General features: G+C 34.3%; 1 protein-coding gene across 1 annotated transcript; it reads right to left on the reverse strand.

Moving 5' to 3' along the window:
• Window positions 1-14,544: 14,544 nt before the first annotated feature.
• Window positions 14,545-54,555, reverse strand: DSG2 (desmoglein 2). The gene is made up of 15 exons (XM_051973767.1): window positions 54,417-54,555; window positions 34,285-34,328; window positions 33,283-33,432; window positions 32,281-32,442; window positions 31,985-32,129; window positions 31,418-31,584; window positions 27,138-27,275; window positions 26,820-27,005; window positions 26,446-26,711; window positions 24,996-25,138; window positions 24,646-24,873; window positions 22,754-22,981; window positions 20,679-20,803; window positions 19,980-20,336; window positions 14,545-18,559 (listed from the first exon to the last, which is right to left on the reverse strand). The coding sequence occupies exons 1-15, from the start codon at window positions 54,553-54,555 to the stop codon at window positions 17,558-17,560; spliced, it is 3,480 nt and encodes a 1,159-aa protein (XP_051829727.1). The 3' UTR covers window positions 14,545-17,557.
• Window positions 54,556-72,089: the final 17,534 nt, after the last annotated feature.

Raw genomic sequence — 72,089 nt, forward strand, 5'->3', positions numbered from 1 at the left:
TATGTATGAGTAGTGGTGGGGAAAGTTGTTTAGCTTTTCTATGCCTTAGTTTTCTCATTTGTAAAATGAAAAATAGTAATAATAATAATAAAACTTACCTCCTAGCATTATTGTAAGAATCAAATGAGATTATGTATCTAAAACATTCTATAAATGCCAGCTGTTATTATTAAAAAACATAAAGCTTCACACAGATGTAAAGGTAAGATGAAGAAATCATATAGGGCCAGTTCAATGGACAATATAGTTTAGTGATGTTTCTGAAAATAATATATGGAATTTTTAAATGGAGTACATAGTTGTCTACTATGACATCAACATTTAACATTCCTGGCTTCTTCTCTTAATAACTTGCCACAGTCCAATTTCTTATATTTAAGACAGCTAAAAGCCTGAAATAACAAGCATTTTAAATAAATATTAAGTGCCTATTATTGCTAGGCATTTTGCTAAAGCACTAAGGATACAAAAAGAGGAAAAAGACAATTGCTGTTCTCAAGGGGTTTGCAGTCAATTGGGGGTGGGGGAGGCGGGAAAGATAACAAACAAGTTATATAGAGGATAAGTAGAAAATAAAGAGCAAAGGCATGAGAAGTAAAGAGGGTTAAGAAAAGTTTCCCGTAAAAGATGGCATTTTAATTGGGAGTGGTTGTTTGTCCTTCATTCTTGAAAAGGATCAGGAAAGGTCATGCTGTGAAATGCAAGTGAATTGGATTTAAGTGAAGGAGGGTTGAGCAAAGTTAACACTCTCATTTTCTCCCCTAATGGTCATCAGAATCCAGTGGCAAGACATGGATCAGCATGAATGGACATGGCCCTGGGTACAGTGGGAGACTTTGAGCTTTTTAAGTTAAGGTTTTTAACAGGTCTCAGTTTGATCGAGGCAATACCTATTCAGTGATTAAGACTAGGTAAAAATCGAGGCAAAGAATGTTCTCTTTTACCTAGTCAGAAAACAACAACAAAAACATCAGTCAGGAATGAGAAGACCCTCAGGGTTTCTGGCAGAAAAGCCAGTGGTGGAGATGAGAAGGGAGAGAATTCCAGAAATGGGGGACAGAGAAAATGCTCAGAATTGAGAGAGAGCGTATCTTGTCTGTCAAACAACCAGGAATCCAATATCACTGCATCCAAAAAGGGCTTTGAATGGCAAAGAGAAGGTTTTACATTTGATCCTGAAGGAGACAGGAATATTGAGTGTATGGGGTTGGGGGTAGAGGGGTGACATAGTCAAACTTTAGGAAAATCATTTTGGTGTTTGGAGTTATAGGTTGGAGTGGGGAGGGATTTGAGGCAGGTATAGCTACCAGCAGCCTATTGATAGTCGAGATGTGAGGTGATGGAGATTGGAAGCAGTGTTAAGAAAGTGAGGAGGAAGGATATAACTACCTTGGGTCTTCGTTTTAACTTTGTATCTTTTTTCTCTCTGCTTAACTGTTTAACTGGAAAAACTGAAGTGCTTTTGAAACTCTAGAGCTATCACACTCTATTTATCCTTCCCTTTCCTTTCCCTAACCTTTCCCACTTCTAAAGTGGGATATTAGACTAAGTCAGGCTTTTTTCTCCTTTCCTATCATCAGATTTAAGATGAAGTGATCACTTCATTCCCAGGGTTTCCATTGTTTCTATAGCAACCAACTCCTTTTAGTGAGTATCAAGTCTAGAATATTTTCTAGCACTATTTCTTCTACATTTTGACTAAAGCAAAACTTGATAAATCTTTGTTGGCCCCTTTCTTTTCTAAGTACTCACAAATCATCTATGTAATAAATCATTTGCAAATCTGTCTATACTTCTAGATATGATCTTATTCCTCTCATTGAAAATTTGGTCATTTGGAACAGGGTTTTAGGATCATAATAAATGAGCTAGGACCTTGCTCCCCAATTCTGTTTCCAGACTCTGCTTCTCTCACTCAGCAATCTCTCTTCTGAGATTAATTTTATCCAAATTTATCACTTAATCCAGATTCTGGTAGATGCTATCCACTGAACCCCACTCAGAAAATTCTCCTTGCTTTCTTAATTAGTTCAGTGCCTGGCTCTTTCTACTCCAACCTTCCCTCATTTTAAGAGACTTCACATACATGCAAATGTTTCCCCAAATATCTTAATTTCTTAATTTCCCAGTTATTTGATCTCAATTCTTAAAATTATTCTTCCATTTCATCTCAGGGATAGTCTTGCCTTTGATCTTTCACCCATACATATATCCCCAAACCCTAAATTTCCTTTATATGACCAGGATATTTTATTCTTCCATCTTTTTCCATTTGTCCATTTTTCTAAACCTACTTTTCATTTTCATCATAATCTCCAATCCTTCTGTCTCTCAGTAATATCTCAGGTCATCAGTTCTCTTCTATCTACATTCTTCTTTCTTCCCATTGTCCACTCTTTGATGAACCAGTTCAACTCTACATTATTCTGTATTCTTGAATCACTTGTTCCATTGGGCCATTATCAATTATTCTTCACCAAACTCCAAACATAGGTAAAACCATTTACCTCCTTTATTTTACTCTCATGTTGTTGAACTGGGGGAAATAATGAAACTGTTTTGCCTGGGTCTACTATTAATTAATCTACTTAATCTCAATTGAGCTTTCTTTATAGCAAGGAAATCCTCCTCTTCATCCTAAATTGATACTTTATCCTACTCATCATTTTGTTCTCTCTCAAAGTCTCTTACAACATCTCTCTCCTAATATTTTACTGAAAAAAAATTAGTGTGTTCATTAAGAGTTCCCGCTTCTCTCTTCATAATAGCCATCTGATAGCCTCTCACCATTTCCTCTATTCAAGTCACTGAGGGCACATATGTGGCAATGCGAATAGAGTGCTAGGTCCAGAATCAGAAAGATTCTTCTCAAGTTCAAAGCTGGTCTCAGACATTTATTAGCTACCTGCCCCGGGCAAATTACTTAACACTGTTTGCCTCAGTTTCCTCATCTGTAAAATGAGCTGGAGAAGGAAATGGCAAAATATTTTAGTGTCTTTACCAAGAAATTTTCAAATAGGATCATGAAGAGTTGGACATGACTGAATAACAATAAAAGTCATTGAGACAGTCCTACTTGGAAAAGCTAATGCCTCTACATTAACCTTTGATCTCATCTACTCCCAGCTTCTCCAGCAGATTGCTTACTTTGTCATTCCCCTTCTCCAGCTAATGTTCAATCTCTTCTTATCTATTGGTTTCTTCCTTGCTATCACAAACATACCTGTGTCCCCATTCTAAAAACAAAACAAAAAAACACAACTTACTAGATCAGTGGTTTCTAACTTTTTTTGTTATGGACCCCTTTGACAGTATAATAAACCCTTAGCCCTCTTTTCAGAATAATGTTTTTAAGCAACGGAAAGAATGGTAAATCTCATTTAGAGGCTAGTGAAAATAAAGGCATAATTATTTCCCACTTTCATGGACTCCTGAATACATAGACCCATTCATAATGGATTCTTCATCTACAAAGTGAAATTCCGATTTCTTTCTTTTCCTGCTCTTCTAAACCTTTTGCAATCTATCTTCTAAGGCAATTATTTAACTAGTACTGTCCTCTCCAAATTTACCAATGATCTTTTAATTGTTAAATCTAATGATTTCTTAATCCTAGTTCTTGATCATCTGCAGCATTTGCCATTGTTGACCATTTTCTTTTCCTGAATATTCCATTTCCTCTTTTCTTCCTCTATATGTTTACCAATTCCCTTTCACTCTTTGCTCTTTATGCAGGTGGGTATCCTCTGGGACTTTATTCTGGTTCTCTTCTCATTTGCTCTATGTTTTTCTACTTGGTGATCTCATTGGCTCCCATGTGTTCAGATTATCTTTATGTTGATGATTTCTAGACTTGAATATATGGCCCTATTTTTTTCTGCTGAGATACAGCACCACATCATCAGCTTCCAATGGCTCCCTATTTAATCAGTATCACATACAAAATCCTATGTAGAGGCATTTAAAGTTCTATTTCTTAATTTTCTAGTCTTTTTATATTATACTTCCTTTCATATACTCTAAGATCCAACCATACGGGCCTATATATTTTTTCCTTGACCAAGGCACTTCATCTCCCATTTCTGTGCCTGTTTCCCATGACTGAGATGTTTTCTTCCTGCCACCTTACTCCTAGGATCTGGCTCCTAGAGCCTTAAAAAAAGCCTTTCCTTGTCCCTCCCAAATGTTAGTGCCAATGTCTCTACTTTCCACATATACTGTATTTATCTTGTGTGCTCTCAGAGACCGTTTTTATTTTTTATTTGTATTCTTAATACTTAGTAGAATGCCTAGTACATAGCAAACACCTAATAAATGCTTGTTCATTGATTGGAAAAATAAACCTTTCTCTTTTCATTTCTCTCAAATTATCTTTCTGCTTTGTCCCAGAAGTTTCCCTTGAATCTGAATAAATTTCTTTTCCATGCACAAAAATCTGCAGGTTCAAGAACTCAGAGGTCTATCAGTCTATCATCAGCCACATTTCTGTCAGCCTCCTCCCAAGTAGGGCTGTTCTTCAAGAAAATGCTCCAGGCATGAGGGGAATACGGATTACATTGGCATTTCTGCATATAAAATAGATTTCATTGTCATAGTTTTTGTTTTATATTTTTACGGTGCAAAACTATCATTAAGTCCACATTTCTTAATTTTGTACAAGGGATATCATAAGAGACATTTGTGAAATTCTTACTGGACTCTATGGCATTCCCTAATCTACTATTCTAGCAATTTTTTTTTTTTATTATAACTTTTTATTGACAGGACCCATGCCTGGATAATTTTTTTTTTTTTTTTTACAACATTATCTCTTGCACTCACTTCTGTTCTGACTTTTCCCCTCTCTTCCTTCATTCCCTCCCTCAGATGGCAAGCAGTCCTATGCATGTTAAATATGTCATAGTATATCCTAAATACAATATATGTGTGTAGAACTGAACAGTTCTCTTGTTGCACAGGAAGAATTGGATTCAGAAGGTAAAAAATAACCTGGGAAGAAAAACAAAAATGCAAACAGTTTACATTCATTTCCCAGTGTCCTTTCTTTGGGTGTAGCTGCTTCTGTCCATCCTTGATCAATTGAAACTGAGTTAGATCTCTTTGTCGAAGAAATCCACTTCCATCAGAATACATCCTCATACAATATCGTTGTTGAGGTATATAATGATCTCCTGGTTCTGCTCATTTCACTTAGCTTCAATTCATGTAAGTTTCTCCAATCTAGTGACTTTTTTTAAAAAAAGAAATGAGACTTTTTGCTTCTTTATGTGAAAAATTATCATATTTTGAAAGGCAATGAAGAATGCAATGTCAAAAAATGAAGCAGACAAAATTCAATTCAAAGGAAAAGGAAAAAAAGCCCATCAATGTAAAATGCCTGCTGAATGTATAAAAATATAAAATAAGCACCCCTATACATGAAGGAATTAGGGACATTAGAGGAGAGAGAAACTGGAAAAAGATATCACAAAAATTAGTAATATTGTTAGCCTTGTTGCTTGCCATATTTTGGACACGGAAAGGGGCAGGACATTATTAAGTTGTCCCTGGGTTCCAGTAAGACCCAGAGCTAGAGAGAACAATGGATAAATTGCACATATTTGGGGGCATAATATGTATCTGCTAAATTGATTTGGATTGGATTGTTGATTTGGTCATAGTAAGAAAAACTGATGGTTTCGTCTTCTTCTTCAACTAAAGTAATTGTGTGAAGGCTGGCTGAGAAAAATTAGGTCCAAACCCTAAACTTCTGACATTAAAATATAAAACTATTAGATTTCTAGTCCCATTCTCTCTCTTCCAACCATCTTGTTTCCAGTTTTCTAATATATATTAGGGGATCCCCCAAACAGTGGAACATTTTATTTGGAGAGCAGTTCTCTGAGGTATGCATATTAATAGATCTTCTAAGGCCTTGGACTAGGAAACTACAATTCTTCAACTCTACTGTTAAGGGCTGGGGGTGAAGGAGTGGAGATATTGCAGACAATTTATAACTATGACACTTATTTATATCTAGTTTCTGTCAAATGCTTTTTAGTTTTCTCAACAATTTTGTCAAAAACCGAGTCCTCATCCTAGTATTTGGGGTCTTTGGGTTTATCAAATACTAGACTACTTTGATTGTTAGGCTAGCAAATATCATTGTTGTGACCAGTTAGCAAGTTCCTTTTCCTATCTTCTTACTCCATCCCATCCTCAGAGAGCTGGGATGCTGCTCACCTTTTCTTTTCTGTCTCCATATCTTCCTGTTTTATTACCTCATTGTCTTATGGATAGGAGCTCTCTGATTCCCAACATGACAATCTGATAAATTTACTGAGTTAATGGGAAAAAGTTAACAAACCTCCCTCTATTTCTTAGATAACACATATGAATTATAGCAAGGGCTTTCTTAAGTCAATAACTAAGTGTTATTTGGTTTTTCTATTACATTGACTTTCATCAGTAAAATACTAGAAAATGTGTAAACCAATGTAAGGGAAAAAATCATTAGAATGAAGTAGAGAATCAGGGTTCAAATCCTTGTTCAACTAGTTATTGAGTGACAATAAACAAACATTTCAATTTTCTATTCTAAAAATGACAAAATAAGATTATATGGTTTATAAGTTCCCTCCCAGTTACTTTGCTATTATAAATAACTGCTCTTTGGTTAAAATTATATCTGTATGCTTTTCTCAAAAATTGTTTTTCAATTACATGTAAACAATTTTAGCATTTCTTTTTAAAGATTTTGAGTTTCAAATTCTCTCCCTTCCTTTCTCCTTTACTTCCTCAATGAGAAGGCAAGCAATTTGATATAGCTTATTTGTATGTGTTTTACATCTTTAGAAAATGCGGTTTTTATGATTCATAGGCATATAATATCAGCAAAAGAACATCATTGTTCAAAAAGGTGAATCTTTGTTTCAGGGAGAAGTGTGGGATTAATAAATGCATCATTTATTTTCACAAAGGCAAAGCAACCTGCTCTACTTCAGTTCCATTCTGGGTTCAACTTATTGTCCATTTGTAGTATTTGTTAAGATACTATATATATATATAATGATGGATCAACTCATTTGGTTATGTATCCAACTGTATCCAACTGTATATGTCTGGACAATAGATACTTTTCATCAGCTTGATTTTTCCATCTTAATAGTAATATATTTTTCACAATGTTTTTGGGCTTGATATAAATCAATTAGTATATCCTTCTGACAATAGCGTTTGAAGTATTTCACCATTGTAAGTACTTTTTCTTCTATTTAGTCTTGGAGCTATATATATTCCTATAAGGTAGCTAATAATGGCCAAAGCATTAACCCTGGAATCAGAAAGACCTGAATTCAGATTTATTTGAGATACTTAATGTCAGAGTGACCAGAGGCTAATCATTTATACTCTCTCAGCCTCAGTTTTTTCATCTGCATAATGGGGAATAATAGGAAAATCTTCACAAAGTGGCTGTGAAGGTGGTGTTATTAAAAACAAAACAAAAATAAAAACAGTGTTCTATGTTTTCTAGCTCATACGTCGATATTAATATTCAAAGAAACATAAAACAAAATAACTTCTATTATTGCCTCTTTTAAGGAACTGAAAAGCCAGATGAATAGAGCACCAGGTCTAAAGTCAAGTAGACCTAATTAAAATCTGCCTTCAGACCTTTATTAGTTGTATAATCACACCCTAACCTGTGTGCTTCATTTCCTCCTAAAATGGCAATAATAAATACCCCCCACCTCACAAGGATGTTGTGAAGATCAAATAAGATAATAATTGTAAAATGTGTCGCACAGTGCCCAGTATTATTATTTTTTATGACTTTACACATGCATATATAAAATTTGGAAAAATGCTTTTGAGGTATGTGTGGCTTTAAGGAATCAAATATTCTTTTACAATAAACAATGATCCCACAAGAATTTTGTATTCTCTGCACTTTTAAAAATGTTATTTGGACATTTGTTGTTCCATTATTTCAGTCGTTGAATAACTCATAGTAACCTTTTTCAGAGTTCTCTTGGCAAGGATACTGAAATGTTTTGTCATTTCCTTCTCCAGCTCATTTTACAGATGAGGAAACTGAGGCAAGTAAGATTAAGTGACTTTACCTGGGTCAGATTGCTACTAAGACCAGATCTGAACTCAGGAATATTATTCCTGAGTTCAGTTCCGACACGCTGCACTATGGCGCCACCTAGTGGTCATATTTGTACACAGTAAATATTAAATGAATGAATGAATATATTGGAAAAAGTCAAGATCTTCCCACTTCTAAGTTTTCTCCCAACGTTCAGCGTTTTTTTTTTACCAGCTATTGAGTGTCAGCTGACCTCATAAGTCAGACCCTTTCTTCGTTAATGGAGCAGAACAAGTTTTATTAGATTCTTGCAATATAGGGCTTATTTCCTTGACAGTTATTTAGGATGAGAGACCCAGTGAGTGAGGAGCATAATTCGCTGAAGATGACCACATCTTGTGTATTTCCCTAGGATGGTAATATTTGGTAAATTAGACGTTTAATCTAATGGAAATTATGTCATTTGACCTTGTTTTCTGGATTGTGATTTGAGTGCCATCTGGTGGTCATAAAGTAGATGACACTAAAGGGTCATTCTGAGCATCTTGCTTGGATTTTCCTGCAAGGGTCTGGCGGTATTTTATTCTTCATCATGGGGTCATGGACAGAGGAAGCATGAAAGTGTTTCATATTCTCCATTCTCAATTCTGCATCTTAGAGGTATCCAAGGAGGCGGATAATGTTAACTGTGATTGCAAAACTGATCTTAGTCTATGTTGCTAGTTTTTTGCAGGTGCAGAGGCAGAGAGATGATGCATTTCCTGAGTGATCTCTCTTCTAGTATTTTTTTTTTTGCACATGAATCATTTGGTGATATTCTGTAGCCTGTTTATATTTCTCATGCATCGCTCCACTTCCCCATTGGTCCACTTGTAATTTTAATTCTTCAGAGAATTTGATGTCTTATGAGTTGAAACCATAGCATCACCAGAATAATGGTGTCAAAAATATTTTTATATGCTTATACATGTGTGCCAGCCAGCAGTTTGAACAAAGTCTTAATGTGGAACTTGAATTTGAACTCAAGTATCGATCCTGGAATTAGAAGGATTAGGATTATCAGGCAAAAGTCCGACTCTGTCCATTCATGTCTTTTATTATAACTAAAGATGGAAACACTGGGACTTTAATCAAAAGCTTAGTTTCACCCCTAAATGGTCCCATTCACCAGTCTAAATTTGAAAGTGACCAAAGTCTTGGTCACTGGTCCTGACACGGATCTGTTTCTTGACTCTCTGCTTCCTTGTGATTTAAACCTTAAGGAGGCACCATCTATACAATTAGTTTAGTTCTTGGTAGACAGACATTTGCCATAAATTTCCTGCCAATAGAATTCCTAGTTCTTCAGGATTTAGAGAAAGTAAAAAAGTACTGGATTTAGGATCAGAGCACCTGGATTCAAAACTGGCTCTGCTACTCATTCCCTATGGAACGTTGGGCAAATACTTTGAATTCGGTGGATATCAGTTTTCTCATTTGTTAAAAAGGACATTTGGCCAGATGATCTCTGCATTCCCTTGAAGATCCAAATCCATAATATTGTGACTTACCTTAACACCTCCCTACAGCATGGCAGAAATCTGAAAGGATCCAAACACCCAGCATTTTTGCTAGCCAATGTCTTTGTCTTAATTCCCTGATCATGGCTATTCAGAGTAGCTAAATCTCAGGGAAAAATTTCCCCTGAAACCTCTTCCTGTTCTTGTCTCCATCCAGCTCAGTCCTATTACTTCACACCATTTCTTTTTTCACCTGCCCTTCTGATTCACTGGGTCCTTTCTTTTCACCTTCTTTCCATATTCTTGTGCTTATGGAAATCTGACTTCATCCAGAAAATGTAATAGTCCTAGATGCCTTCTCCAGTGCTGGTTGCTACTTCCTTAATGTCCCCTGATACCCTGAGTCAGAAGGAGATGACATACTCCTTACTCCCCACTGCCATTTTCAAATCTGTCCTCTGCTTCTCCCCTTTGACATTTGCTACATTTATCTATGCCATCTGTTCCAAATCTTTGTTGTCCTGATTTACTGACCTTCAGGCTTCTCTTCCTCCTTCCCCTAGGATTTATTACCTGGTTTATATTCATTCTTGCCTCCTCAATCCTTTCTTTCTTGTTTAGAGAATTTTAAAAAAAATTAATTTTCCAGTGAACAAAAATTTCTTTTCTCTTTTCCTTTTTATTTCTCCCCATTTTGAGAAAAATAGTAAATCAAAATCTTTGTGACAAATTTGCTTAATTATGCAGAACAAATTCTTGCACTCTCTCACCCTGAATGTTTCCTTTATCCCTGTGGCCTTCTTATCTTGGAACAATTCCTTATCCCTTCCATTCCCTCTACCACTATTAAATTCCTCTTAGAATCTCTGTTTTGAAAAAGGGCATAAGACTATCATCTTTAATTTCTACTTCTAACTCTGGACTTTACTATCCTTCTCCTTCACAGATATCTGTTTTTTCTCTCTTTTTTTGCTTTTCAGTTCCCTTTTATGGGTTGTCTTAACCTTCGTGAGGAGAAGTCTTTCTTTCCTTTAGCTTGTATTTGTATCCCCAGCTGTTCGCATAATACTTGGTACATAATAAGCACATAATAAATTCTAATGGACTTAGGTTGACTTCCCCCGGCTCCTTCTGTCAGAGGTGGGTAGCATGCTCCATCATGGAATCATCATGGAGTCTCTGGAATCATGATTGGTCATTGAGTGATTGAAGTTCTTGCATCTTTTAAAGTGTTTTTTTTTTTTTTTTTTTTTTTGCAGTTATTTCTATTGCATAAATTATTCCCCGGCTCTGTTCATTTCCCTCTGCTTCATTTTATGCAAATATTCCCAGGTTTCTCTAAAACTCTCCTCTGTGTTTCTTATAGCACAGCAGTATTTCTCTACATTCATATACTATAATTTGCTCAACTATTCTCCAGTTGATGGGCATTCCCTTAGTTTTCACCTCTTTACCACCACAAAAACAGATATTATAAACACTTTTGTGCATATGGGAAATTGACCTCTTTCTTTGATCTATCTGAGGTATAGTTCTAATTGTAGTAGTTGGGCATTTCAATGTACATGTTGAAATCTCCTCAAACACTCTGACCTCCTAGTTCATCAATCTCAAATTCCATGATCTATACCTTCATTGTACCTTAGTTATTCACAAAGAAGTTATTCACTGTTATTACTCATAAGTTTGTGATTTTGAACTCTAAAATTCTCTTTAATCATAATCTCTTATTTATCCACTTCTTAAATCTGTTATTTATTGTTCCCATCGATAGAGATCTACAATATCTGTCCTTTCCAGTTCTCCCAGCCCATTTCTTCTACTTTGCTCTTATTTTCTTCCCTTAATATTTAGTGACTATAGAATTAATCAATTCAACTATATTTTATTCTTCACTATCAATTTCCTGGGCTCTTTCCTTTCTAGTCTTATTGGGACTCCACACTATCCATTCCCATCCAAATGGGCCTTCTTGCATACAATATTCCATCTGCTCATGCTCAGAATATATTCTCTTCTGGGCCCAATCTCTTAGAATATCTGACTTCCTTCAAGATTTGTCACTTGTATTTTCACAAGATCTTTTCCATACAGTCTCCTTTCCATCTCCAATAGGAGGTGGATTTTATAGGATTGGAATCATTGTTTCATCTTACAGCCAACTATTGGTGAAATTATATGACTAAGGCTGCATTCTCACTTGTAATCCAAGGAATATTGTGAACATTTTTCTTTTTTTTCTTCTTGGAGTTGTTTTTATTTTAATTTTTAGTATTTCCCCCCAATTATATATAAAGACAATGTTTAGCATTCATTTTTACAAGATTTTAAGTTCCAAATCTTTCTCACTTCCTCTTTCTTCTTTTTTGCAAAGCAGTTTTATATATCATCTAAACACTTTTCTATTTAAGTCATAGTTATAAAAGAAGAAACAGAGCAAAATATGCTTTGATCTGCATCTAGAGCCCAGCAGTTATTTATCTGGATGCAAATAGCATTTTCCTTTATGAGCTAAATCATTCATAGCTGATTATCACATAATATTGTTGATACTGGGCACAATGTTCTCCTAGTTCTGCTCATTTCATTTTGTATCAGTTTGTACAACTGCTTACTCAAAAAGTTTTTATTGCCCATTAGTATTCTATAACATTCATATACCACAACTTGTTTAGCTATTTCCCAATGGCATATACTCATTTTATAATATTTTGATTCCCCAAAAGGAATATTATACTTTTTTATGATCTCCTTGGAAGACAAAACTAATAATGATATTGCTGGATCAAAAGACATACACAGTTTGGTTGCCCTTTGGGCATAGTTCCACATTATTCTCCAGAATGGTTGAATCAGTTCACAGCTCTATTAATAGTGCATTAGTATCCCAATTTTCCCACATGCTCTCCAACATCTATCATTTTTTGGTCATATTAGCCAATCTGACAGATGTGAGGTGAGTACCTCAGTTTTTTTAAATTTGCGTCTCTCTAATCAAAAGTGATTTAGAGCACTTCTTCATATGACTATAGAAAGCTTTTTTTTTTCATCTAAAAAGTGCTTGTTTTTATCCTTTGACCATTTATCAATTGGAAGTAGCTTATATTCTTCTCAATTTGACTCACTTCTCTATATCTTTGAGAAATAAGATACTTGCTATAAAGAGTGTTTTCCAGCTTTCTGATTTTTCTTCTAATCTTGGCTTTGTGCAAAAACCTTTTTAATTTAATATAATCAAAATTATCTATTTTACATTTCATATGCTCCCTATATCTTATTTGGTCATGAATAATTCCCTTCTCCATAAACCTGACAAATAGGCTATTCTTTGTTCTTCTAATTTGCGTATGGTGTCATGCTTGATATCTAACTCACATACCCATTTTGACCTTATTTTGGTCTATACCTAGCTTTTGCCATATAGTTTCCTAGTTTTCCCAGGAGTTTTATATAGTTTCCTAGTTTCCTAGGAGTATAAAAATAAAAAAAAATTGCTGATAATAAATTATGTTTCTGATCCCCACATTCAGTTTTGAGCGCCCATATAGTTAAAAAACTATAGCTTTAACAAATCTTAAATTTGGGCTATGTAGTATATTTTTAGAGGGTAGAACTAATCTGTGATTTCATTGGTATTAGCAAGTCTAGATGAAGTAACTCCCTCTATTGATAAAAATCTGCACCTGATCTGTATTTTATAGTTTTAAATAGTTGCTTTGGGCACTGAGAGATTAAATGACTTGTCTGGGGTCATGTCAGATGCAGGATTGAACCAAATCTTTACTATTCTTAGGATCTCTATGTATTATCTCAGATTGCTTACTATCAAGAAAATTAAAAAAAAAATAAAAAAAAATAAAAAAACCTTCTTACATGAAATCACCTAACTTTAGAAACCTTCTTAGTTTTGTTATTATAAAAAATATTCTTATGGTTCCAGTCATTTCACTTTGTATCAATACATAGAGGTCTTCCCAGATTTCTCTCAAACTATTCATCTAATTATTTCTTACTGTGTAATATATTCCATTACATTGACAAATCATAATTTGGACAGCTGAATTCCCCAAAAGGAGAACCTCTTCTGTCTATTTTCTATGCTACTGGGAAAAAAATGGCTACAAACAATCTTATATGGATGAGTCTTCTTCCTTAATTTCCCTGGAGTAGAGGACAAAAGTTAAGCATAATGTAGGGGGAATGGTTCCAAATTGCTTTTCAGGATGAGTGGACCAATGTGTAGGTGCCTCAATAATCCACTTGTATGCCTTTTTTATTGTAGTCCTTGCAACATTTGAGGTTAAGTAACATTCAATTATATACTTAAAAAGCTAGGAAATGTGCAATAAAGTTTTAATTTAAAAGATTTACTTCAAAATGGTTTAAAACATAAATATTTTGTTTTTTAGAAAGGACTTTTAATTATCTGGTAAGTTCTATTCATGCTAATGCACTGGTATAACATGTAATATAAAAAATTTAAAATATTCAATTAAAAATAAGGTTTTTTTTTTTTGAGAAAGATTTTAGTTATATGTAAAGTTCTATGCATTTTAATGCAGTAACCTGGTATATGTATGTGGAGCAAAAATGTCACAACATGTCAGTTGAAAGCATTGTTAAGGAGACCACATGAATGCAGTAACATATTAATAGCCTGACCTTCAATGATATCTTCTCTCTGCCTAATAGTTTCCTTCAAAGCATTTCCTTATTTGTACAATAATTTCATTTATTTTGTGAGAGATTCCAACCTTTCCTGGCCAAGTTCAACAGGTTTCCCCAGTTCCCCATTCCTACCTATACAAAGAGGGAATTTTAACTGTAAAATCTTGGAACAATGATCTCCCAAAGATGCTAAATAGCAACCCAAATTGAACTTATGCAGAAAAAGCCTAATTCACCTTTGTCTTTTATCTGGCACTTGAAACTCAAACATTCATTAAAATATCATAGAGCAATGAAAAACATGGGAAAGGGACAATGCCACACTCTTTTTATTTAAAATTTTCATGACAATACATAGAAAAGCAATTATGTGAAAGAACAATGTAAAAACTAACTAGCAATCCCCTCAGGAACATCAACAAAAAGATTATTTCAGTGTGATACTAAATACATACAATATACATTATTCAAATTTTTATAGTTTTAATATTTTGCCCTTTTAATTCTCAAGTTCCACTTAATTTTTCTCCTCTTTCCTTACATTTCTAATTTCATACACAATTTATTTTTGTTCGAGTTTTGGTAAAATTCCATTAAGGATGCTAATGTTTCACTGGGATATGGAAGTGTCCAATTATTCTCAAAGGCTTTACCAACAGAATGCAAACACTGGCTGAATCCATTCTAAGCTGGAAGTGTTAGTTCAGGGTATGAAATCAGACCAAGTTTCATCCAAGGACCAACCTATGTAAGTCTGGTGAGGATACCAAAAGTTAAATAGTTTTGGCCACAGCAATTCATAGACTTGTCCACTAAGGACTGGAGGAATTACAGTCCATATCAGTGGACTTGAATGCTCACAAAAATGGTAAAGCTACAAATGAGAGGAAAAACAATATATCTACCATAATATGGAAAGCACAGCATTAGAAGTCATAAAGACCTGTGTTTGAATCTTGGCTCTTACTATTTGTATGATCTTGGGCAAATCACATAACAAGGCCTCCAGTTCCTCATCTGTTAACATGAGGAGTTTGGATTAGAAAATCTTCTTGTTCTAAAGTCCTATAATATGAGATCACTTAAAAAAAAGAAGTAGGAAGGAATTTTATGATATGATAGATTTTTTTTTCATTTATAGGGAAAATTTCAATTTTTTTAGATTTGGGACATTTCTGTGCCTTAGTCATGGTAGGCAAATCATTCATACCCATTTTACTGCACAGGAGTGAGGTGGCAAATCAAAGCTAAAATAAATCAACTTTTATCTAGCTAATAGAAGTGAGAAATGTTTAAAGTCTATTGAATTCTCTAGATGACAGGTATCAGGAAAATCACTTGGATTAAGTAAATAAATATCAAAAAATATAATTGGGAATTTAAAAAGTTATTTTTTCAGAAAAATACCTACAAAGTCCTATCACCACAAATTCTTTAAAGTTCTATTATAAGTTACCAAAATATTTTCTGTGCAAGAAATGTATTCTGAAACATATATATTATCAATATAGTATTGACATTAAGTACACATATTAAGCACTTAATACATTTATCTGGAATTAAATCAACTTAACTAAGTTTTCTTTGGCAAGGAAGTCTTCAAAAATTAAGAAAGAAAAAACTGAATTTTAACATCAAGCAAAGTAAAAAATGTGACCTAATTAAGACCAAAGTAATTTTAAAAGGGGAAAGTGCAAATGTGTAACTTAAAGTTCCCAGGATGTAAGTATAAGTCAGATTCCTTCAAGCCAAAGCTTTAATTTCAGACAGGATCTCTCAAATTTCACTGGAATTTGCCATTGGATCTGGAAGGCAAGTTCTATATATCATTGGCAGTATTTGGAGAAGTCAGAGGAAGGGGTTGTTTGTAGGAAAATAACTCTGATATAGGTCTATTGGCTTAGCTATATTGGGTCTTAATTGTCTAATTTAAAAAAGAACTATCCTATATACTTCTTTTCATGCTACAGGAAAAGTAATTGAAATTAACTTAAAGAAAGAATGGCTAGGATTAAGCACTTGGGTTTTAAGTATATATTTTTAATGAAAAGGAAGAAAAGAAAAAGTGTAGTATTTTCTGTGAAAATGAAAACCAGTGTGGTCAGATAAAGCCCTCCAAATGAGTTAATCTCACAGATGGATCAGAATCTTTGGGTAAGTACAATGGCAGACTTGGGAGAACAAGATAAGGTTGAATTAGGAGTCTCTGAGGAAATTGGTTATTGTAGATAGCACAGTATAAGACATGAGGCCTCCAAAGAGCTTGTGGGGATAAGAAAAGGGGCATAAGGCAACAGAAGCTCATCCAACTTGGATAACTTCCTAACTCTACTTTCAACAATGTTCTCTCGCAGGTATTTTCCTCCTTGAAGTTGGGGGGGAGGAAGGGAGGAATGTCATATTTTATTTCACTTTTGTATCTCCAGGGCCTGCCCTGGTATCTTAAACACTTAATGAAAAAAGTGACAAACTTCTGGTTCAAATACCCTCTCCATTGATTGCTATCTGTGTAGATCATGACAATTCACTTAAGGTTTCTCTGGGCCAGTTTCCTGATTTGTAAAATAGATATGTTTGTGGGAACTAAATGGACTACAAATCTCCTTTCTCTAGACCAATACGTTAGGTATTTCATATTTGCTGAATCAGAGGTGAATTTTATATGTTATTCATAATTAGTAGTTGATCAATATCCCTCCAATTATTTTGTCTATTGGTAGCCAGGTGGCTCAGAAAGATCCAAATCTGGAATGAGGAAAACCTTAATTCAAATACAACTTGAGGCACTTAATAACTGTGTGACCTGGAGAAAATTACTTAACCTGTTTGCCTCAGTGTACTCATCTTTAAATGGGAATGGAAATAGTAGCATTTAACTCCCAGGATGATTGTAAAGAGCAAATGAGATTATACTTAGCCCAGTTCCAGGTGCACAGTAAACCCTATATAAATGTTATTTGTGATAATTATATTACTGCCCTCAGTAGAACATAGAAGGTTATTTTTTCCCCCCCTGTTTTTGTATCTCAGTACACAGTACAATGCCTTGACACAGAAAAGGCACTTAATACATGCTTGTTGAATGGAATTGAAATGAATTATTAGGCCACTTAATTAACGTGATCGTTTTCACGACCCCAGCAGATCATTTCTGCACACAGGCCCACAAGTAGACTGCTGAGGCCGGCTGTCCGGGCCTTTGCTCACTGACTCAGTTATAAGTGACTGGAGACTTCTCTGAGCAGAAAGGGCTCACCCAGTGGTAAGGCACTTTGAAAAAATAAAATTGCTAGCTGCAGGTGGAGGGCTGATTATTATTTTATGAATAAGACTGCTGGACAGTGCTATGTTTGGTGACTCTGCTGGAAGATATGGTTACACTAGAATTAGATGGAACAGATTCTTGAAAATCTAAATTTTGCAAGGGGGCTAGTGTTCCAGATCCAGAAACCACAGTCTTTGAGGCTTGCAGATTAGAGGCAGGGGTGAGCACTCTCTCTGTAACGGTCACATTCTGTCCTACTGCTAAACTGGGGATTGTCTGAATGGGCTGCAGGCTGGAGCTCGGGGCCAGGAACCTTTCTCTCTCCCTCACAACAACATAATGGGAATCGGACAGATCCTGAACGCTTCCTAGGCTATTAGCCAGACCACCATTAGGTTGGATCATGTGTTCTTGGACCACTACACTGCCTTCACCGGCATGATGCTGGACAAACTGTGTGTCCACCAAACTAGAAGCGGGAGCATAGACCCTCTCGGTGACCATAAGGCTCTGGGGCTGCTTGGAGCTAAGGATCAGAGTACTGGGGGGCAATGTGGAGGCAGTGCCGTAGGACCTCTCTGTTATAACAATATTTCCAGTAGGCAAGGGATCAGGGAGGGTTCTTGCCACCTTCAACCCCTGTCTGGAAGATAAGGTTCTTTCAGAGACTAATTCCTGAGTCAAGGTCTCTGAAATGGATTCATTCATTGGTTTGGGAGCTGGGAAGCTGATGCTAGAAGAGGAATGGGACTTTTCTGCCTGAAGGGTATTCTGCTCATAAACTGAATGTGAAACTGCATTCATGCTAGCTTCAGCGGGAAGTTCATATTTCAGGCCAGTTTCGCTTTCTGTCTCTATTTTTTGGCCTGTGCATATTTCTGCTAGCGTCTTGAACTTAATTCCCAAATCATCCAGGTAATGGTCATCCCATTCTGCTTCAATGAAGCTGCAGCATCCAACAGAATCATGAGAAGATTGAGTTTCTTCCTGAGAATAAAGTAGGAGACAGTCTTTCCCTGTTTGAATTTCATCATTGTCGGCATAGGAAGCAGCTTTCTAAAAAGAAAATGAGAATCAAAACATACATAGTTTAGGAATAATGTCATTTTCAAATAACTTGTATGTGTGAAAATTTAGAATAAAGAAAAAAAAATTAAGCAGGACCCCAAAATCTACAAAAATAAATGCTTCTCTCCTATTTTCTCTTAAAAAAATTTTTTTTAATCAAACAAGAATACATGTAAAGGGCTTAGCACACTGCTTGGCAAATAGTAGGTTTACTTTCTTCCCTCTTCCTTTCTAACTATGAACATTCCCTTACCAATCCATTACTCTTTGAGTAATACAAAGAAGGAAATATTAAAAAGAAATCTGAGGAAGAAAAAGGAGAACTGTTATAATTTATAATGCTTTAGACATGGTAGAGCAGAATTAAATTTGTAAAAAGAACTAGAGGATCATCTCTTGGCCTCTTTTAATTATTTCTCATCTTCCTGGTTCTTTCCCAAGGCTATAAACTCAACCAAATCTTGAGAGTGTCCTTATATTGCTTTATTTCTGACCACTTTGGGACGTTTTGCCTTATCTGTAAAACAATCTTTTTGGTAACCATACAAATAATCTTTTTGGCATTTGAAAAATGTGACCAGACCAATAGAGTTGCTCTCAGAAAAAGTGATGCACAGATACTCTCAAGGTCTCTCTTAAGAACTTTGGAATTGATTGTGTGATGTGGAAGACACTGGCACTGGACCACCCAGCATGGCATGCCCTCATCAGAGAAGATGATGTGTTTTATGAGCAAAGCAGAACTGAAGTAGCTCAAAAAAGACATACAGTATGAACAAAATTAGAGAATCCACCTCAAATGTTCCTATGGATTATTTGTGCCCAACCTGTAGTACAGCATTACAAGTTTGTATTGGGCTGATCAGCTACACTTGGACACTCTGTAACTTGAATATAACACAGTGATGTCAATTTTGATCCTCTTTGAGAATGAAGGACAATAAATTCAACCAAAGCACTATGTTGTTCTCAAGAATGTCAAACTCCTGAAAGCAACCTGTCCTCATCCCTGCCTATAACTCTCAACTACCAAGAGGAAGGAGTATTTGGAAAAGCCATATAAAAAAATCCAATCAACAAAACTTTCCAAGAACCAAATCTCATCTACTTGTGGCATTAAAGCATCTTAATTAAAAAAGGAAAAATAGTAGTAATAATACCCTCCCTCCTTTTTATTCTCCTTAAATTTCTCATGAATATTTTCTAATATTTTATATATTATGATGTTAATTGTAAAATCAAATATTTCAGTTCAGAGCAATATAACATAAAGGATTGGGACTTAATTTTGCTCATTATTACTAAATTTGCTTTAAAAATGAATTAATAAATGTTTTTGATTTTAAGCTTTGATTATTCTTAAAAATTTGCCACACTCATATACAAATGATCCCAAACAGGTCCTTACCTCAATGAAGTAGCTTCTCAGAAATTCTTCATTCAGTGCAGCTGTGTTTGTCCTGGATCCAATAGTCCCCATGGCTCCAGAAGCCCCCATCATTGTAGCACCACTCATGGCTGCAGCTGCTCCCACAGTTGTGACATCTCTCCTGGCTCCAGTCATCCCTGCAGTTCTTTTAATTCCACCAGTCAGAAGGCTTCTGTGCTCTTCCCATCCTCCATCTACCACAGTCATAGTACGATGACCTGAGCTACTTTCTCTTCTAGTTGTTTCACTGCTTATCAAGACTCCTGTTCTACTTCCTCCTCCAGCAGATGCTCCAGAATTTCCTGCAAGATCTGTTGTTATGAGAGATGTCACTACCTATGAAAACAAAAAATTACATTAGAGATTTAGGAGGAGTGGAAGATCTGTATGTGGTTTTTAGACTATGACACTTATGAGATATAGGCAGAATAAGTGAGTGATGGTGTCTAAAAGTAATAGAGTACTTTCTTGCTGAGGAGCAGGGCTTAATTTGAACTGATTCTCTTTTTCTTCATTATGTACATGATACTGTCTCCTGGAGTCTTTGAGTACCAACCCAATGCAAGAATTATCTGTAATGGCTCTTTACAAGTCCAAAACATTGGGCTAATGCTCTGCAATATAACTGAAATTCAAAATAAAAATAATTTAAAAATTTTTTTTAAATAATAGACATGCCTTATCTTCAGGTGGTGCTCCTTCATTGTTCCAAGGATGAAGCATTTCTACAGTACCAGGTATGGCTGTGAAGCCTTTGGCTCCTGCTCCCCCACAGTGGCACAGAAGCAGTAACAAGGGTATAACTGCAGAGAAGGAAAAATTAAGTAGAGGATAAGTTAGTTTCTACATGCTAATAATATTGTGCATTCAATTCAGGTGTAGAAATAAATTTATTACTCACTCCTCCCTATAGCTAGATAGTATCTTGAGAGCAGGAAGGGAGGATATCTAGTCCAATCCCTTCATTTTACAGATGAGGAAATTGAGAGCCATACAGGAAATGGCATCCTTAAGGTCACACAAGTGGAAAGTGGTGCATTCAGTTCTAAATCCAAGTCTTTCAACTGAGCCAAACTGTCCCCATTTCTGACATTCTACTTCATGGATAAATTTTTCCTCTTCATCTTGTCCCTCCTCTAGTAAGTTTGTTCAGTTGTGAGCTCAAGCAAAGACTAGGAACTCTTAGAGGTATCAAATAAACAGCTATCTGGCTACAATAGAGCCTTTAACACTCCTGGATGCTGTCCTAATCAGATCAAAGGGTAATTGAGAAACAACTTAACAAAATAAATAAAAAATACAATATAGCACAGGTAATGTTAATAACTAGGTTTCTAAGTCTAAGTTCATAAAGATTCTTATTGATACTACCACTTTTGGATGCATAATGAGAGTGTCTCAAAGGGTAAAAGTAGATAGTTTTAGTTCCATGGAGATTTTCTAAAACCACCATATCTTTTAAAGGAGTGGAGTGACATTTATTCTGGAACCATCATAGAATATTTCTGTCTTTTTTCTATTTTCAAGATGATAAATCTTAACTAGTTGGCACAGTGCAGACAGCAAGGGACCTGGAATTAGGAAGATTCTTCTCCCTGAATTCAAATCTGGCTTTGGATACTGTGTGACTTAAACTAGCAATTGAATAGCTTTGCCTCAGTTTCTTCATTTGTAAAATGAAAACCCCGGCAAATAATTCTGGTATATTAGCCAAGAAAACTTCAAATGAGGTTTCAAAGAATCAGACATAACTAAAAAACAACTGAATATCAAATTCCTCAACAAGACACCCCTATTTTCAATCTCTGGCTCAGAGTTCTTAACTTTTTATGTCTTGGGAAGCTCCTTTTGGTAGTCTAGTCAAACTTATATTCATTTTCTTAAAATAATTTTTATTGCATAAAATAAAGAATATAAGGCCAAAAGAAATTAGTGATACTTAAATATTTTTATCAAAATAGATTAAAAAGCCATAGACCCTAGGTCAAGAATTTCTGTCCTAGCTTATAATATTTGAATATAATCAATTTCTATTATCTAAATAATCAAATCAATTTTAAGGTTCACTGCTAAGTCTTAGAGCTTGCCAGGTAGATCTCTTATATGGGTAAATTTTTCTAAAAAAAAAAAAAAAGAGTATTCAAAACATAAGAAATCTTCTGAATTTAAAACAAACAAACAACAGTAACAAAGCAAGTTTCATTTGACACTTATTATAATGTTTCATTAGAGAGTAAAATTTGGTGTAAGATATATCTTGTCTTCAACGCCATCCAAATTCAGAAGCACCAAAAGAATTTCACTATAAGGCATTTTTTAATTTTAGGCAGTTTCCGGTCATATCCATCTTTTTTGAGTTCTCAATGAAGAAAGAAAAATGACCTTCTATTTTACAGAGGCAGAAATCAATGTCTTAAGAATTACTGACTTGACTTAACCATATTCAAACAAATCTGAAGTTGTGACAAAGATAGAGATGGGTATTTCTGAATCCCTTAGTTCTAGACAGCGACCCCACTATTGGCTGATTCATCATTTTTTTTTTCAAAAGGTAGAAACATATATTCTAATAATGTCAGGTAGCCATCGTAATCAGTAAAAAGACTGGAATCAAAATTTGGTAATGTCTTAGTCTAACAGAATAAGTAGGCACTCAGGATGCTGTCTGTTTGATCCAGTGTTCAAACTACTAGTTATCTGTCAAGTTCTTAAAATATGATAAGTCAATAAAGAGAAGCTATTTTAATACTTACGTAATAACAGAAGAAGTGCAAAAATCATGAGCCCAATTGCTCCAGATCCCAGTCCTACATAACTATCAACCAGTGGTTGAATGCACCCACTACCACTCACACAGCTGCAAACGGTCAATGTAAGGATCTGCTTTTCAGGACAGTTTAATCCTTGATTATCACTCACTGACAGGTGGATTTCAGTTCTTCCCACTTTTAATTCTTTTGGTATCAACCATGCACTTGTAGCTGAGGTGTACAAAGTAGAGAAAGGAGAAGAGAAAAGACAACGTTTAATAATGGGCATTTTCCCCAGTCATTAAAAAATTCTGTTCTGTTCATAGATTAAATTTTTATTTCTTTGCTTCCTTAATAAGTTTTTACATATAAATCATATAATTTAGTACAGAAGGATCAAACTAGCATTGAAGACAAAAATTAGCTATCTGGGCAAAATGACAATTCCATTATTCTTTCTGCTTTCACAAAAGAAACTATTGGATTTACCACAAACTGACACCCTGGTTTCTTTTTCTACTCTTATCATCTACTCTCTCATGATGCTTCTTCCATTATACTTTCCCTGATTACACAACTAGAAATTACTATTCTGTCTTCTGAACTCCTAAAGCATTATATTTTTCTCATGCTTTCAAGTGTACTTGGTACTGGTACTTGACATCAAGAGAGATATAGATTTAAATTGCATCTTTGACAGTTATTAGCCCTGGATTTTGGGCAAGCCATTTATTCTTTCTGAGGTTCAGATTCTTAATCTGTGAGATAAGAAAAATAAAACTTGTAGCATGTACCTCTCATAGATTTTTTTTTTTTGGGGGGGAGTAAACATCAACTGATATAAAGCATGAAAATATCTTTGTAAACTTCACAGTCCTATTTAAATGTTGGTTATTACTTATTGTGTTTATGCTTTCTCTCTATTAGACTTTTAAGTACCACAAGCTAAAAATTTATACATCTCTATGACAGCTATAGTACATAGTATATATGATGCATGTATTTTACTATAATATAGATGTTATAATCACATTATTAACAAATATATTTAATAATCCATATAATTTTATAATACAATATGTTTATAGAATTGTTTGTGATAATTACATAATAAATGTGATTTATAATAAACAAACAATAATAGGTCATTATTAATATAGATGTTATCATTATCATTAACAAAATTGCCATGAGGTTTTGCCATATGACATTTCCCTCTTTATTTCATATTATTTTTATATGCTTGAGATGAATTTCAATGCAAGAGCTAGGACAAATTGAGTTCCTCACCTGGTCTCTGATTACATTTAAGAAAAAGTGAACACTTTGATACCTTCCATCAAGCATTCCTAAAACTTTTTCAAGCCTTAGAAAGAGCAGGTGATTTTTGAGTTTTGATATCTACTCTGAGTCTCAACTGAGACACAGGTAACTCAACAGAAACTCTAAGAAACTGGCAATCATCAGGATGTGAGAACCCCTACTTCTTCTCACTTACTACTAACAATAGCTAGTATTTATATAGCACGTATAGGTTTGCAAATTTTTGCATAAATATTTTCTCAGTTTATCCTCAAAGCAACCCTGGAAATAGACTTAGCTACCCTTCCAACAACTAATTATGACTAGCATTTATATAAATGATTTTAAGGTATGCAAAGCAATTTACAGAAATTATCTCATTTTATTCTCATAACAGGCCTGGGACATATGTGACTACTCTCTGCAGCTACAAAAGAAAAGCTATTCATTCATCTGAAAAGCTATATCCAAATACATCTATGGATTTTAGTGTGCAGAATCTAATATTTAAGGAAATAAAAAAAGATGAGTCTACAGATGAAAAAGGAAACTGTAATTATGAAAATGATCTGGACTTTCCTAATTATGCCTACCTTCTTGGTGTCCAAAGTACCAATTCTCTGCCATTCCAGGTGGTTGGTCAATGACAGCAAAGGTGAAAGGAGAACTATATGGATAACCATCCAGATCCCTAGCAGTAACATTCACATAGTGTGTATCATCACAGATAGTTTGCACTGGATTTATGAGCTCTGGACAGTTATCATTAAAATCTTTTACCACAATTTCAATGGTACCAGTGGCTGTCTGTCTAGGAAAATCTGAAAAAAAAGTGCATTTGTTAAAAATCTTGAAAGAAGTCCATGTTATTAGTTTTCTTTTCAATTTGATGTTGTATGAGCAATATATATGGGCAGAATGATAAAACTATTTAAAAACTTACCTTTAGTTATAGCTAAGATTGTTGCATAGTAAGTGCCATTAATGACATATTTAGATTCATAATCAGGAATTTTAGCAAGTCTGATTTCAGATGTGACTGAATCTATTGTGATCCAATTGTCGATATCTTCTCCTTTGGCATACCTGTTCGGAGATTACAAATAAAAATGATTAGGTTGTAAACAAGTTGACCATTATTTTTTTTTATAGAAAATATGAAGAGCCAAATTTAAACTTGATGTCAGAAAAAAAAAATTTCTAATGATGATGGACTATCTTCCTTTAAATTCCAGCTTCTCATCTCTTCTATAGGAAGTTTTTCCCAAGCCCTCTTAATTTTAGTACCTTCACTCCATTTATTATTTCCAATTTATCTTGGGTATATACATATATACATACAAATAAACATGTATATATCTGTTCACTGTTTCCTTGATTAGACTGTGAACTCCTTGAGATTAGGGACTACTTTTTGTTGCTCTTTGTATTTCCAGTGCTTAGCACAGAGTGTGGAACATAATAGCTACTTAATAAATATTTATTGATTGTTTGAAGAAGGGATGGACTCCCTGTCAGTGGAAGTTTTCAAGAATAGACTAGATGGCTACTTATTAGGTATGTGTCTATTTCTTCTAATTATGGATTGAACTGGATAAAGTTCCTTCTAACTCTCAAATTCTTTCACTTCCAATTCTAAGATTCCATTATTTATTTCTTCTGTTTCTTATGTAACACAAACACTTTTTGCCATGAGAAGCAGTAAATGATTACAATTTCTTTTGAAATAAAAAGGAGACACAGTATCCAGAACTACCAAAGTTACAATCCCATTGTATTGGTATGAACACATTCAGAGTATTTTAGGAAGATCACTGACAAAGTGTAACAAAACCTAAGCATGGCAACTGGATCAAACATGCTATAAAAGGTAGATGGAAGGTACTTAGGACTACCTAAAAGCAGTTGTGTTCTTTTTGGCTCTAGAGGACAGAGCTAGTTAGGTCAAATAAGTAGAAGCTGCAGAAGGTCAGATTTATGTTCAGTATTGACAAAAACAGCTTTACAATAGCACTGTTTGAAGTTAGAGTTTAGCACAGTACCTGGCACGTAGTACGCACTTAACAATTGTTTATTGATTGATTGAAGGTAAAATGGACTGCCGTGGGAGACAATAAAATGTTTTTCCCCATACTTGCAGGTCTCTAAATCAGGATAAGTTGGGCTACTTTTACAGAATGTGAGAGAAACCATTCTTATATATTAGAATCACTCTCTGAAGCTTCTTTCAACCCAGAAATTCCATGAAACTTTCAAAAAGAGGAGGTTTGTTCTTTCTTTGGGGAATACAAAGAATAGGACTTGGATACTGATGAGATCTTTGCATTCTATCATAATTTTAATAAAAGTTAGAAACAACATTTAAAGAGAAAAAAAGTTAACAAATATCTTACGTTACTTGGGCTATTTGTCCAGTATCCTCATCATAGGCTTCATATTTTCCAATAATTTTACCTATTTCTGACCTTTCCATGTGTTCACTGGTTTGGATCACAATTTTTTGTTGTCTAAAATGAACACCCTCTATGACATTTTTCACTTTGATCTTGATAGGAACAGATTTTGCTTCAATCTTATTTCTAATTGATTTGTGAAATGGTGCTTTATTGGTGACAAGGACCTTCAAGTCAAGAGTCTTCAGTACTTCATAATTCACTTCCTAAGAAACAAAAAAGTAAATGCCTTAAGCCCTGGATCTAATGGAAAAAGTCATTAATTCCATTAAAATTGTAATATTTTCAAATCTTTTAAAATTCAGAATACCTACCTTAATAAGAGTTACAATTCCTTCATTTGTTTGAACATCTGTCTCTACATGAAAATAACCCCCTTCATTTCCTGAAAGAAATGTAAAATTTGCCAGCCAATTATCTGAACCTATTTCATCCAAGTCGGTTACTTTTATACGCATGACTTCCACATTTGCTTGATTTTCTTCAATTGATCCTTCGTACTACAACAGATGGACACATTGCTTTAAGTTAATTATTCTTCATTTAGTTCAACTTAACTTAACTGAAATTATTTTATTATAGTTAGATTGTATTAGTACACAAACACACATACACGCCTGGCATAAACTCACCATCTCAAATTCAGGCACAGGTATATTGTCATTGACATCTAAAATGCTAATTTGTACTTTGGCTTGATTCACTGGTTTGTCTGTTTTTTCTCCATTTCCATCAGTTGCTGCAACAATGAGACTGTAGTGGCTATGTTTCTGTTTTTAGCAGTGAAAAACAACCATCAATTAAAATCAATTATTTTACACAAATCTGAGTTTCTGGTATAATGGAAAGATCACAAGGTTTAAGAAAATCAGAAGATGTGGCTTTTATTAGCATTTACTAGACAAATCATATAATCTTTCAGGCCTCAGTTTCCATATCTGAAAGAATTAAACAAATGGATTAAATTGCCTTTTTGGCTCTCACTTCCTTTCTACTTCTACAGGCTTATTATCATCTTTTTTGATTGTTTTCAGGAAAAAAAAATTACTCCCATATCTTTGTATTTTTACAAAGGAGCCCATACTAGACTAGAAAGATCACTGGTCCTGGAATTGAAGGAACTGGGTTCAAACTCTGCCTGTGATATTTACTACTTCTATAACTTTTAATCAATCAATTAACTTATCTGGGCCTGAGTTCCATTATCTATATAAGGAGGAGATTGAAACTGGTTCTTAAACTGGAGGGATTAAACAAGACTGAGGTTGCTTCTAGTTATAGATATGATCCTATGAACCTTTGCGGTCTCAAAATTATAGAAGCACAATATCTCTCAGCATGGCTTTTCTCTTCCCTTTTTTTCCTAGCAGCCAGTTAGTCCAGTGATAATGAAGCTCACCATTGGACAGTCTTAATTTCCCCTATGCTGATTTTGCATGTGGCCAGTCATTTAAAATGAGTTTTGAAGTATGTCTTTGACAGAGAAAATTCAGTCCCAGGAGTTTTCATATTTCCTAGTGCTACCATGTCACGAATCATTGATAAAATTTGGCATGAGTTAATAGAGTTGCATGTTAGTGGCATTAACACTTTTAGCTGGCTTCGAGGGCAAAGACTAGAGACAGAAATTCTATTTTCAATGGAGTGCAGATAAAACATGATCTATTGAGAGCCCAAGGACCTAAATTTAAAAAAAAAATCTATGTCACTTATTATCTGTATAAACTCAGGCATTAAAAACTAGCTTCTCTACATCCACATAATGATGGGCTTGGATTGTTGGGGTCTGTTCTGGCTCTAAAACAATGATCCTTGAATATCTTCTACATTAATTTTTCTATTAAAAACACCCTTTGAATAAGGTATTTTAAACTTTAGAGTCTAAATTTTTTAAAATAAATATTTCAACAAGTTCAATATAATTAGTTTCTTTTGTAACCTTATATATTTTGCTTTTTGCATTTAAAAATGATTTAAAATGGGGTCCATAGGTATCATCAAATTGCCAAGAGTCCACAATGAAAAAACATAATGAAAAATATTCTCTGCCTTAGAGCAAAGAGTAAAGAAGATGATAGAGAACACTTGTTTCAAATTAGTAAAGCTAGGGGAACTAAGTGTAAATCAAATTAACTGTGGGGTCAAGACATATTTATTAGGTGCCTAGAATGTGCGAGGAGGCACTATACTAAGAATTAGACACAGCAAACTGGTAAAGATATCAGCATATCAATCATGTCTGATTTTATGTGAATTATTCCACATCCATCATGACCCACCTCTGCAATGAAGGGAAGGGAATAGATATTTTCAATTCTTTTTCTAGTATCAAGTCTGGCAATTATAATTATATATAAATATATAATTTATAATTATAAGTAATAAAAACAACTATCCAGTTTGTTTATTCTGTGCTTTCCATTTATAAATTGTGCACATTTTCTTACTTTTTAAAAATTTCATTCTGTTATCAATTCATGTAAATCTTCCCTTTTTAAATTGTTTATGCTTTTTTATGGCATAATAATATTCCATTATGTTCATATACACAGTGTTTCAGTCATTTCCAATTCAATAGACATCCACTTGGTTTCCAGATCTTCACTATCACAAAAAGTGCTACTACAAATATTTTGGTATAAATGGGACCTTTTTTTCTATCTTTAACTTCTTTAATATAAATGTTTAGCAATGGCATCTCTGTGTCAATAGGTAAGGCATTTTAAAGACATCTTTTATATATTATTCCAAATTGCTTTCTAAACTGTCTGGAATAAAGCTTCTTAAATTGTGGGTTGTGACCCTATGTGGTGTCATTACTGACTATGAGAGTTGCAAAATTATGATTTGTTACTAGTAAGCATTTGATTTGTCTGCCTGTTTTATATGCTTATATACCTAGGATCATGTAAAAATTTCTTGGATGAAAAGAGGTCCTGAGTGGAAAAAGTTTTAGAAACTCTGGTCCGAAACAATGGCACTTTAGTACTCATTTTCTTACTTAGTAACCTCATTGGCTCCTAACAACCAATTCAATGATCACCTTTATGCAGATAATTTCCAGGTCTGTTTATTCAGCCCTTATCTCTCTTATCACCTCCAGTTTCACATCACTAAATGCCTTTTGGACATTTGGAAGTGGATTTCTCACATCTAATCTCAAACTCATCATGCTTCAGAAAGTTCATTTGTCAAAACCAGCCCAGAAGGGACTCAACCAAATAACAATGGTCTGGCAATGCCCATTAAATTATAAGCCTATTTTTTTTCTCTATCCAGGGACTGAGGTGGTATAGGATGGATTACAGGGGAATCTAGATGGCTCAGTATATGGAATGGCTCTTAAGAAAACTCATCTTTCTGAGTTCAAATCTGGTTTCAGACACTTACTAGCCGTGTGGCTTTCGAAAAGTCAGTTAATCCTGATTGCTTCAGTTTATTTATAATAAAATGAGCAGGAAAAAGAAATGGCAAACCAGTTCAGGATCTATTTAAAAAAAAAAACCCCAAATGGGATCATGAACACTTGGACATGACTAAAATTACTGTACAATAATAATGAAGAGAAAGGGTGGATTATGCTCTCAAAGTACTAGGGGAATTGTTTATATGTTTTTTTTTCTTACTATATCTTTGAAGTAAATAGCTCTTAATGGAACTGGAGTGTTAGTCACAGGGTCCCTAAAAGTGTGGTGAACATAGTTGGTGAGGTGTTAAGCCAATTGCAGAAAAGATGGCCTTCATTACACCCTCAGGGCTCTAAAGAATATGATGTAGGTTAAACTATAACAGACCTTGTCCTCAGAGAGGAGGCAGTGTCATTAATGTTACATAGTTATCTATTGTGATTATTTGAAGAGGACAGTGAAAAACTACTTAAATTACCGTTAAGGTTATCTATTTACTGACTTTTTAAGTCAAATGTCAATCTTTGGGAAGTTCTTTTGTGTGTGAGCACATGACATTATTCAAATGAAAAGTTTTACTATCAAATAAATAAATAAAGAACTCATTATCCTTTTCTCAAACCCTACCCATTCCTGAATTTCTCTATTACTATTGAGAGGAGCACTATTCTTCTGGGCACCCAGGCTATCAAGTTTAGTGTCATTCTTAACTCCTCATTAATATTCATCCTATATATCTAATCCATTGCCAAATGTTGTCATTTCTACCTTTACAACACATATTATATGGTCCTTTTTTTCCACTTACATAGCTACCACCCAATTGAGTGCCTTCTTATTCATCCATGCTTTTCCTAAAGTGCAGGTCTGACTAACCATTCCCCTACTCAATAAACTTCAATAGATCTCAACTGAAAAATACTGTTTAGCATTTAAAGCCTTTCACAATCAGGCTCCTTCTTACTTTTTTCAGTCATCTTACATTTTACTTCCCTCCATGTAATCTGCTATATCAGGCTATTTGCTGTTCCTTGACTATGGGAGAGCTTTATATGCTAGATTTTCACCTTATCTGGAATACTCCTCTTCTTTCTTTCTGCCTTCTAGCATTCTTGATTTTCTTCAAGTCTCAGCTCAATTCCCACCTTCTTTCCAAATACCTTTTTCACCTACCTTACCCACTGTAGTGCCTTCCAACTGAAATTACTCCATTTACACTACAAATATTCTGAAATTACACTTTTTGCACAACATCTCCCTCATTAGTTTGTGAGCTACTTGAAGGTGGGGACTGGGTTTTTGCTTTTCTTTGTTATCTATATTGTTCGGTACATATTGAGAACTTAGTAAATTTATGCTGATTGAGTTACTCTTTTAGTAGAGGTAATAACAAAGCAAGGTAGGGCAATGAGAGTGAAATTTAAAAGTTAAAAAAAAATGGAAATACATATTAAAGTGTCTGGGCCCAAGAGAATTGAAACAAAAATATCAAAGCACCATTTTACCTCTCTATCCAGAATAAATGCTGTTGTTCGAATCTCTCCTTTGTCTTTATCAAGGAAAAAGACAAAAGGTTGAGGAGGTTCCTGAGAGACAATCTTATAAGAAATTTTAGAATTGATATGACCTTCCTCATCAGCATCTGTCGCACTAATTTTCATCACAAGTGTATCTGGAAACAACAACAAAAAAAATTCACTTCATTCAACCTCTTCTTCCACAGTTTTATACTTTATGTGGGCTTAAGTTTAACTTTAAAATTCAAACTGGAGTTGTCAAATATGTGAATATAAACCAAAGGAAAACTTGTATCAGAGATAAGTATATCTCTGCTTTCCTATTTTTAAAATTTGTATATTTATATCTATTGCCCCAACACCAATCCCATACACATATATATATTATATAAATCTTTTTGAGCTTTTCAAAAAAAGATTGTTCTTAGCTTAGAATAATTTTATTAAGTGTTTATTCTCACGATAGTTCTTTTATTCCAATAAGATGTGAGAGTTAAGAGTACATTTACTCAAAGATTAATTTAAATGATTATTAACAATATAGTAAGAACTTACTTGCTGGACTTAGTTCTTCAACAGACCCAACAAAGACATCTTGAGTAAACACAGGCTCATTATCATTTATATCAAGAACCTTAAGTCGCAACTCTAGTGGCCTTTCTAAATTGTTCCCTTTCTCATCCAAAGCAAAGGCTGTTAGCTGAAATCATATTACATACATTAAATAAGAAATGAAATATTTCATATTAAGTAAAATTAAAAAGTGATTTGAAAATTAACATTAACAAATCACATAACATAAAAACAAATGGGTAACAGCTGATTAAAAAAATGCAAAATAATCCACTTACTACAAACATTGGAACTTCTTCTCGATCAAGAATCTTAGTAACATTTAATTCACCGGTATTTTTATCAAAGACAAATATACCAAAAGGTGGTTCTGTAATCCCTTGTCCAGTGAAACGATATATAACTTTTATGTGTCTTTCCTCAGTAAGATCAGAGTGTATCTGGCAGAAAAATGATAGATTGAACACATTGATGAGTTTTTAAAAACCCCTTTAAATTTTTAGGTAAAAACTTTTGGAAAAGAAAAATCTCCTTTAAATGAGTGGAGATGCTACAAGATAGGTTACTTTCTTCTCAAATGTGCTTAAAATTTTAAAAAAGGTATTGACTTCTTTAGAAATATGAATAATGATATCTTGCATTTTTTGAAGGAAACTATCCAAGGAAATAATGAAAAACCAGGACAAAATCTCTGAGAAGTATATACATCTGTCCATGTCTGTGCACCAAAGCTGAAGTTGTTTATTCAAGTGAATGCTTTATGAACTTATATTTAAAACAAGATTCTTGTTTTACTTCAGTGATTCTTGCTTAGTCAATTTTTAAGGTAACCTTTTCTTATTTCCTGGACTACCAGAGAATAAAAAAAGACAATAAGAAGGACAAAACTGAATCATACCAAAGACTGACACCACATAAGAAATGAAGTCCATCAAGGAAATGCTCAAGTATTTTTAGAATAGAATTTCTATCAGATCGCTAAGATAATCACTTTGACATTAAAAGGAAATAGTAAATAAATTCATTTCTGTGAAATATGAGGAATATCTCATTCTCCTATGAGGTTGGACAACAGATGCACTGATGTTGTTGAATAAAAGAGTATAAGCTTTAATACTAGTCCATGATTTTTGAAAACATAAGGATGTTATAAACCAACAATTTAAGGTATTATTCTAATATTTATCCAAGATTTAGGATAAAAACCATGGTTTGGTCCTGTGATACATCTATATATTTCAAATAGCAAACATGCATTTTATTTTGCCTCTCAGACTTACTCTGGCAATGGGATTCTTCTTTGAAAGGTCCTCCCCTTCCCGAAGGGCCACAGGAGCAGTGATCCACTCTCGTTTTTGTCGGAATAATTTTTGTTGGGATAAATACCCTTGCTGAGAGATCTGATCATTTTCATTACTTGTATATAAAACCTATGAAAATAAAAAAGCTTGAATTCTGAATATCTTAAACCTTCTGAGATTATACTATGGATATATAGAGCCAATTTTCAAAATACAGTATCCTTTAAGTTTATTTGTCCAACTTTCAAATGCCTATTTTTATCCTCCTAATCATATGAAAAAGAATATATACAACTTTCAAAGAAGGATAGAATTAGAACATCAGTTTTTATTTTTTATAGTAGAAAACCCTTTCTGGAGTTTTCATTTTCACTGAAGGCTGAAAGGCACATAAAAATTATTAGAACTTACATGCTAGTAACATATTAGTATTTAGTTACTTCACACTTTATTATTAAATTAAAATTGAGGCTCCATTTTGCCATTAAACTATGGAATAACCATTGGTCAGCTGTTCAAAATTATAAGAAAAAAAAGTTAGTGAAAAGCTGACTTAGATTTGGTCATTATTAAGTAAAATTACTAGCTTGTAAAATTTACAGATTTAAGGAATGAAAAAAAGGGTAAGTGTCTCTTGCTTTTAGAAGCTGTCTTGGCAAACTTATTACAATGTTAGTTATCAGAGAGCAGTAAAAATGCCTTTTAAAAATCAAAACAACAATCTTTGACAAAAAGACTAAGTATTTTAAGCAAGATCAGACTATGATACTATAATACCTTAAAATTAGATCTTTCCCCCACTTTATTCTGATGTTCAAAATCACATGATGGATGGGGGAGGGGAATGCAGCATTTAGTGAATCTTTACAATAGCCATTATAAGATCTTCTCAAGACCTTATAAGAGGTGAAAATTTTATTTTTACCAATAAGCTTCTGTTTTTCAAATAAACTATTTCTTTCCCCCATTCCTGGTGCCTACCTCTAAGTGAAGTCCATTTCCAAGGTGAAAGCAGATCTGTAAAATAAATAAATAAATATATATAGATATATATTTATTTGCTTATAGGATATTATTATAGAATAAAGATATTTTTACTTAAATATTCAAAACATATTATCATGATGGCTTGAATATAGCACTAATATTTTAAAGAATAATACAATTTAAAAGCACATCTTAGAAAGTTGTAGAAGTAAAAAAAACCCCATTACTATTATTATTATTATTCTATTTCAAAATCAAAATAAATTTGAATTCAACACACTAAACAATTTGTTGTTGAATCATTTCTGTTGTGTCCAATTCTTTTTGATCCCATCTGGGGTTTTCTTGGCAAAAAGATACTGGAATGGCTTTCCATTTCCTTCTCCATTTTACAACTTATTTCACAGATGAAGAAACCAAGAGCAACAAATTTAATTGACTTTTCCAGGGTCACATAGAAAGTAAGTGTGTCAGTTCAGATTTGAACTGAAGAAGATAAGTCTTCCTAACTCCAGGCCTAACATTCTATCCAGTATGGCACTAGAGAACAATAATTAAATTATGCTATCATATATAGGTACTTGGATGACTTTTTCTTTAAGACTCCAAGTGCACTTATTTTAAAATCTGACATTATAAACTTACTTTAAAGTACCCCATAGGGCCGTTCCAAACTTCTCCACATTTCTTAATTTCCCACAATCTTGACATAAGACATTTGACAGGCTTTATTCCAGTTCTGTCTACCTTAACATTTTTCATTATTTCCATCCTTCTTGTGTTTCTTCCCTTTTGTTTCAGGGAAAGAGGAGGCCTCCTACTTTTTAAGACTGCTCTGTCTCCTCAATCAAGTCACCTCCACCTCCCTTACATTCTCAAGGTTTCACACCACTGCATTCTGCTTCTTTGGTTAAAAACTCTATCAATTACACAGAATTCAGTTGTTTTGTATTTTTTTCCATTTACAATGTTGTAGTCATTGTGTATTCTGTTTTCCCTTTTCATCCTATTTCAGTTGTTACAGTCCATAAATCTTTCCATGCTTCTTGAATTCTTACTCATCTATTTTTCATGGCACAGTAATATCTCATTGAGGCAAACAGAAGATTCTTTAGATAGAATGCTCGGCCTGGAGTTAGAAAGACTCATCTTTCTAAGTTCAAATCTGTCCTCAGACACTCTGCAGCTTTGTGAGCTTGGACAGGTGACTTAATTGCTGTTTATTTTAATCCACTAGAGAAAGAAATGGCAAACTATTCCAATATCTTTGTCAAGAAAACTTCATAAGTTTGGTTAATGGGGCCACAAAAAGTTAAACATGACTAAACACCATTTTATAACATTTATATATCATATCACAATTTGTGTCAATATTCCCTTATCAAAGGACATCAACTTGCTTTCTAGTTCTTTATCACTAAAAGTTCTTGACTTCATTTTAATACTGATCTTCTTGAAAGTGTTTGAATTTAATTACAACTAAATTTAACTATACTCTTCACTCTTAAATCCCTGCTATCTAATTTTTACTCTGACCACAGTACTAGACTTGTCTTTCTTTAGGATTAGCAGCAGCTTCCTAAATCTCAAGGATATACTCTGAAACAAAGGATACTGTCCTTGGGGCTAGGGAAAACCCCCTCCTTTTGAACCTCTTTTGTCTTGTAGGAGCATAGAAAATTAGTGAGGGATAGTCAAATATATATATATATATTTACTTAGAATATGGCAAGATCCATGTTTAAAACCTGGCATATAACTTAACCTTTTGTTACTGTTGTTCAGTCATGTCTGACTTCATGACAACATCCAGGGGTCTTCTTGGCAAAGATAATGGAGTAGTTTGCCATTTCCTTCTCCAGTTAATATTCTTTAATTTTTGCTAATGTTTGCTTCATTTATTTCACTAGCTTTTTGTGAATAAACTGCTATTTACTGAGTTATTTCTTCCATTTCTAATCATTATCTGCTCTTATGTTACACATTCTTTATTGGTTCCTCTTTCTTCCAAAAATAGTCTCTTTAGAATGATCTCATTATTCTAGAGAGCAATCTGGAACTATGCACAAAGAACTATCAAACTATGCATGCCCTTTGACTCAGCAGTGCCATTACTGGGTCTGTATATTAAGGAAATCATAAAGGAGGGAAGAGAACCTATATGTGCAAAAATATTTAAAGCAGCTCTTTTTGAGGTGGCAAAGAATTGGAAAATAAGTAGATGCTTATCAATTGGGGAATGGCTAAGTTGTGATATATGAAGGTAATAGAATGTAATTATTGTTCTATAAAAAATGATGAACAAGCTGATTTTTAAAAGGCCTGGAAAGAGTTACATGAACTGATACTGAGTGAAACAAGCAGAACTAGGAATACATTGTGCACAATAACACAAGAATACGTGGTGATCAACTATGAAAGATTTGGTTGTTCTCAGTGGTTCAGTGATCCAAAGCAATCCCAATAGACTGTGGTAAGAAAATTCCATCTGCATCCAGAAAAAGAACTAAGGAGATTGAATGTAAATCATCACATGCTATATGTTCACTTCTTTTTTCTGTTTTTTTTTCCTCTCCCATAGTTTTTCCCTTTTGTTCTGATTTTTCTCTCCTAACATGATTCATAAAGCAATGATTATTAAAAATTAATTTTAAAAAAGTCTTCTTAGATAATCTCACACTTATGTGAATGACTCTTAGACCTTACCTTTAGCCTAGATGCTCCTTAAGTCAAAAACTTATCTTGCTAATAGCTTGCAGATTGTCCCTAGCATGACATAATAGATAACATGCTGTATTTGATGTCAGAAAGACCTGTCAAACTCTTGTTTCAAAGATTTATTAGCTGAGTGACCTTGGTTGTACTGCACTCAGTGGCTTTTTAACTACCTCTCAGTTTTAAAACTATAATCCTAAAATGCGCTTGTAGTCCTGGCAACATTGTATACACAAACCTGAACTTAGTATCCTGCCCTTTCTTTCGACTTCCCTATTTCTTTTCAGAATATTATTGTCCCCTCTGAGACTTATTTAACTAGGTGAAAGAGAACATTCTTTGCTTCTACTGCCACCTAGCCTTAGTCACCAAATAGGTGTGGCCTTAGTAAAACTGAGATTTGTTGAAGACTTTATAGCTTAAAAAGGTCAAGGTCTCCCATTGTATCCAGGACCATCTCTAATCAATCTGATCTATATCTTGCCACTGGAGCCAGACGGCTCTGGAGGGGAAAGTGAGACAGGTTTCTTCACAAAAATCTTCTGAGTCGATCAGTCCTGGTGTCCTCATCTCACGATTCCAGCTCTTATCAATACTCACTAGAAGAACTCAAAATCTTTTTAAACAATCTTCCCATCTTCATTTTGCTCTGCAACCACTCCAAGATTAACTTTAGGATCACAGATACAGAGATAGAAGAGCTCAGGACTTCGAGAATGCCTAGCCTAACCTTTATATTGTAGAGACATAATGGAAATGAAACTCAGAAAAAATCATTATCTTGTCCAAAGCCACACAGTAAAGTGAGTAGTAGTTGGGTTGAATGTCATGACCTTCTTTCCAATATAGCATGAAACCTCTCTAATTATATTAACCCTATATTAAAAAAAACCCAAACTTTCTAATATTTCCTTTCCCCTGCTGATCTCTTTTGCCTAACTCACCATAAGTTACCCTACTCTCTATTTGGAAAATGTAATACGTAGTCGATGGAATGAATATTGGTTAGAAGAACCTACTTGTTTCTTTCAGGTGAACATACCTGAATTAAAAGGACAAGTCTTCAAGTGACATCTAAAAAGCTATAAAGCTTTTTAAAGTTTTCAAAAAAGTTTTCTTATTGATCCTCATGACAATTCTATAAAGTACATGATATCACTGGGCAGCTAGGTGGAGCAAGTGGATTGAATGTGGGACCTGGAATCAGCAAGACAACATCAAATATAGCCTCAGACTGTATGTTCCTGGACAAGTCACTTACCCCTGTTTGCCTCAATTTAGTCATCTGTAAAATAAGCTAGAAAAAGGGAATGACAAATCATTCCAGCATCTTTACCAAGAATTCTGCAAGTGGAGTCAGGAAGAGTCAAATATGGGACTGAAAGAACTGAACAGATGTGATCATTATCACCATTTTACAGATAGTAAATTGAGACTCAGACTGTTTAAGTAACTTTCTTAAGATCATTCATTGAATGTTTAAGGTAGGATTTGAATTCAGGTTTTCATGATTTTAAGTGTTCTTTCTAATAGAGCTACTTTAGTTGCCATTCAAAATCCATTATCATCAGTGACAATTAAATATTTTTTGCTAATAGCTTCCTTACTGTGTGATGAGAAGGAAGTCTGCAGTTGGAGCCAGTGGTAAAAAATTACTGATTATGCTTCTTTAGGCAAATCATTTAATTCCTCTGGGTCTTAGTTTCACCATCTGTAAAATGAAAGGACTCGATGCCCTAGTGACTTCTGAGGTCCCTGGTAGTCCTAAATCTATGATAATGTTTTCCTCATTTCCTTCCCTGTTGCAGGTGGTAGACAAAAATATTGGGCTTAACTCTGGCAGTTCCACTCTCTTCCAGACTCTGGACTCTATCTGATCAGAAGGTGGAAACTTTGGCAGTCAAATATCAGCCATAAAATATCCTTTCCAGGATCTGTCCCTGAAAGGTCATTATTAGTTCTTTTTTTCATAACTTTGATATGCAGATGCAAAAGTCTTCCTCATTCATGGTAACAGCTGCTGACAATGCTATATTCTTATTTGCTCTGGATTGAGAGGTACAAAGAGAAACAGTTATACTGAATGATTTATCATGTAACTTTTCATTTATGGAAATAGAAGCTTAACCCATCCTTATGACAGTATGTAACATTTCTTTAATAGCTCTCATTTGTATGGTGTTTTAAGGCTTGCAAGTGCTTTATAAATATTATTTCATTTATCTTCACAATAACTTCAGAAGGTAGATACTATTATCCTTCATTTTACAGATGAGGAACTTGAGGTTGACTAAGACTCAGTCTCATCCAGGGTCAAATAGCTAGTAAATGTTTGCCTGGATTTGAACTCTGGTCTTCCTAATTTCAGGCTTAGCCCTCAAGCCACCTAGATTCCTGTGCTAGGTCTCAATCTATGGTGGACACGAAAATTCTGGATTTAGATTCCTGCTCTCTAACTGCAGGTTGTTAGCTCAGCTTCAGTGGGGGAGGAAAGGCATAGGAAACTAAATCAATAAAGTTTCAAAATGTCTGAAATTTTGCTCTTACCCGCTTTTCTCTTTCTCCAGCCTCTCCATTCTCCCATCCTGGCATTTATCCTTATACTCTGTAGGCATCTTTCCCCTTTCATAAACAAATACCAAATCAATCTAGAACCAATTCTATATCACCTAGCATACTAGTTTCACAATTTCTGGTCTTCCTAATTCCATGTCCCTCATTTTCAAGTATCTCTTTAAGCATATTATAATTTGTTATTATCCCACCTCAAGATCTCAACACAGCTCATTTATCTCCCGTCTATCCTTTTCCCTCTCTTTCTCTCTCTTACTAAATCTGATCTTTGTTTTGCTAATGGTTCTAATCATAAGTCCTCTTCTGGTTTTTTTCATCTCTCAACTTAGTTTGGACACCAAAGACTGTAATTTTCAAAGATGACTTTACTAAATAACCTAAAATGGTGCCCTACAGCTCCTTTATATTTTGCTATTCCTGATATGAACAAATCCTAATTCTAGGTCTTCAAATGATCACGCAATCACTAATTCCAATGATCTCTTTTAAATTCCACCCAACTTTTATAGGAAACTCGAATGTAATACATGGAAAAACCAAGTATCTCCTCTCTCTCAGAAAAAAATGATACTGTTACTTTGTTAATAACATTCACATTTCTGCCACTCAGGTTCATTCTGGGCATTCAAAATTATATTTAGCAACTTCTTCCCTCAAATAGACAATGAATCACCGAATTCTGTGATTTTTAAATTCATACCTACATTTTCAGCTTATTAGATACTGCTAATTTATTCTGCTCTAGACACCATTTCTGCTTTGATCAGAATCCCAGAGAGCCTTCCCTTTCCAGATTTATTGATTTGAGATTTTTTTTTTTTTGAGTAGGTGAAAGAGGAGCTTTTTTGCCTCAATTGCTACCTTACCTGAATCACTGCATGGACTGCCTTGGTCAAATTGAGTCTTAGCTTAAAATGGCCAAGGTCTCCCACTGCATCCAAGGCCAGATACAAGATCACTCCGGTAGAAGTGATCTACATCTGGCCACTGGACTCAGAAGATTCTGGAGAATATGTTTGTAGGATAAAGAGATTTGGAAAAAGAAAAAAATTTCAGGGGCAACCGTCTCACTTTACAGATGAGGAAACTGAGATCCTATAGTTTAGGTGATTTTCTCAAGTTCATACAAATAATAACTGTCAGAGGAAGGCTCTGAACCCAGTTCCTCCACTGCCAGTTAATGCTTTTTCCACTATACCAAAAGGTATATTAATTCTTTCCAAGTATACAATAGGTTGTCTTGAGAGGGAGTGTTGTGGGGTTTTTTGTATGTGAAATAATGAGCTCCCTATCTATGAAAGTACAAAAGTAAAGCCTGGAATGGCTACCTTCCAAGGATTACTGTGCCTACTTAACTCACAAGTTTGCTAATAGGAAATACTAAGAGTTTTTGCAAGTTACTCACAACTGATTTTTTAATGTGTTCTGGGAGGAAGGGGGGAGGGAAGGTTAGTGTCAGAGAAAAGGCACTAAGATTAAGGAGAAACAGGAAAAGTTTTGTTTACAGAAGGCAACTGAGACTTGATAGAAGCCAGGAGGCAAAGATAAAGAAGGTGTGCATTCCAGGCAGGGATAAAAGAGTCTGAGATAGAATGTGAATCCTGGTCTTCCAGAATATAAATCCAACATTCTATCTACTATATAGCACAATGCATTTTCATAGCTTCCACCATTTTCACAAAATCAAAATTCACTGAAATAACCGCATGGACCCTGCATTTAATATCTGATGATATAAGGAAAATTAACAAGCAATAAAATCTATAACAACTCCTGTCTGGGCAGTATGCTCTGTCTGAGGAAAAAATGCCATTTAAGAGTTTTGCCTTCTATTCATTGAGACTTCAAGAAAAACTGTTTTCCTAACATTTGGGATTAGAACAGTATCTGCCTAAATGAGCTTATATTTAAAGGCACTTTATCCTGTGCCCTTTGAATAAAAAAAAAAAAAAACTTGAAAAAAAATTAAATAAATTAAAAAAAACTGTTTCTTACACAAAGTACTCTAAATCTACTCAAGTATTTTTATAAGCTACTGAAATATGACCTATATCTTTTGTTTGATAATTTGCACAGTTGAGGAAAAAATAGGCAAAGGAAGGAAGAAAAATTTAAACAACTTTGTAAAAACATAAGCCAAGCTGTTAAGTCCCAATTTGTTCAGAGAAGAACTTCAAAAGGGTCTTTCTGTTGGTGTTTCGGCCTGAATCTAGCAGAACATTTTGCATCCCTAGTAAACTCTGGCACATTGCTAAGAGCACTGCTGTAGGGTGCCCACCACTGTGTTCAGTGAGACCTCTTGGTACTTCTTAGGACATCAGGGTCCTATCATTTGAAACCCAATGATGTCCTGATTTGTCTCAAGAAAATATGGTTACTTCACGCAAAAACCTGACTTGGTTCATTTTAGGGTTTTTTCCTTAAAAAAAAAACCCAAAACCTACATAATCATAAGATAAAACTCAGTTCCTGCAATCTGGCATTTTAATCATGTTAATCTCAAGCTACAAAGAATCTTAGCTGTTTACAATTTGTCTATCATTTTGATCATATAATAACAGACAAGAGATAGTGTGATGTTGGTGATCAGATCAGCACTTCTAACTACCTTGACTTTTAAACAAATATGATCTGTGGCCATCAGGCCATGAAAAGAGTTAATAGCATGAAGAAAGATACACAAAAATTTACTGAAGAAAATAATTTAAAAAAATGAATTGGCCAACTATAAAAGTACCAAAGTTCATTGAAGAAAAGAATTTCTTAAAAGTGGACACTAATGACTCTATGAGACATTAAGATACAATAAACCAAAATCAAAAACATTAAAAAAACGAAGAAATTGTGAAACTTCTCATTGGAAAAAAATTAACCCAGAAAATAAATCCAGGAAAGATAATATAAAAATTATTGGACTACTTGAAAGCCATGATAAAAAAAAAAAAAAAAAAAAAAAAAAGCCTGGACAACATCTTTCAAGAAATTATCAAAGAGAACTGCTCTGATATATTATAACTAGAGACCAAAATAGAAATTTAAAGATCACTGCCTGAAAGAGCTCCCAAAATGAAAACTCCCAGGAACATCATAGCTGAATTCTAGAGATCAAAAATCAAAGAGAAAGTGCTGTAAGTTGCCAAAAAGAAACAATTCAAATATCATGAGGCTATAATGAGGAACACACAGGATTTGGCAGCTTCCATATTAAAAAAAAATTGCAGGATTTAGAATATAATACACTAGAAGGTGAAAGAATTAGGATTACAATGAAGAATTGTCTACCCAGAAAAATTAGATACTGAATATAATCTTTGAGGGGAAAAATGTACGCTTAACTAAATAGAGGACTTTTAAACATTCTTAATTGAAAGACCAGAGATGAATTAAAAAACTGACCTTTCAATAAAAGACTCAAGGGAAGCATAAACAGGTAAAAAACAAGAAAGAGAAAATAAAAAATTCAACAAGGAAATTTTAAGCTGTTTATATTTCTATAGGGCAAGATAATATTCATAACTTAAGAACTTTATAACTATAATCATTTAGTATTATAAGAGAAATCAAGAGGATATATAGACAGAAAATATAAATATAAGTTGACTTTGATGGGATGAGACCCCTAAAACAAAATAAAGGGGTGAAAAAGAAAATTGCACTGGAAGAAGTAGCAGAGGGGAGTTTGAATGAGATAAATTATTCCACTTACGAGTCATGAAAGACTCTTTCTTGGGGAAGGTTGGGGGTGGGAATGGGACTGGCAAAGCTTAAGCACTACTTTCCTCAAAGCAGTATCAAAAAAGGGAATAACATATACATTCATTTATATACAAAAATCTATCATTCTATAAGGAAGCAAAAAGGAATTCGAATGATAGAAGGGCCAAAGGGGACTGATAAAAGGAAGGGAAGAGTGAGGAAAGTAGTAGTCAGAAATAATACACTTGTGAAGGTCAAAGAAGGATGAAAGTAGGAGAAATAAATTATTTAAATAACTCAGTTTTAGAAAAAGAAATTGAAGAAGAAATTGGTGAATGTCTTAAGAAAAATTCCCCAGAATCAGACAAATTCCAAGTGAATGCTACTGAACATTTAAAGAGTAATTAATACTAATACTATAAAAACTTGGAAAAATAGGCTAAGAAGGAATCCTACCAAATTTCTTTTATGACACGAAGTATTGATACCAAACCAGAAAAATACCTAAACCAAAAATTAGAAAGAAAAATATAGACCAATTTCCCTAATGAACATCAATGTAAAAATTTTAAATAAAATTACTAGTAAAGAGTTTATAGTAATATATCAAAAGGATCATAAACTATGACCAGGTGGGATTTATACCTGGAATGCAAAGCTAGTTCAAGATTAGGACAATAATCATTATAAATAACCATATCAGAACAAAATCAACTGAAATCATATATCTCAACAAATGCAGAAAAAAACCTCTGACAAAATATAATGCCCATTCTATTAAAAACAATAGAGAACACAGAAATTTTAAGCACATCATTAAAATGATAGATAAAATGTATCTAAAACCAACAAAAGCACTATTATAGAGACAAGCTGGAATTTTTCCCAATACAATTAGGAATGAAGCAAGGATGCCATTATCTTATCTATAATGTTAGAAATGTTAGCTATAGCAATAAAAGAAGGAATAGAAATTAAAAGGACTTAGAATAGGCAATGAGAAAACAAAACCATCACTCTTTGTAAATGATATGATCTTATTCTTAGAAAATCCTTGAGAATTAACTAAAAACTACTTGAAATTATTAACAATTCTAGCAAAGTTGCAGGACACAAAATAAACCCATATAAATTATCAGCATTTCTATATATTACCAACAAAGTCCAGAAGAGATAGAGAAATTCCATTTGAAATAACTGTAGATTGTATTTCATGGGAGTCTACCTGCCAAAACAAATTCAGGAGCTATAGGAACACAACTATAAAACATTTTTCACATAAATGAAGTGAAATCTAAATAATTAGAAAAATATTAAATGCTCATGGGTAAATTGAGCAAATATAATAAAAATGAAAAGCCTACTCAAGTTATTCTATTTATTCAGTGCTACACTAATCAAACTAACAAAAATTATTTCATAGAACAAGAAAAAATAATAACAAAATTCATTTGGCAGAACAAAAGATCAAGGATAGCAAGGGAATCAATGAAAAATTACTGCAAAAGAAGGTGGTCTAGTCATATTAGATCTCAAACTGCATTATATGTCAAAATAAATAATCTGATATTGGCTCAGAAATAGAGTGGTAGATTAATGGAATAGATTAAGTACAAATTATGGTAAAATGACCATAATAATCTATTATATAACAAACCAAAAAATCCAAGGTTTTTTGGGAAAAAACTCCTTATTTTACAGGAAGTGCTGGGAAAAATGGAAATCAGCATAGTAGAAACTAGGAATATATCAACATCTCATATTGTATACCATGATAAAGTCAAGGATGCACAATTTACACATATAGAGTGACACCACAAGCAAATTAAGAGAGTATGGAATAGTTTATATGCCAAATTTATTGATAAGAAAAAAATTGAGGACTAAAGAGAGTGAGCATTACAGAATATAAAACAAATAATTTTGATTATCTGAAATTAAAAAGGTTTTCTACCAACAAAACCAATGCAATAAAATTATAAGGAAAGCAGAAAACTTGAGGGAAATTTGCAACAAGTATTTCTGATAAAGACTTCGTTTCTCAAATATACAGAAAACCATTTTGGAGGGCAATTGGGAACTATGCCCAAAAGGCTCTAATACTGTGTATATCCTTTGATCCAGCAATACTATTACTAGGTCTATTTCCTAAAGATATCAAGGGAAAAGGACTTCTTTGTACAAAAATATTGATAGTAGCTCTTTTTGTGGCAGCAAAGAATTGGAAATTAAAGGGATGCCCAAAAAATGGGGAATAGCTAAACAAGTTATGGTATATGATTGCAATGGAATATTATTATGCAAAAAAATGGCAAGCAAGATGATTTCAGAAAAACCTGGGAAGAATTAAATGAACTGATGAATAGTGAAGTGACAGAACACAATAACAGCAATATTGTTTGATGAAGAACTGTGAATGATGTAGCTATTGTTAACAATACAATGATCCAAGACAATCCCAAAGGATTAATGATGAAGCATATTTTCTATTTCTAGAGAAAGAACTGATATTGTTTGAATACAGACTGAAGCATATGTTTCACTTTCTTTTGAGTCTTCTTGTACAAATTGAGGAATAAGGGAATGTTTTACATAATTGCATATTACATAAGCTATATCTGATTAATACTATCTCGAGAAGAGGGGAGGAGAGGAAAGGAGAAGGGAAAAAGGACTAATATGGAAATGTTTTACATAATTGCACATATATAACCTATATTGGACTGATACTATCTCAGGGAGCAGGAAAGAGGAAGGGAAAAAGGGATGATATTTGGAACTTAAAACTTTAAATAATTTTTTTTTTAAAGGGAGATAAAGATTCTAAGAGGAAGAGATGAAGAGAATGTGTGAATGTATGGAGGCAGTATGTAGAATGGTATGTGGAAGAGTGAGTAGATCCAGTCTGGATGGAATGTAGGTGGAATTTCTCCAATAGGAGTAATGTGAAATATGGTTTTAAGGGTAGATTGAAGGCAGGTTGTGGAAGCTTTTAAATGAAGTGCTTTAGGGGTAACTAGGTGGTTCAGTGAATAATGTGCTAGATCTAGAGTTAGGAAGAACTGAATTCAAATTTAGTCTCAGAGATTTACTAGCTGTGTGAAACCCAGGCAAGACACCCCTATTTGCCTCAGTTTCCTGATGTATAAAAATGATCTAGAGAAGAAAATAGCAAACTGCTCTAGTATTTCTGCCAAAATAACTCTCAAATACAACAAGTGTGAAATGACTGAAAAACAACTCAGTACTTTATCCTAGAGGTAAAGGAAAGTACTTGAAAGCTCAGATTTGTGCTATAGGAAGAATAACGTAACTTTGTAGAGCATGGATAGAAATGGAAGAGAATGGAATTGGGGAAAGCAATTAGCAGCCCTAGTAAAAAATAATAAAGATTTGAACTGTGATGGTTGAAAAGTGATGATTTGATGAGTTGAAAGAAGTGAAAAGGAACTGATAGAAGATGGAAGTAGGATCTTCTAGACATATCAAGTGAATGCATATGATTAGGAATAAGACATTGAATAAATATGGGTGAATGAAAGGCAGTAGTAACCCTCAATAGAGAGAAGAATTGCAAGGGAATCAGCATAGGAGCCAGAGTAGGAGAGCATCTTAAAGGAAAGAGATTATCACCATAGAAAGCTGTGAAGAGGTTCAGGAGGATAAGAATCGAGGAAAAGGCATTTTCAGTAAATCGATGGTGTTAAAAGACAAATTACAAATAAGTAGTAAAACTGTGAAGATAATTAAAATAATGTCTCAAAAAGTTTGGCAGTAAAAGCGAAGAGAGTTAAGACTGATGGCAGGGGCAAAGTAAGATCTTAATAGTGTTTTAAGATAGGAGACCAGAGTACATTTGTAAGTGGCAGGAAAACAGGACCAATAGATAGAGAGTGTAATCAATGGGAGAAGTCATTTCTAAAATCTATCTTTCTTTCCTTCTTCCCTTTTTTTCTATATTTCCTTCCTTCTTTTTTGTCTTACTTCACCCTACATCATTAGTAGCAATGATACTAATTTTTTAAAAGTATAAACTGGTAGTTTCTTCTTTTTCTTTTTTTGCTGAGTCAATTGGGGTTAAGTCACCAGCCCAGGATCACATAGCCAGGAAGTATTAAACGTCTGAAGCGAGATTTGAACTCGGGTCCTCCTGACTACAGGGCTAGTGCTCTATTCACTACACTAATTAGCTGCCCCCCACATGGGTAGTTTTTAATTCCCCTTCTAAATTGAATAAAGACCAGTTTAAAATGTATTATATGAAAGAAAAGGTCTTTTATACACACAATATTCATAAACCGACTTTTTGTAGTAGCAAAAAACTACAAACACATAGTTTTTGATTGGCGAATGGCTAAAATAATGTGGTGTATATATATATATATGTATGTATTAGAATATCACTGTGCCATAAAAAGATAAATATGAAGAATTAAGGCAAACATGGGAAGACATGAACTGGTTCAAAATAAAAATAAATGCTGAATATATATATATATATATATATATATATATATATATATATATATATATATATTTTATATAGAATTTACTATGTGCCCAGCACTATGCTAAGTGCTTTACAATTTTTATCTGATTGGGATCCTCACAGTGAGTTCTGGGAGGTAAGTGCAATTATTATTTATCCCTATTTTACAGATGAAGAAACTGAACAAAGGGCCAAATGGCTTGCCCAGGTTCATACAGCTGATATCAGTAGAAGGATTAGAATGAAGCTCTTGTGAGCTCCAGAACTAGCACTCTATCTACTGAATCATTTAGTTGCTCCTATGTGGAGGAACCAGGAAAACAATGCAAAAATGACTATAAAATGAATGGGAAAGAACAAAATATTGAAACTGGGCATGATATAATTGTAACTACCGTAGCAGGTAGAAAAGAAGAGAAAATCCGCCTTCCCTGTCTTTTTCTTATAGGTGGAGGGCTATGGGATTTGCTTGTTGGTTAATTTTTTCTTAACTGTCTCATTTCCATTAAAAAAAAAAAAAACTCTTGTTTCAACAGGTGGCTTACTGAGTATGGAGGAAGAAGAATATATTTGTTTTTATTTTTAATGTATTTATTTATTTTAAACTGAAATACAAAATAGAAAAAAAACCCAGGAAAACCACATTTGTCAATGAAGGTCAATTTTTTTAAAAATAAAATGCTGCAGTTTTATATATCCATGAAGCTATACAAAGCAGAAACAATGAATTTCCACACTGTAATAAATTTGCAAGGCCTCTTCAAATTGTGGGACACATGCTTACAGGATTTTACCTCAGCCAAAAGAACAGAATTGCCATTCCTGGAGTGATCTCCCATTTCATTTCCACCTCCTGTATTCTCTGGTTTCCTTCAAGACTGGGCAGATGTTTTCTGCAAATAGCCTTTCCTCTTGCTCCTTAATTCCTCCCATCTCCTCCCACAGCCCCCCAAGCATCTTCTTTCTGGGATTGCCATCAATTTACTTGTATACATCTGGTATGTACATAGTTGTTTACATTTGTTTCTCTCAAAACGTGAGCTCCTTGAAGGTAAGAATTGTTTCTGCTTTTCCATGTATTGCTAGCATTTAGCACAGTGCTTGACACATTTTAAGTACTTCATAGATATTTGTTGACTTTATTTGAAATTAAATAGCTAACAAAAGGACTAAAGCTAGGATACTGTCTTATCCTGTTTTTTTTTTTGGGGGGGGGTGGGGTGGGGTGGGGTGGGGTGAGGTGGGGCAATAACATATAATTTTATTTTGTGTTTTGGATATACCAGATTAAGAGATTATTTCAAAAAGAACAGAACAAGCATTACATGGTTGAAACAAGCAGGCTTGTTTCAGGTATTTTTCTTGACTATTTCTTTTTCTCTTTCTCCTGGTTTCTTGTCATTTGACTGAATTTTGAACAAGATGCCATTTGATGGGGCTTAGGTTTTAAAGGTAAGGAAAGATGGAGGATGAGTGGATATGGTAGGACTGAGTGAAAAGATTTTTTTTTAAAAGATGGGGCACTTGAACATGTTTATACGCAGTAGAGAAGAAGTCCAACAAACGAGGAAAGACTGAAAATTAGAGAAAAGTAGTCAAGTTTATTGGGGCAAAATTCTAGAGAAAATAGAAGTAGGGGGTCAAAGAAACAAGTTAAAAAATTAGCTTTGTTGAGGAGAAAGGCAGAAGAAAATGGAGGATAATTTCAAGAGATCTTCAGATAAAGACTAGGAGAGAACAGGAAATTCATTGTGAAATGGCTTCTACTTTTTCAGGGTAGAGTAAGAGGCAAGGTTCTCTGTTGAATATTCACTGAATATCCTCAGAGTACCAAGTACATCAAAACCAAATTATAACCCAATTAAGTTTTGGAGACATTTTGAGCAAAACATCGACAAAAACCTAATAATAATTATGGTGAAATTAAGCAGAAGATTTTGTGATTTATTATTAATTTCTTGGAAATTCTAGAAAGGATTTACTGAGTTAAGATATCTTCTCGGATTCAATAATTCAACAATTGCTGAAGACTAATTTATAGGGAAGGTACCCTAGGGAAAACAAAGTAGAATAAGGTAAGATTTAGATACATATAATTGTCTGTAAATGATAGTAAATATAAAGCCAGATCATCATTATCAGAACGTAGAAATTTCCTCAACTCTGAATAAAATTGCCAGCAATTATCTTAGTTTAACTCCCAAGTTATATGCTACAAACATAGTGAATGAAGACACCCTTTTGCACCTGAAATGTGGTTTATTGTATCTATAATCCCCATGAAAGAATGGAGAAAGTTACTAAATGATTATCATAAAATTTTTATGTCATTTTTTTTCAGGACATGCCGCCTCCTATAAAAATATTAGCCATATGTTTAACATTCATTTGAAAATGATTACAGTTTACCTATTATAAGGCCTCTTTAAAGGCATGTGGAAATAAATTAAGAGTTTTTAATACAACACCTGGAATAGAATCTAAAACGACTTCCTTCTAGCCTAGAGACAACCTCCGATTACTTCTAACTCATGAGGTCAGCCCCTAGTGATTACAATACTCTTTCAGAAATACCATAATTCATAAAATACAATCAGAGGAGAATAGTATTTTAAGTTTAAAAAATTAATAGTAAATTTTAAAAATTAAAATTAAATACCAGAAAGCCATTGAAAATATCTTAGTTGATTTGTATTTTTTATTGTTCAATAAATACTCACAAAATGCTTTGTTACTAAAAAATGCATTTGTTTAAGTCTAAAACAAATAAATAAAAACATATCATTGAAGGGTCTGACCATAGATTAGTCAAACAAGAACTAATTTTAAATATTTATTTATTAATTTATTTATTCTGAGGAATAATGTTGAAGCATTATACAAAGCAGAATGTAATGGATATGGAGCTGGCCTTGATACTAGGTTCAAGTACTGACTATGATAGATTCTGGTTGTATAATCCAAGATAAATTCTTATTTCTCAGTGTTCTGGGCAATTCTCCAAGACTAAATTGTAGAGACAGTATTACCCTGCACTGATCAAGGGAGTTCCATTATCCAGAAGTCATCTATACCAATTAAATCACAAGTCAGTCATTATCCTTGGGGAAAAAAAATGGGCTATTAGATTTATTACAGTTTTAGGGGATATTAAAGACTATTTAGTTATTTAGATACAATATTTGTGCAATGAACTCTGGGAACATAAGAATAAGTTCTTGCTCTCAATTTGCAATGTTTACCACTATGCCTCTGAAAAAGACCTCCAAGAAAAGAGAAATCTATACAGGAATATTGAAGTAATTCTGTAACTTTCAGGTTTTCTTTCTCAGGTTTTTTTTTTTCTTCTTAATACAATTTTTCTTGTGCAAGAAGATACCTGTATAAATATGTATACATATATTGGATTTAACATATATATATTTTTAACATATTTAACATGTATTGGATTACCTGCCATCTAGGGGAGAGGGTGGAGGGAAAGTGGGGAAAATTTGGAACAGAAGGTTTTGCAAGGATCAATGTTGAAAAATTACTTATGCATATGTTTTGTAAATAAAAAGCTATAATTTAAAAAAAAGAAAAAGAAAATTGCATCACACTTTGGTAGATGGCTTTGGCAGACTGCCAGAATAAATCATTTTTTAAACCTAAAATATATAAAAATATGTAAAACTAACTTATTATATTACTTTACAGAACGGTATATTTCAATGAAATATAGATGAATTAAAATATGCCTTGGAAAGCTATTAAAAGTAATATTTTTTACTAACTTTTTTTTTTACAACTGAAAATATAACTTGGTTTTCATTGTATTGAAATACACTTTTATGTATTATATAACTCATTTGTTATCAAAAAACCACTAGAGCTACACCAGGTTAAAAAAATGTCCTTAAAAATAAAACAAAACATTCATTCTTTCTAATTATAAACTCACAGGCAGTTTCTTGTAAGGGTTGACAGATGAAAGAATTATGGATTTAAACTTGGAAGCTGAAAGACTTCTTTTCAAAAACTTCCCAGCTATATGAAATATGGGAGTTAGGCTTTATGGCCTCTAATGAAAAGATGCATTACCTTAGTTTCTAAGGGCCCTAATCACCTAGAAATCCACAATCTTATGAACAAAATGATGCATTTATAAATTAAATTGTATTTAATTCCAAGTCAGCCATCATTTTAGGGATTATATCAATGTTAATGTTTAGAGATCAATAATTGATGGCAAAATAATAAAAAGAGTGCTGGATCCAGTGTTAAGAAGATCAAAGTTTAAATTTGAGTTCAAGCAATTAGCAACTTTGTGACCCTAAGCAAGTCATTTTAGCTAGTCTCTTTGGTTGAGTTAACCTTGTTTAAAAATAAATATTTAGATTCTTGATTAATGTATCATTAAAGAAATAATGGGGAGATAGTATGTTCAATGCAAAGACCTTTGGACTTAAAGTAAGTGATCCTACTTTCAAATCCCAGCTCAACTACTTACTTATCAGTATAAACCAGTATATAAGTCATTCATCTTTTTGGACTTCAGTTTCCTCTGCTGTAAAACAAAGAAGGTAGACTAAATAGTTTTTAAAGATCCTTTCACACTCTAAATCTATGATTATGTGAGTGCTTGCATTTTTAAGTGTGGGAAACCAATGGACTATTGTCCAAAATTTTCTTATTCCTTCATTGATAGAAGGGATTCCTCCCTACCCCCTTTCTATGTATCTTCAATGTCTAGCACAGTACCTGGCAGATAGTAAGAGCTTGACTGATTACAGGTCTTAAAATGACATATATAAAATACTAGAGTTAAAAAATTCAATGCAAATAGAAAAGCTTTAATTACTTAAAAGTAAAAAAACATGTCAAATTATGTATTCATTTTTTCTCTGGCATAACTTTCACTTTGACAGGTTCATCCTAAACTTTAAATTAGTTCTCTGTCGTGCATTTTCTTACTTAGTAATACTTAATAAACATTAAACATCAAAAATGTTCTAGGAACCTTATTTACCTACTAATCTTTATGTTTACTATCTTTATACATTACCAAGAACTTTTGTTCATTTTGCTCTTTCTTTAATGTTATAGAGATTTTTAACAGAGTCTGAATGTGTAAAGGCTTTAAGATGAGTTGATGAATAATTTGGATAATGCAAGAAAATACTGGTGAAGAATTGAGGCAATTACTTGGATAATATAAGGGGAAAAACACAGGGAGAGGGAAAGAGATTGAAATTTAAAGGATAATTGTTCACAATTCCAGTCAAGTTATTTAATTTAAGTCATATTTCAGCATGACTTGATTTCATTGTTTTTCCCCTAAAAATAAATGTCTCTAAATTGATAAAAAAAATGAACATATTACTTCAGAAATAAATACAAGTTATTTATGAAGCTGTGTATCATTCATTTGGAAGAAAAGGATTATTTTACTAACATAATAAAACAAAGATGATTTAATTTTGGGCAGCTAAGTGGAACAGTGGATTGGGGCCTGCAGTCAGGAAGACTCATCTTCCTGAATTCAAATATTGCCTCAGACACTTACTGTGTGGCCCTGGACAAGTCACCTTACCCTGTTTTTCTCAGTTTCCCCATCTGTAAAATGATGGAGAGAAGGAAATGAAAAACCACTCCAATAGCTTTGTCAAGAAAACTCCAAATAAGGTCAGGGAAAATTGGACACCACTGATATAACAACAAAAATCCTGGACTAAGTATTTACTGTAAAGTTTTTCTTTAACCTTAAAATGAACATGGTTCAGGAAGATACAAAATTTAGGCAACTGGTCCCTGCTCTCATGGAGTTTACATTATAATTAAAAGGACGACACAAATAAGATAGCTAGAATTTTTAAAATGACCCCTCTTCTCCCCCCCCCCCCCCATAAAAAAACCATGGAGACATCAACAAAGTTCTAGGAAAGTCTAAAGGGATAATGTTATTACCAGCTATTCCTTTTTTAAAAAATGTCCTAGGTAACCAATATATGCAGTTCTCAGGATCTTCAATGACCACTATTTTGAGGGAATAAAAAATAAAAATAAATTTATGAAAACCAAATTCTTTTTGTTGCTAAATCTAGAATGTGAGTTCTTAATTACTGCTAATAAATATTAAACATCAAAAAATCTCCTAGGCTCTGTATTCAGTTACTATTCTCAAAGTTTCCTGACTTTAAATACTACTTTTGTTTTCTTGAGCTATGACTGGATCACAATTTTAAAGTTATAAAAGTTTTAATAAGTGTCTGAATATGCAAAGGTTTTTATCTCCCTAGAAAGAAGGAGAAAGTAGAGACCGTTTCCTTTTGTCTTTATCTACCTCCTCACGCTCATACCCCCACCCGCAGTGAAACATAGTAGAAAATTAATAAATGCTTGCTGAGTGGCAATGACTGAAACCAAACTACTCAGCTTCAGCCCAGTCCTCCACCGGGCTGACTTTGCTTGGGCGTGGACAGCCTAGGTAAAAGCTTCTTTTAAGTAGCTTCAGGATAAGAAACTGCTTTCTTTATGTATTTCTAGGATAGAGACGGGGCTCCACGATTAATAATTGCCCGAACTTTCCCACTCCTACTCTGGGTTTAAAAAAAAGGAGAATCAAACTGGCTGGGGTCTGCATGTCCAGGTGTGGAACAGCCTTAGCTACAGAAGTCGATTTTAGGAGGCTCCCGGCCTGGGTGTGGCAAGAAGGGAGAACAAGAAGAGGTACCGACAAGCCTGGACTCCCACTTTCGTGCCCAGGAAGATCCCATTTTGGGCATCTTGGGCTTTCCCCGAGTTACCATTTCGCCTTAACTTTTAGCAGCCTCCGGGCGCGCAGAGTGAACGAATGAGCAGCGGGCTCCCGTAAGTTATTAATCAGTCAAGCAAGCTAGTTAATGAACTCAATGGAGGCTGGAAGCAACGGGTCTCGGGCGCGGCTCCCCATACCTACGCCCAAGACGCAGGCCTGGACGTGCCTGAGCTCGAGGAAAGCCCTGGGGACCCCAACTTACCAGAAACAGCAGCGCGCACAGCTCCCCGGCTCCCTGCGCCTGGAGCGCAGCCATAGTGGAGTTCTCTCCAGTATAGTCCTACGCCCGGGGCAACTGTCCAGTCCCGACTCGTCCAGTCTCGATCCCTTACCAACGCCCTCAGCCCCGCTCCGCCCCGGGGCAGGTTCCTCCCTAGGCCCTCTGCTATCCTCTGGGCTTTTGTCGGCACCGCCCCTTTTTGCAGCAACGCTGCCTTGGTGATCCCCGGACTTCTTAGCTCCGAGGTGGGTGGCCGTGCCCAGGTGTGACTCACCCTCCTGGGAGTTTCAGTACTTTCTATCAAGTGCCTCCGGTCGGGCTGATAAGCGGAGGTGAGGGAAAACTCTGGGAAGCTCGTAGACCCCTCTTCCTCTTTTTCTCCTCCTCCAAACGCTCATAGGGACACCTGGGACTGTGACGTCCCCTGGTGAGGGGACCTTGGCTTGCAAGCTCCGCCTCCCTGCTTCCTTCTCCTCCTCCTCCAGGGAACCACCTCCCCCATACCACTAAATCTAATGGGGTCTTGTAACTGGGGTGGGGGAGTTTTTTTTGGAGAAGATGCAAAGCCTGGAACGGTGTAATTTCCGCTACCTTTGCTATCCTAGGGTTGGAATCGTCCAGGCGCCGAGGTTGGATCGGCGGGTGTTTTTCTGTTCCAGAGGGACGTGCAACAAAGGACAAGTGACTCGTTGCGGGCTGCACACTGTGGGTGGGAAGGACGGGTGCGTTTCCAGAGCCAAGCAGGTAAAGGTGGAGTTGAAGAGACTGACTCGAAAGCCTAACAACTGCTGCTTGGTTAGGCAGGTTGGATTTAGAGAGAAGGGAAGATATAGGATTTCAGGTTGCCATCTGGAATAAAAAAGTCCCCATATACTATTTCGGCCGATTGTGTCTCCCAACAAGCTTATCTGGTCGTTCGAAGAAGAGTTATTTATAGGAAAGAGCTCCGGAAGTGTTCTAAATTCTTTCAACCAACGCTGGCCTAGAACAAATTTGAATACTTTCTTTTCTTTTAATTTTTTAAAAATTTTATTTAAAAAACAAACAGAATAAGAAAAACAGAAAAGAAATACAAAACAAAATAAAACAAAAGTTTTGTTATGTGTCCAGCAGAACATCCGGGAGGATTCAAAATGTATAACAACAAATTACCAGATCAAGAAAGTATGTATGTATGTGTGTGTGTGTGTGTGTGTGTGTATATATATACATATACACACACATACATATATGTGTATATATGTGAAAGAAATTATATTCATAAATGTCCTTTTTTTTTTTTTTACTTCCTTGTAAATTGTTCTTTGGGTCTCTGCTGCGCACTTCATTCTTTCTCCCCCTTTCATCCTCCCTCACCGTCAAATAAGCTATGGTTAAGAAAAAATATATTTATGTAAACATACATATTTATATAGTTACGTCCCCCCACACCCTCCTACATACACAGAGACATCTTTCCTATCCCTACTAACTCTTCTGCTTTAATTCTGCTCCTTAATTTGTCTGGCTATTACTTAACCTCCCCTCACCCATGAGTACCTCCATTTTCTTTTCCCCACACCTTTAGCTTCCTCATTAGCCCATGGCTCCCCCTCATTTCTTTATAGATTTTGAAGAGCGCTATACCCTTCATGGTGTATATGTAGTGTTGCCTATTTAACCCATTCCTGGTGTGTGTAGGTTTTTAGAACTAGGAGTCCTCCTCCCCCTCTAATGCCTCTATGTGTATACTCCTCTGCACCTCATTTGTATAATCTAATTACTATTTTTACTTTAACTCTGCTAGTTTTTCTTTTGAGCTATCCTATTGTTGATATGAATCTTAAACATATATTGTATATTTCCCATGTTAAGAAACAAAACAGTACAACTTAGCCATTTTTCCATATTGAATTCCTTGAAATGATCTTTGATATTGGCTCTCATAATGTTACATTTTCTATTAAGTTCGAGTTTGGTTGATATAAATTCCTAAAAAAAAAATCTGCAAGTTCCTTGAATGTTCATTTTATCTCGTTTAATGAATATATTTTTGGCTGTAGTCTTAGTTCTTTTGATTATGGGTAGACATGATTCCAAGACCTTCAGTCTTTTATTGTAGCTGCTGATAAGTCCTGAACAATTCTAATTGTAGCTCCAGTATTTTTGAATTTTTTTTTCTTGGTTCTTGCAAAATTTTCTCTTTGATCTGGGGGTTTCCAAATTTGGCAATAATATTCCTCTGTCTCTCTCTCTCTCTGTCTGTCTCTGTCTCCCTCATTTCTTCCCTTTCTCCTTCCTTCCTTTCCTCCTCCTCTTTCTTTTGCTTTTCTATCTTTATTGCAAATACATTGCCTTGCACACATTAAACAAATACTTGCTGACTAATTGCTCTTGTTCCTCTGAATTCATAGAATTCACCATTCATTTGATGCTTCAGATAACGATCTTTATATTTGGTTGTTTTCTTGTATTTCTGTCTTGTTCTTGTAATTTTATTTTATATGTGTATTTTTTCCCTCTTGGTAGTATGTTATAGTGGAAGGAGGGATGGTTTTAGTATCAGAGGATCTGGGTTAAATCCCAGCTCCACCAGTACCTTGGAAATATCATTTAATTTGTATCTGCCCCAATTTTGTCATTTGTAAAATCAAGAGTTTTCATTAATGATCTCAGGTTCATTCCTTCCAGCTTCAAATCTGTGGTACTATAAACTAATACTTAACCTGTTTGAGGGTACTTCTTTGTGTCCTTCCTATGGTAGGTACTTAAATATTTAAAATGAATGAATGTACGAATAATCCCTAAAGCTGTAATTCTGTTTCTTTTCCTTTTCTGTCCTTTCTCCTAAAAAGATATTGGCACCACTGATTGGTATGCTCTCTCATTACCATCAAGGCAACCTTTCTGACCAGGAGTACAGTCTTTCCTTATCAAAACATCACATGAAAATTATATTAAGTTCTATTAGTTTAGCTTAGTGCTTGATACATAATATTTAATAAATGTTCTATTATTTTTCTATATAATGTTTGTGATCTTTGTCCCTCTCCTCTCTTTCCATCCATCCATCCATCTACCTCCTTATCTACTAATTATCTGGCACCTAGGTGCACAGTAATTAGAATTTTGGACCTGGAATCAGGAGTTAAGCTTAAATACAGCCTCAAATACTTCCTAACTGAATAACCTTGGAGCTGAATATTCTTGCTCCCCTCAGTTGCTCATCTACAAATGAGCTGCATAAAGAAATGGCAAACAATTCTAGCATTGCCAAGAAAACCCCAAATGGGTCAGAAAGAATCAGACACCACTGAAAATGACTGTATGGCCATCTAAAATATATATATATATATATATGTAGCTTTGTGCCCTCATAACTTGAAACCTTAATCTAAGACTGACACTTTCTGGAATTTTCATTAAGTGATGGAAGACTGAACTTTCAGTATTTGAAACAGACAGAATTTTTTTTTTTGGGGGGTGATTAAATGAGAAATTTTTTGCTCATTCAAAATAGGTTGTTAAACTTCCTCATGATACTTTCCAATACAAGTTTCAGGGTAACATTCCTCCTACAACACAGCACACTTATTTTCCAAGACTTTGACTGAAGTAGTTAGCATTGAATAACATTTTTACATGGTCACTGAATCATCAAACATCTTAGCATTTAGTTTGTACTTCTTATTCATTTGTTATTCATTATCTATATTATAGTTTTTTGTGAATATTATTACCTCTCCCCACTAGATGGTATGCCCATCTACTTTATGTTTAGCACAGTGCTATGTATATAGTTGGCAAATTATGCTATACATTACTGTGTTTTATAATGGTTTATTAGATATTTTTTGTGGAAACAAGAGAATTAGTTTTGAGACATTGAGTGATATATGAGCAATTGATGGAAAGCATTTCCATTGACATATTTATGATAGGATTATTATGCCTCACTTTCCCTGAATCATTATGCCTCAGTTTCCCTTAATTATTATGCCCTGAATAAAATTATTATGATCACCCCTTTCCTGGCCATTAGGACTGAGAGAATTATGATCTTGAAGCTCTGACCACTTTACATTTTAAAGAGTCATAAATTCCAGATGCTTTCTCTCAATCCTTGCTGGGATAATTCCCCCTTCTTTTGAGTACTATGTAATAAAGATTTGGTGCACAGAATGATTTGGGTAGCATCTCTTCAAAATAGAGAGGTGAAAAGCCTGCTTCTGAGCACATTGTAATGGTATAGAATGAAAATGCTTAGAGAGACTGTAGATCATAAGTTGATAGTCTATAAATGGTTCTGGCTGGCTAACAACTTGGTGAATGGCTGCTGAGACATTTAAGCTTGAGTCAGCCTTAGTCCCTTTCATCTGGTCAGTTTGTAAATAGACTTCTTCATTTATGGAATGTAGCAAGAGATTGAGCTCAAATAGGAAGATCTTGAGGCCTTCTCCCATTCAGGACCATGTGACTCTGAAATCTACTCTATGTGGGTCCTTTTTCTTTTAGCTAAAGGGAGTAGTACTTTAATCCTGTGAGTTTCAAGAAGTCAGCAGGGCATCCTGGCATCCTGGTTCTAGAGTCTGAGTTCACAATTCAAGATAAATGTCCCGAGGGATAGGGAGTAACCTGGGCCCAGGCCAGCAGCAGTTGAGTGCAAGACTCATTTGATTTGCTGCATCTGGATATAAATTTGACTTGAACTTTGCCAAGATCAAAGTTATTTAGGAAATGAGATGAGTGTCCCAGCAGTATTGAGGGGATTATTTGTACTTTGTTAGTGCTCTATTTTGATATGTTTTCCTTTGTAAAAGTCAATTGAAGTTAAGTGGTTAAATGGAATTGGACTAGTCACTGATACTTAATGGTGGAAATACATCTTGTGGGGATTTAGAATTGACAGCAGTAGAGATACCCCAAACTTCTCAGGGTGACTGTATCCCTAAGGTGCAGATATAGCTTGTGGGGCTTTGGGAGAATGATTCATACTTATCAAGTGATCTTTTTTTGGGGAGGAGAAGGATCTAGTTCACCTAACCTGACTTTCCTCAGTAGTTCCTTAGAGTTCTTTCAATTCACTAACATTTCTGACCTTCTGTCTTTATCCATCTTCTCTTCCTCCTGTCTTGTGAGAGAAAGAAGTGTTTCTTTTCTCTGTCAAGGTTACCTCTCTACCTGTACACTTGATCTCATGCCCTTTAACTTTCTATAAGTATTGCTTTGATTGTGGATCTCTAGGAAAACAAACATAGGCATACCCACTTCTAATATAGCTGCAGACTAACATACAAATCAGCACCAGTAAAGCACTCATATAGAACAATGGATTCATGAAAATATGTGCTGCTATATCACTATCAAGGGTCTTAGCCCTGTTATTCTGGGAAATGAAACTGCCCTATGTAATGAGGAAATAGGGTTTATCCTATCTATAGACAGAATCAAAAGGGTTTGTATTTATTTATTTATTTATTTATTGAGATATGCAAAGGATCTTACAAATGTAATAATATAGAGTAAGAAGACCCCAGATATCTGAGTATACCTGCTTAAGTCAGATAAGATTAAAAGACTCATTTGTAGAATTTCTTTACAGTCAGCCACAAAGCTCAAAGATTTGTTAGTCATTCTAGCTTTTCATGTTTGTTTCCCTCCTTTTCCCTTTAATGGAAGGGACCCAGTCTGAACATCCTTCATAACTACTGTCCACATGTTAACAGATGCCTTCAGAAATTGTAAGTCAATGTGTCAAGAAGTATAATGACTTTTCCTCCTGTCTGTATTCTCTGAAGATATAGTTATTAACTAACTTTTACAGGCCTTTAACTGCCTCCTTTTTAGGCTAATCTTTTTCCTTCTACTATCTAACAACAGGTTTTTCTCAAGTTCCTTCTGCAGCCTTCTTGTTTTTTCCCACAACGTCTATGTGACTTCACTTTTTACTGCTGTGTACAATTCCCAAATCTTGATATCTAATGCCAAAGTTGTCCTCTCTCCTTGAATTCCATGCTCTCATTTTCAGATTCTTACTTACTTGTTACTTTCTGAATATGTACTTCCCCATCAGAGTCAGTAGACCCATTAATTGGGTGCCTGTTATGTACCAGGTACCTGGGGATACAAAAAAGAGACAAAAAACAGTTTCTATCCTCAAAAGAGCCCCCAATCTAATGGAAGAGACAACAAGCAAACACATATGTACAAACAAGTTATACATAGGATAAACAGGAAATAATTAAGAGAAAGAATACATTAGAATTATGAGAGAGGCTGAGTATTTTATTGGATCCTCAAAATCAATGTGTTCCAAACTGGACACAGGAACTGTTCTAAGGTCTTACTTTTCTATTATTTTCCTCTAATTTCACTACCACAATTTTGCTTCCCAAATGCCTAAAGTGACATTCTGGATATCTCCTTTAACCAGTTACAGCTAATGTTCCTAAGTACTGCTGACTAGCTCCAGAATCTCTCTCACAAATGACCTTTTGAAATCCAGATTTTTACTTCCTGTTATTTGGATTATTTAGGCTGCCTCCCTACGTCCAGTTTCTCCCTCTTCAAATTCCTCTCTGCCAAATTAATCTATTTAATCCCATATTTTTGCCAAATAATATCCTAGCTCCTTATAATAGCATTCAAAGTCCTTCATAATCTGCCACTTACCTATTTCCTTCACAAAAAAAAAAAAAAATTGTACTGTGGTTCAACTGTAAATTCACAGTTCCTTGATTGTGAATTACTCTTTCCTTCTTTAGGATCTTCTACTTGGAAGGCCCTTCACCTGTACTGAAATCTTTACCAACTATCTTTCAAAATCTAGTTATTTATTGTCTCCTTTGATTCTCCACCATCCTTTGGATTCCCATGAAACTTTATACCTCTCTTAGGCACCTTAATACATATGTAATTTTAGCCATAAGCAAGTTAAAACTCTTCACTGTTCATGACTGAGTAGGTAATTCTTAGGGAGCTGGGTGGAAGGACACAGATTCTAAGTGACTTGTCTTGCTATTAAGTATCAAAAGTAAGAATTCAATTTAGTTAGGAATTTGGGGTTGTCAAAAGTTCTGGGCAATCTTCCATTAAGTATGTAACCCATTCATTAAACAATATATAAATAAGATTCCTAGCTTCTTTTTTGGAAAACAGATCCAGCCCAGCCAAGGACTTACTCGGGAGTGAGGCACTAGATGTTGAGGGATTTCCTCATCTAGCAGTGAGAGTGGTGAGAGGATTTGGCCTCAGATCTTCCTGGGCCTAGAACTCTAACCTCTTGACTGGGATGGGGGAGTCTTTTTTATACTTTTTCTTTTTTTTTTTATATTCTGGTTACTTAATGGTTGTCTTCCCATTAAATTAAAAAGTTATATAGAAAAGGGACCTGCTTATTTGTTTGTTTTATTCATTGATTCCTTCACTTATTTATTCATTTCACATTCTACTTCAGACACTTATTCTGTTTATTCCAATTTCCTCAATTGTAAAACAAGGATGTAAACAGCACCTTTCTTTCAGGGTAGGGTTATTATGAGGATAAAATGAGATATTTGTAACAAGCATTTAGCACTCTGCCTGGCATACAGTAAGTGTTAAATAAATGCTTATTCCCTTTTCTTCTTTTTATTTATTTTAGTATCAACAATGCTTTGTACATAGTAGGCACTCTATATATGTCAAAAGGTTCTTAAAATTTAAGACTGGAAGGCATTTGAGACATTATCTAGTCTAAGAGTTATAGACTTCAGGAGGTATGAACTTGTTTGGGAAAAATACCTGTCTATTTTTACTAACCTTTACTTTCCTTTGGATATTGTGCAGTTTATGCAGTTAATAATATTAAGATTCCTTGGCTTTACCAGGCTTCCAGAGAGATTTGTGATACCCAAAAGACCTCTGATTCTAGTCTAACTCATTTATTTTATAAATAAAGGTATAGTGATTTGTCCATGGATGTTAATAGCAGAAATAGGACTTTTAAAAAGTTAGGACTTTTGGCTCAAGTTTCAGTACTCTCTTTTCTCTGTTTAATGCATCAAACTGAGATAGTTTTACAGTAACAATAATGTTTTATGAAAATTTTTTACTTTTTAGATTATATATATGTCAAGTGAATGTAGCAAATTATTTATGTATCTAGTGTTTCTTGTGAAAAATCCATTACTTTTTTTTTTTTTTTAATTTTTAAAGTCTAAGTTTCCATTTTACCAAGTAACAGTATTGTTTGTATGTTTGTTTTGGAGAGAATCAGAATTAAGTGACTGCCCAGGGTCACACAGCTAGTAAATGTCTGAGATTTGAACTCAGGTCTTCCTGACTCCAGAGTTTGGGCTCTGTTCACTATGTCATCTAGCTGCCACTAGACAGTCATCTAAAAATCAAAGTTTCTTTTACCTTCTTTTACCTCTTGTGACCCCTTTTTGCCCAAAAAGTATTTATGTGAGCCTGGTTATCTCAGGCTCACATATGTATGTATGTAGATATGTAAAATTGGTATGCAAATCAAATATTTACTGATAACTAATCATAATTTCAAGACCTGCATGTTCAGTTATGAGACCTCATATTGAGTTGTGAACCACAGTTTAAAGATCTGGGCTTTACATGGGTCCATGATTTATAATATGATGTAAATATTCCCTTCTAATCCCAGGGGTTAGTTTTTTCTGTCATCTTTAAATGGAATGTCCATTAATTTTTTTTTTTTTCCATTTTTAAGGTCTTAGTTTCCATTTTACCAAGTGGCAGTATTGTTTGTCTGTAATGGAGGGAATAGGAATTAAGTGACTTGCCCAGGTCACACAGCTAGTAAATATGATTTGAACTCAGGTCTTCTGACCCCAGAGTTTAGATTCCATCTATTGCACTAGTTAGCTGCCACTAGACAGTTGAATTTTAAAGAGAAATTAGAATTCTCATATTCTCAGCATTTTTTTTATTGTTCCAAATAATGCTCATTTTTAGAAACAAAGATCATGACTAAACATTCAATAAAAGAAGAGAAGAATAATTCTATTATTTCTTGGACCAAAGAACAAAACAGAAAAATCTATAATTTGCCTTTTTAAAAACGTGATTGATAGACTGAAGCAGCCTCAGACGTGTGTGTGTGTGTGTGTGTGTGTGTGTGTGTGTGTGTCTTTATTTGTCTTAATTCTCCTTCCTATCTTTTTTCATACCACTACAAACCTAGGCTTTGTTCTCATTATTTCTCACCTGGAATATTGCATTCTCATTGGCCCTTTCACATAGCAGTCAAATTTATATTACTGAAGCACAAGTCTGTTTTTGTTACTCTTCTGCTTAAGAAGCTTGAGTGGCTCCCATTATCTTTAGATCCTTTTTTAAAGTCATTTAAAGATTATATGATATTATATGTTATCTTGGATTCAGCTTTTATTGTTTCACATGAAATGGGACTTTGGATTCACTTCCTCAAAGCAAAGTTACCTCCTCAGTGTAGGATCTGACTTACCCAATGTGATTATTTTGATGCCTCTCCCCTATTTCAGTGTGTGCTATAAGCTGTTAACTGTCAGTGGACTCTAGTTCCATTTAACCAGTTAACATCATTTAGCTTTTACTGAGGATATCTGGTGAAAAAAAAATATAGCAAGAACAAAAATACGGATATTTTCCACTAACACCTGGAGTATACTCTCCTCCATACCATCTTGATCTTTAGAGAAGGTAAGTTCAAACTTAAAGCAGTTTTTATATAGGAATCTGGCCCACTAGGTTAACTTCTAAATGTGATATAGCTGCTGGAAGATTCCTTCTATCACTTACCTCTGACCAGAAGGACATTTCCATATGGAGGTAGTAGAGATAAAGGCCTTTACAGAAGCAGAATCCTCAGGCTATTCCACGTGGAGATTGCACCAGTCATGTACATTTTATATGTTCACTAGCCCCTATTTCATATCTAAAAAGATAAAAAAGTTTTTATATGAAACTAAATCTGTAACCTATAGTTTTTTCTAAAGCATATAATAAACTTAATATGTTAGTTGCAAAATAAAATTAGTTAATAATATTTAGCTACTTGTAAGCAGTCTATCTCCTTAGACACATTTTTTCCTGAGCATTTTAACATAACTCACTGATGTTATTCCTGTTCTTTTTTTGGGGGGGGACCTCTATCATTAGTATCTATTCTCCCCTGAGATCCCATTTTTTTTTCTTAATGCAGTACTGCTAGCTTGAAACATTAGTGACCATTTGTTTACTTTTTTTAAACCGAAGTCATATATTTATCCACCTTAATTTCATAAGACACAAAATATAATACAACATATACTTGCTTTGATTTCTGTTTTTTTTTTTCCTCTATGGATTCACCTTCTGACTCAATTGCTGATCTGTGAGAGTTTTTGTACCTTTGAAATTCACCATTAGCCCAGGGATTGAGCTTCTCTGAAATTATTTAAGACTAATCCTTGGACAACCAATACACACCCTGTCTCTGGGCCCATAATCAAAGCTTTTCCAAATTCAAAGAACTTGTCAAATGTTATAGTATGCTAATACGATACTCACTTATTAAAGTTTTCCTCCTCTGTAATCTTAAAAAAAGCAAAAAAAAATCTTTTTTAAAAAAATAAATAAACCAATAAAGGATTTTCTATCATATTGAGAGGCAACTTATTTTGAGGTTTTCAGAAGGAAGGTTTGCCCAATGATTGAGTGCTTATGTAATTATATAATGAAAAACCTCATAAATAATTTGAATTTTTGACAATTATATCTTTTGAGAGGAATGTAGAAGGACAGGACTAAATTGAGGTTTTTAAAGCCTCCTGTTATATTGAAACCAGGAGTGTATATTAAAATAACTTAGGGCTTGATTGTTACAATTTCTTACTTTGCTAAATATTCCATGAATGGGGAATTTGTTTTGACAAGAAAGACAATCCTAGGATAAAATATTTCAAGAAAGTGTTAGATGACAATATAAGTATTTTTTACCCACTATTTAGTTGAGTCAGAATCTTATATGGGAGGTTGACCGTAAAAGGAATGGAGCAAGGATCAAGGGTATTAGGAAAAAGTAACTCAGAACATAAGCTCTATTGATAATGGGTCAACAGTTTCCTTTTTCTGCACAAGGGATAGACAATATTACTATTTAAGTTGAAGAAAATATTGAGTAGGGTTGAGAGGAGACACCAGGCACATAGCAGCACCTATTTCCAAAGCTTGAACTTTGCAATTCACAAAGGACTTTCCTTTGGAAAACTTGTGAAGGATGCAATGCTAGTAAATTAATTATAATTTTTATTATTTACTTCTTCAGAAAAATTTGTGATCTCTCCAATGGGGCATATCCTAATCCCCCATCCACTTTGTAGATAGTTATTGTGGAAGCTTGTTCAAAATAAGTTGGGGGATGCATTGTAAATTATAGATCAATAGATATACATGGATTAAAACTTTGATTCCTTGATTATGATAACTTCCTGTGAGAGAATTATCCTATCTGGGCAGATCAGGGATTTTAATTTGGCTAAAGGCTTAATCTAGGAAATATCTAAATTTAGAAGGTAGCCAAAGGAAGAAAATCCAGCAAAGCAGGTATAGAAAAAGCAGACAGTTAGGAGGAGGGACACTCATTATATTCTTCCTCAAACCAGCTTCTCTACTTCAGTCCATGGTACCAACATTCTCCCAAACATCCAGATTCAAAATGTTGAATATATATATATATATATATATTTTCTAATCTAATCTAATCTAATATATAAATTTTCATATGGCTCCTCTTCCTTATCTTCAGTGTCCAAGCAGAATTTTGTCCTTTGCTGGGATTAGATTATCTGAATTATGGTCTGAAAAGTACAGCATGGAATAATGAACAGAACAATTGATATGTAGCTGGAAGACATGGGTTTAAATCCTGATTTTCCATTTGGTTTGACATTCATCTCTTTGTTGCACTTGTGTAAAATGGGGATATTGTTTTATCATTAGGAGACAATGAGCTCGGTTTTAGACGTGTTGAGTATAAAACATTGGGAGAACAATCTAGGATGATTTTCATCAGTTACCTGGAAATTGGGCCTGGGGTTTTGGAAAAAGGCCTAAGCTGGCGACATCAATTTGGGAGTTCATAGAAAATTTAAAAAAATAAATAAGAATCTACACTTATTTAGTGCTGTTAGAATTTGCAGATCCCCTTATATATGTTATCTCATCTGATCCTCAAAGTAATCCTGTGAGGTAGGTGCTATCATTATTTTCATTTTACAGATAACAGGTTTATAGTTACAGGTAACTGAGGCAAAGAAAGGGTAAAATGATTTGCACAGAGTTGCACAAATAGTAATTGGCAGATAGGTGGTGCCATAGTACACAGAGTCCTGGGCCTGGAATCAATCTTTTTGAGTTCAAATCCAGCCTTACATACTTTACTAGCTGTGTGATCCTGGGCAAGTTACTTAAACCTGTTTGCCTCAGTTTCGTCATCTGTAAAATAGTTGGAGAAAAAAAAGGCAAACTTCTAGTGTCTTTACCAAGAAAACTCCAAATAGGGTCATGAAGAGTCAGACATGACTCAACAGCAATTTAGCTCCGATCTTGTTGACTCCAACTCTAGTCTTCTTACTCACTTTACCACCCAACTGCAGAATGAACAAATAAAATCACTTGAGTGAGAAAGAGTAGAGAGCTAGTGGCAGAATCTAGGAAATGCTGAAGTTTAGAGAATAGCAAAAGGAAGAGAAGAAACCAAAAGAGGAAGAGAAAAGCCAGAGTGGTACAGTGTAACATTTGAAGAAGTCAGTCAAGTTATTCAAATAGTTTATTTGAATTTAACATTTTATCAAGCACTACTAACACTACATTGTGTGTTAAGCACGCATAAAAAGAGGCAAAAGATAGTAACTACTTTCAATGAGCATACAATCTGATAGATGGAAATAAGGAAACAATTATGAAAAAACTGTAGAATAAATGATAAAAGAATAAATAAATTTTGGTTACTCTTTGAAATAGACCTTCAGGATATAATTAACTCAGCAAAAATCAAGCCTTACAGGACATCAGATGGAAAGAGAATTCTCTCAGCCATGAAAGTATTCCTCAAAACCACTCCTTCTCGAAAGCATGAGGAATCACCACAAAGCAGGTGAGTCACAGTGCCTGATTGCGCCACAGATCTCTCCAAGACAGAACACACTCCCTATGAGTTAAGCTGATAGTAACTGTTTTATCTCTCTATAATACTCTCTGAAAGCCTCAGGGTTTTTTTTTTTTTTTTTTTTTTTTTTTTTTGGTAAGGAGGAGGATTAAAAGAGTTATTACAAATTATAAAATAGAATCTACTACAACAGATATTCAAAATTAAACATCTCTGAAACTAAGTAATATATAGATTTTCTTATTTTTATAGATTTTATATAATTGGTCATGCATTGCCTAAAAATGTTATAACATTAATAGAAGGTTTTGTAGCCTTAATGAAGTTTCTATTATTTGCTTATTAAAGTTGTAAATGCAATATAGAACTAAAGGAATATCACAAGTCAATCTTACCATTAGAGTAGGCAATCAAGAAGACTGTTATTCCCGGGAATATTTCTCTTCTTAACCACTGATCCCCAAACTCCAAAGTTAGAACTTAATTTCTTTAATTTAAGGACATAGTTAGAATGTCAGTACATCTAGGAGAAAAATATTTCAGTCTACTGGAAGTCATTTATACTTTAATATTAATAAATTTATCAGATCCTTCCTTCCTTCCTTCCTTCCTTCCTTCCTTCCTTCCTTCCTTCCTTCCTTCCTTCCTTCCTTCCTTCCTTCCTTCCTTCCTTCCTTCTTCCTTCCTTCCTTCTTCCTTCCTTCCTTCCTTCCTTCCTTCCTTCCTTCCTTCCTTCCTTCTTCCTTCCTTCCTTCCTTCCTTCCTTCCTTCCTTCCTTCCTTCCTTCCTTCCTTCCTTCCTTCCTTCCTTCCTTCCTTCCTTCCTTCCTTCCTTTTTTCCCTCCTTCCTCCTTCCCCTCATCTTTTCCTTCCTTCCTTCCTCCCCCGCTCCCCACCTCTTTCTCTCTTTCTCAGGGTTAATTTAAAACTAAATTTTTTGGGGTGGGGGAGAGTAATTGAAAGAAGAGAAATAAAGAGTATACTAGTCATCTGCAGGAGGTGGGAAAGGACTGTTATTGAAGAAGAAAGAGGGAATAAGACTACATGTTATTGTTGGGGTTCAGGGATCCCCAGAATATTGGTATTTTTGACTGGTGACACAGATGTTCCAAAAGAATTTGGAGGCTTAGATAATCTCCATGTCAAAAAGCAGATTTTTATTGTAATTGTAACATCAAGTAAAATGGACTAAATTCTAAGAGAAGAAAATAGTAAAGAGCAAGGAGCAAGCAGGTAAATGTATAGGACTTTGGGGAGTATAGAACAAATTAAAAAGTAGATGTAAATGACATCATGGGATTGGGGTTCATATGGCTGGTGGGAAGTTTGGTGATAGGGACTAACAAGGACCCTCCTTTCTTCTCTTATGAAACTAAGAAGTGCTCCTATTTTGGGTCTAGGTACAAGACAGCAGCTCAGATTTTTGAATAACAAACCAGACATCCTTGAAGGATAGCTTAGTGGAATAAAGATATCAGTCTCAAATTCCTTTCTTTCACACACATTCTCCAAGATTGTGCTACCTTACTCCTAATAGCTACATTCCTAAAGTGACTACATCATTCTCAAGTATGGGTGGCCTGAGGTTTTTTGAAAAAAATATTGGGGTCTCAAAGGCAACACTACATCAATACGAGTGTATTTGAGGTGTCAGTGAAGACAAGTTTATACTTTAATATAATTTTGTCTTAGGTAATGGTTGATTAATACTCTCTCCCTCAAGTATATGTTATTTTTCACATGTTGTTTTGAAATATGAGATAGGAAGAGAACACAGACAACTAGCTCCTTCCCCAAACATGTAAATTAAGAAGGTATATTTGAAAGGTAGTACAATATACGAGACAGGACAGAATCAGAAGATAGGGTTAAAGCCTCGTCTCAAATACTTGTCAGCTGTATGATCATAAGTAAGTCACAACCTCTTAAAATTTCAGTTTTTCCACCTCTAAAATGGGAATAATTATATTTGTGCAGTATTTGAAAAAAAAAAAAAAAAACAACCAAACAAACAAAAAAAAATCAAAAACCCTCCAAAAAACCAAAAACTGTTTTTGCCAGCTGAAAAGTATTATGTTAATTGTTAAATACCAAGGATCATTTTTTTTTTTGTTTTGTTTTGTTTTTAAATTTAAATTCAGAGGAAAGCTATGTATAACAGAGGATGTTTCTGGAAATTCTTGACCTGATAAGGGGAATGCCTAGGCTAACATAGACAGAACTGACTAATTATCAGCAATGATGCTAGAAAGGAATACCCCCCAAAGTATTTATTGAGAATGTTAGGATAAAAAAGATTCACTGCTGACTAGATAAGATTAATGGAGATGGAGTTTTTTTTTTTTTTTTTTTTTTTTTTTTTTTTTTTTGTTTTGTTTGTTGTTTGTGGATTTTTTTGGTTGAAAAAAGATTAGTTTCCTGATAGTTCCTTCACTTATTTGACATGAGAAAGAGTGGATTTATTATTTACAATGACTACAGTAGAATAAATTGGTAAGCTTGGAGGATGCAACAATGATATAGTTGTATTGCCCCATTTTGAAGGAAAGTGATGATGGCAGACTCCTTGAAAAGAAGATGCTAAATAAATCCTATATCATAAGAGAAAAGGATCCAAATGTGCCAAATTCCTCACTTTAGCCTCCTTATATTCAGTTTGAAAATTTGATTTTTTTTTGGGGGGGTACTAGATTTGCTATTTCATATTGACTTAATATTATCAAAGGGTTTTTGGAGGGTGAAATAATAATGAATTATTATTTATGCACAAATACTTTCTTCCCATAATGAAAGTGAAAAAATATATAAACATGAAAAGTGATATTAATTATTTTGTCAAGTTTCTATCACAGCTACCCATGGAAAATGAACTGGAGAATTATGTCAACTATGCAAAGATTTAGGATAATGGCAACTTTTGTCTCCATTATCTGTACTTAACTTTTTTTACTGGAATAGCCCATAATTTGATCACTTTCTGTTCTCTAACAAAAGGTAGATCTAGAACTGAGTACAAACAACGTTAATAGAAAGAAATTACTCCAGTTAATTGAGAATTGAGTATAACAGCAAGATAGTCAACTTGCTTGTGCTTAGATATTTGTGTTTTGAAGATCCCTTTTCTATCATGATTAACATTCATTGTTTACCTGTATCAGAAACTCAGTCTTTATTGCTAGGTAGTTGTTTGCCAGTTTCTCATAATATCCTGTCATTAGAACTTTCCTAACAAGATGCCTGGTTAAATAGTTTTTGAACTTTATGGTAACTTTTGATAGAGCCACACCCCTTTCATGCTGAGTCACTTGCAATAAAGGTAACTCAACAAAACTTGCTGGTGACTTAATTTATCAGTGGGTGGGAAAGAAGAAGAAAGCACATCCAGTTTATTATCTTTCTTTTTTGGTTTTTAGTAGCAGTCAAATGAAGCCATGGGTTTTTGCAGATTAGCTCAAATGTTAAATGACATAGAAAGAGTAAAAACAATGACCTTTGCAAAAAATTGCTTTGAGCATTACAAGTTACCAAATGGCTTGAAAAGTTGACATTGTTTTGATGCAACATATAATCATAAGTAGATTAAATGGTTTTCTGTCTAGAATTCCTAATAATTGGAAGTATGAACAGTAAATGTGTTCCAATTTTCCCACATTCCCTCTAACATTTTTTGCTTTTCCCTTTGGTCATTGTAGCCAATATGATAGAAATAAAATAATCTCTCAAGGTTGTTTTAATTTGCATTTCTCCAATCAATAATGATTTGATACCTTTTTCATATGACTATAAATTATTTTGATTTCTTCATTAGAAAACTGCCTGCTCATATCCCTTGACTATTTAATCAACTGGGGAATGACTCATATTATAAATTTGACAGAATTCTTGAGAATGTCTATAAAAATGGGTACAGTCATCTTTCTCCCCTATTCTACTATGAAAAAAAATTTTTTATAATAACTTTTTATTGACAGAACCCATGCCAGGGTAATTTTTTTACAGCATTATCCCTTGCACTCACTTCTGTTCCGATTTTTCCCTTCCCTCCTTCCACCCCCTCCCCCAGATGGCAAGCAGTCCTTTACATGTTAAATAGGTTGCAGTATATCCTAGATACAATATATGTGTGCAGAACTGAATAGTTTTCTTGTTGCACAGGGAGAATTGGATTCAGAAGGTATAAATAA

The sequence above is a fragment of the Antechinus flavipes genome, chromosome 1 (genome assembly GCF_016432865.1).
Source record: "Antechinus flavipes isolate AdamAnt ecotype Samford, QLD, Australia chromosome 1, AdamAnt_v2, whole genome shotgun sequence".
Lineage (NCBI taxonomy): Eukaryota > Metazoa > Chordata > Mammalia > Dasyuromorphia > Dasyuridae > Antechinus > Antechinus flavipes.

Excerpts from the sequence above, each read along its gene's own strand:
- DSG2 (XM_051973767.1), bottom strand. The coding sequence starts at position 54,555 with ATGGTAACTCGGGGAAAGCCCAAGATGCCCAAAATGGGATCTTCCTGG. Across the intron at positions 27,006-27,137 it reads CTGTGCCTGAATTTGAGATG|TACGAAGGATCAATTGAAGA; the intron begins GTGAGTTTATGC and ends CATCTGTTGTAG. Across the intron at positions 18,560-19,979 it reads TGAGAAGCTACTTCATTGAG|AAAGCTGCTTCCTATGCCGA; the intron begins GTAAGGACCTGT and ends TTTTCTTTTTAG.